General features: G+C 42.1%; 5 protein-coding genes across 15 annotated transcripts in view; 3 read left to right on the top strand and 2 right to left on the bottom strand.

The window, feature by feature from the left end:
* Positions 1 to 13551, top strand: part of LOC123773724 (uncharacterized) — a 106885-nt gene extending 93334 nt beyond the window's left edge. For both annotated transcript variants that reach the window (XM_069312507.1, XM_069312506.1), the window contains 12 exons: positions 173 to 324; positions 579 to 694; positions 2811 to 2989; positions 3169 to 3271; positions 5582 to 5707; positions 5828 to 5927; positions 6468 to 6615; positions 7986 to 8201; positions 8332 to 8543; positions 8714 to 8899; positions 11068 to 11304; positions 11434 to 13551. In XM_069312507.1, coding sequence (XP_069168608.1) covers positions 173 to 324; positions 579 to 694; positions 2811 to 2989; positions 3169 to 3271; positions 5582 to 5707; positions 5828 to 5927; positions 6468 to 6615; positions 7986 to 8201; positions 8332 to 8543; positions 8714 to 8899; positions 11068 to 11304; positions 11434 to 11496 — 1838 coding nt within the window. In that variant the 3' untranslated portion in view covers positions 11497 to 13551. The remainder of the gene's footprint in view (positions 1 to 172; positions 325 to 578; positions 695 to 2810; positions 2990 to 3168; positions 3272 to 5581; positions 5708 to 5827; positions 5928 to 6467; positions 6616 to 7985; positions 8202 to 8331; positions 8544 to 8713; positions 8900 to 11067; positions 11305 to 11433) is intronic.
* Positions 13552 to 23605: 10054 nt separating this feature from the next.
* LOC123750733 (uncharacterized) lies at positions 23606 to 28995 on the bottom strand. 2 transcript variants are annotated; one of them, XM_045732833.2, is made up of 6 exons: positions 28625 to 28995; positions 28061 to 28139; positions 27021 to 27214; positions 26103 to 26262; positions 25677 to 25795; positions 23606 to 25176 (listed from the first exon to the last, which is right to left on the bottom strand). In XM_045732833.2, exons 2-6 carry the CDS (start codon positions 28130 to 28132, stop codon positions 24720 to 24722), a joined length of 1002 nt encoding a protein of 333 aa, XP_045588789.1. In that variant the 5' UTR covers positions 28133 to 28139; positions 28625 to 28995; the 3' UTR covers positions 23606 to 24719. The 2 variants fall into 2 exon arrangements, with proteins under 2 accessions (XP_045588789.1, XP_045588791.1); XM_045732835.2 differs by having other exon boundaries at positions 28061 to 28136.
* Positions 28996 to 32769: 3774 nt separating this feature from the next.
* On the top strand, positions 32770 to 34290 carry LOC123750734 (leukocyte receptor cluster member 9). Its single transcript, XM_045732836.2, has one exon. The coding sequence runs from the start codon at positions 32785 to 32787 to the stop codon at positions 34222 to 34224; it is 1440 nt and encodes a 479-aa protein (XP_045588792.1). The 5' UTR covers positions 32770 to 32784; the 3' UTR covers positions 34225 to 34290.
* A 512-nt stretch (positions 34291 to 34802) lies between these two features.
* Positions 34803 to 67339, top strand: LOC123750735 (tRNA methyltransferase 61). Of its 9 annotated transcripts, XM_069312499.1 has the most exons (14): positions 34804 to 36697; positions 38079 to 38186; positions 51506 to 51724; positions 52149 to 52292; positions 53946 to 54155; positions 55145 to 55267; positions 56225 to 57089; positions 58705 to 60347; positions 60515 to 63614; positions 64979 to 65185; positions 65691 to 65744; positions 66177 to 66235; positions 66569 to 66644; positions 67206 to 67339. In XM_069312499.1, exons 2-7 carry the CDS (start codon positions 38100 to 38102, stop codon positions 56549 to 56551), a joined length of 1110 nt encoding a protein of 369 aa, XP_069168600.1. In that variant the 5' UTR covers positions 34804 to 36697; positions 38079 to 38099; the 3' UTR covers positions 56552 to 57089; positions 58705 to 60347; positions 60515 to 63614; positions 64979 to 65185; positions 65691 to 65744; positions 66177 to 66235; positions 66569 to 66644; positions 67206 to 67339. The 9 variants fall into 9 exon arrangements, with proteins under 9 accessions (XP_045588794.2, XP_069168600.1, XP_069168601.1 ...); XM_045732838.2 differs by having other exon boundaries at positions 34803 to 36554; positions 58705 to 63614; XM_069312500.1 differs by having other exon boundaries at positions 56225 to 57042; positions 58705 to 63614.
* On the bottom strand, positions 59263 to 61545 carry LOC138356426 (collagen alpha-1(I) chain-like). Its single transcript, XM_069312570.1, has 4 exons — positions 61522 to 61545; positions 60600 to 61354; positions 60311 to 60466; positions 59263 to 60061 (listed from the first exon to the last, which is right to left on the bottom strand). Exons 1-4 carry the CDS (start codon positions 61543 to 61545, stop codon positions 59263 to 59265), a joined length of 1734 nt encoding a protein of 577 aa, XP_069168671.1.
* Positions 67340 to 70460: the final 3121 nt, after the last annotated feature.

Here is a 70460-nt window from a genome sequence, read left to right as displayed (position 1 = left end):
GTTGGTAGTCTGCAGTTGAGGGGTAATTTTAAGATCGGAATCCACAAGTATGTCAAACCTAGAAAAAAATGTATGCAAAATATTGTAAATTTAAATTACATACCAATTCCTAAAAAAATACATAGTATAAAATTTTAATTCTCATTACATATTTTTTGCAATAATATTTCAGGTGTTATCTCTGTGCTAAGTGAGATTCGTGTACATAATGATTTGGGTCACCCACTATGTGGGAATTTGCGTGATGGTGACTGGTTGCCAGATTATATTGTGACCAGACTTAAATTAGAGCCTTCAACCCAACAACTTGCTCTGTGGCTTGAGGTAAGCAGAATGCATATGTACTATGTACTTAAGTTGTTTGGAGAGCTGATAGAGTACTTGATGCACGATCATTAGACACTGCCAACATTTGTAAGCTTTCATTAAAGAATATATCAATAGTACAGTATATGCATGTAAGTCTGTTTCATTATTAGTTAATGGGTGAGAATTAATATTTTTCATAGTCACATTATTGTAACACTTTATTGGCTTATTAATGTGTGTAGTTTTATCGTACTTGTTTGATATTGCAGGAGGTGTTCGGGTGGCTGAAGGAGGTTCCACGCTATCTCATCCCCGCTTATTTTGATTCCATTGTTACAAGCATCTACCTGACTCTCATCAACAGAGCGTGGTCACTTATGGGAGAGTAAGCAAAATATTATTTTAAAACAGGAATTGTGCAATGTACAAGTTTTCTTAAAGAATTTGGGATGGTAATGCAGATTACTGAACAAGTGAAAATAGTGGCAACCTTGGGACTAGGCCTAGTGATAAGAGTTCATTATGAATTGGTCAGGTAGAGATGGTATGGTTATGTACAAAGCATGCTTGAGGGGGGAGTAAAATTAATTATCGTGGGAGAGAAATTTAAGACATCTCGAGAGAGCTTGGCTTGTATACAAAGCCGGCCAAGAAGGATCCATTTAGGACCTTGCCCAAATGCCACAGTGAAAATTGCTTTAAATTCAATGGGAGATGCAGGAGAGACAAAGGATGAGTGTTCAGGACCTCAATACAGTACAATACTGTTCTTCACTTCCATTCTGCAGTGAGCTATAGATCCTTGCAATGCTGCCCAACATTTGGAGCACCCATTAGTAGACAGACCAGTAACAGACCACCAGGTCCACTGTCCTGGACTAGACTTAGAGCCAGCCAAGGTGAGACCTAGGAAAAACCACACAGTCCACACCCACACATGACTAAAGTAAACAGCTTAAGTACATGCTCACAAAGCCATGTCAAGCACTGCTGACTAAACAAACCAGAGAGAAACAGACTAAACTTAAAAAGTCATTCATGAAAACTATAAGCATGATTCCATAGTGTAGAATTAAATTGAAATCAGTTTTAATTGATTTTGTAGTCAAATTAACTTCAATCTGGCTCTCTGCCTGGCCTTCCATCGAGGAACACAGTCTGTAGGTGACTCGGGTGAACCATGCTTTGGTTAGAGTACTGCCACCTTGTGGTGGAAGGAGTAAGCAACAGAACAAGCCATCCAGAACAGTAGTTAGAGCACTCCTGGGTGATCTCAGGGTTGCTAAATAGGGCTTGTAAATGTTTTGTGTGTTTTGCAACTTCTGCAACTCTAGCTGTAAGAAAGTTGGAAAATGTTGTCTGTGGTGCCACTGTTAGTTATTATGGTTGGCTCTCAAGTATTTCATAAATATGTCAAAATTCTGCAGTAAATAGTGTTATATAGATAAGATGAAACATGTTTAACTTGAGCTAATACAGTATTATGTTCATGCTGATTAGAGAATGGGACAGTAATTTTCACATCACTGCAGCATGGACATATCAATAAAGACTAGAGCTAAGATGCTCCCAGAAAAATACTTTTAGGTATGCATTGTTTTAAACAGACTGTTGTAAGGCTCTTTACCTACTTTACTTATTTGAATAAAAATATATTATAATTCTGTGCAACATAGTGATACCTCGGTACTCGAACTGAATTTCCCATGGGGAAGTGGTAAGACATGCCAGTGGCTTGGCATTTCGGGAGCGCTTTGGCAGAGTTTGTATCCTGGCTGGGGAGGATTTACTTGCCGCCAATCCTTATCTGTACCCTCTGTTCACCCAGCAGTGAATGGGTACCTGGTTGTTAAACAATTTGACGGGTCGTATTCTGGGGAAAATTAGGTTTAAGAACTTGCCCAAAATGCTATGCATGCTAGTGGCTGTACAAAAATGTAAGAATTCTTGTACTGTGTATATATATATATATATTTATATAGATATACAGTATATTTATATATGCAACCATGATCACAAAAACACTGATCCAAGTATGCAGAAAAAAACATATGTGAAAAATAGAGAATGCTAAACACGCTTTTGGCTCGATTTGCCTTTATCAGAGCATTTTAGAATAATTCTAAAATGCTCTGATGAAGGCGAATCGAGCCAAAAACGTGTTTATCCTTCTCTGTTTTTCACATGTGGTTTTTCCACATGTATATTGCACATCTAGGGACATCCTCCCTTCCCTCCTCCTCCTCCTGAAGCCAATTTCTCAGCTGCCGTGTGTTGATACGTTTGTACGGCTGCCGTGTGTTGACACATTTGTACGGGAGAGTGCCGAGTTAACGGTCAACCTCCAAGTTTTTTTTCTCGAATAAAGTGTTCGAGTTCTGAATTTTTAAAGTTCAGTCATTAAAGTACCGAGGTATCACTGCCCAGTAATTGGCTAGTTTCTTTTACGTACAATATATTGCATCTTGATATATAATGCAGTGTATCCATTTTCTTTTCAGATTTGTATCTCAGGGTTCAGATTTTGTAAAGGCCTTGAGTCTTTGCTCGGTACAGTTCTGTGGCACAGTGAGGTCTTCGTTGTTGCCACCATTATCACCAAATCTAGCATTACCTCAGCCTCCAGTTGTCTCTGATGCTTCTGGTAACCAGATACAGTTGTCTGCTACCATTGCTGCTGGTAAGTTATTAAGCATTTACATTGTTCAATTTTGACATTGTTGTAATCAGTCAATTTTCTTTATAAGCTTTAATTTCCTTAGGGTATGAAATTGTAAAGTTTAAGAGCATTAAATTTGTTGGTTAAATCAAAATACTGTGTGCCAAATTTAGAAGATGAATACGCTATGTTTATTTCAGGACTCCCACACTTCTCCGTTGGTTACATGCGTAATTGGGGTCGAGATACTTTTATTGCACTGCCTGGCAACCTCCTCATCCCAGGGAGATATGAAGAAGCCAGGTAAGAATGAGTATGTTTGGTATGGAAGTGATGAACCAAGTGGGTTCTGTACTAGAGGGTTCATTTATCGAATATTTATTGATCATATATATTGTTAAAGGTGTGTAAGAAAGATTAAGGAGTGCATGGCCTTAATGGAATTATAAAAATACTTGGAACAATGGTAATAAAGTAGTACTTAGAGGGTAACGAATGGGTATGTAGTTGGCCAAGTTCTGTTAAAATGCTGTGAAATGTTTATACTGTATGCTAGGAAGCAGTGCAGGTCTGAGTTATGGTGTAATGAGTGACAAAAATAATGGAAAGTCATTAAAGAAAAAGATAAAAAAAAATTTACATGTGTAAAGAGAACAAAAAATGTTCCTGTATAGGCCTCTTACTTAAGAACTAGTACAGACTATTTAGCAATGCAATGGACACAATGAACTTTGTCCACACAAAGGCATATCAGATCTCACAATAAACCCCGCAGACTGAAAAGGAAATACAGTATGCCTATGCATCCAGTTCTGGGGCCAGATTCCTGAAATATATGGTTTAAAAAAAAAAAAAGTGGGAAATAGTTAACATCTGCACCTTATAATATGGAGGAAAAAGCCTGAAGACAGGTGACATCCTAAAAATTGCAGATATTGTCCAACTATCTAATGGAGGTAATCAAGCATTGGTCAAAAACTAAACCAGCCACACTAACATCTCAAATCATTAAAGTTTTTAAAATTATGCTAAGAAGACAACTTATCAGTTTATGGCAAACTGCAAAATCATTTTATAAATATAACTGCAATAGCCTAAGTTAAAACTATGGGAATAACAGATAAAATAGCTAAATGAAGTTCAACAAATTTAAGATTGAAAGGAGTGGTAGTAAATCTAACAAAATCCAGCCAGAATGCAACAGGAAGCATGGTCCTACAAGGTACAGTCCTCACACTATTACTCTCGTCCACAGAAAATGTGGAGAAATTACAACCCACTGTTCTGTCTCGTCCCTTGTGGATGACACTAAAATAAGTGCAGTACTGTATAATCATTGCAACAGTGGAAGACAAAAAAGGTGCAGTCAGATATCAACAAGGATATCAGAACATTTAGTAACAGAAAACAAGAACATTGGACAATAATAAATCCTAATTACTTCAGTTAAAAAACCTGTAAAAGGAGTAAAATATAAGAGACCTGGTCAGATCTCCTCATAGAAAGAAGCAACTAACCATGAGGTTATCCTAATGGGATTTCGAGGATCACCTTGTGGCCCCAGTCGCTGACCACTTCTCCTGATTGGTGGTTTGGTCACCAGGCTGTTAAATGCTGCCACTCAGTCTGACATAGGAATCACAGCCTGGTTAATCAGAAATCTTTGGAGGCGTCTTCAGCACAACTGAGTGAGTATAAGCACAACTAGGCGAGTACTTGAAATACCGAGACTGCCTGAAAGTCATATGGAAAACAATGGAAGGTCAGATCCAAAAACTGCACAATGACAGTGTGACATTACATCTCTCACACATTACTGAAGTGAGAGATAAGGCCGAGTGTAAAATACTCGATAATAATTTGCAGCTATAGGCAGAAAAATAGTGTAAATATCAGTGCTCCATTACTTTTTCAACATCTTGCCAATAAATGTAAGAAATATTGTTGGAACAAAAGTAGGAACTTGCAAGAGAACTTAAGTTTCTATTGCAGTTATTGGATCAACCTGAATGTGATGGTTTTGTGACCCAGCTGGGTACAAAAACAGCCTCAGACCAGCAATTGCTGCAATGAGATAAAAAATATCAAAATCATTCACAGGTTTCCAAAGGAATAAACATGAAGTGAAGTGCTAGATGGAGTTGATTAGTTTAAATACTTGAGATATCGATTGATATAATAGGTAGTTGAGCGAGTCAAGGAAAGTGATTAATAACTATTAATACAATTGAGAGTTAGACACCCATCCCCCACACACCTGAAAAGAAAGGACGCAACAGTGTTTCAGTCGGTCGTGGGGCCATTATCAATTAGTGTTGAGAGAGTGGTCGAGTTTCTTAATTTATAAGGCAAGAATGTGAAGTGAAGGCGAGAAAGTAAGAAGGAAACTATTCTTTCTTGATGATGGTACAAGACAAACTTAAACATCTTCACTTCCTTTTTTTTCAGGTGTGTTTGATATTCAGATGTTCTCTCAATGATCATCTCATATGGCGAGACAGACAAACATTGCCAAACTAAACTTTGAGTTCCATATTACTACTTTGTTTATGGATTATAAATGTGTATGAAGAAGTTTTGTATTCCCTCTATTTCTTGTCATCCACTTTTTAGGTGGATCATCTTGGCATTTGCTGGCACCTTACGTCATGGTCTCATTCCAAATCTACTTGATGGCGGAATAAAAGCGCGATTTAATTGTCGAGATGCTGTTTGGTTCTGGCTTCAGGCTATCCAGAGGTGAGCAACAATGCATTTTGTTATGGAAAATGAGGCAGTTTGTAATTATTTTATGTTCTTTAGAATGTCAATTTCTGTAGCTATAAACATTTTAGTTTAATGCCATTTGTAATTTCTCAGATATGTGACAATTGCTCCGAATGGCTACCAAATTCTGAAAGACAAGGTGTCACGTCTTTTCCCAACTGACGATTCACCCCCACAGGAACCAGGCAAACATGTAAGTTTAATTATGTAATAAATTTAGTTTTTTGGATATAAATACTATATAGGAAACAATTATAGTTCTCTTAAATTTAAAATGCCATGGTCCAAAATTCTTAGTTTAAAATGTGATGTGGCTCTTTTTGGTGAAATAATTAATCAACTGAAATTTTCAGAGGTAAAAAAATAAGACTCGAGTTGAGTTTATATGCAAAAACTCCTTTCTGAGCTGTACAGTACACTTGGTTGCTCCTTAACGTAAAATCAACTCTGGCTATTGGCTAGGATTTGTAACTAAAAAATGATCAATGAAACTTAAAATTTCCTTGAGTAAGGTCAAAGCACAAACTCAAAGCATCACTAGTGGCTGCCCTTCTCAGTAGGTAATAATTGGGTCACTTGGCCAGCTACTGCAGGCACCACCAGACTGCAGCACCTCATCCTCAGAAGGCATAGATATTTATTGCACTTATTGAAATATTCAGAGAGAATCCAGGAATTGTGACGCTTCAATCATTATTTACTAAACAATCCAATGTTGATTCATTTCTTTTAGGACCAGCTGTTAGAAGATGTAATCCAAGAAGCACTTCAGTGTCATTTCCAAGGAGTAAAATTCCGTGAGAGGAATGCTGGTTTTGAGATCGATCGTCAGATGAGCAACGAGGGTTTCAATAACGAAATTGGAGTAGATTCGGAAACTGGTAAGATATTGTCTTTCAATCTAAAGAAAACTGAATCCATCAGTTCAAATACTTATCAAATGTCAAATACTGAATCTACTATAATCTTTGTATAAAAGTATAGTGACACCTTGGCTTACGAATGCTCCTCTTTACAAACTTTTCGGGTTTCAAGCTCAATTTCTTTGTAAAATCTGAATCGGGTAACATAGTTTGTTGATACGCATATGGCTGACCTAGTGCGTGGTGGCACAGTGACCGCGCCTCAGTTTACTAGTGCCTCCCGCCTAGTGACAATCGCGCCTGAATTCTTTGTAAAGAATTCAGGTGCTATTCAGGACAAAAAAACATTGAGGGAAGGGAGGAAATTATCAGGGAAAAAGACCTAACTGGTTTTGTTAATATACTGGTTGATACCTGATTGATGGGGTTCTGGGAGTTCTTCTACTCCCCAAGCCTGGCTCTAGGCCAGGCTTGACTTGTGAGAGTTTGGTCCACCAGGCTGTTGCTTGGAGCGGCCCGCAGGCCCACGTACCCACCACAGCCCAGCTGGTCCGGCACTCCTTAGAGGAAACAATCTAGTTTCCTCTTGATGTCCACGGTTGTTCTGGCAATATTTCTTATGCTCCCTGGGAGGGTGTTGAACAACCGTGGACCTCTGATGTTTATACAGTGTTCTCTGTGTGTTTTGGATATAGTATCCTGATCCCAAATTTCCTTGTCATCCTCTTCCTCCTGGTCCCCCAACCCTCCATTCCTGCCCCTTAACACACACACTCGCCGGGTGAGCGAGCACCAGACCACCCCAAGGTGCGCCGCACATTCCACGGGAGCGCACTGGTTTTGAATGGTTTTCAAATGTTTCTTTGGTTTTTGAATGTTGGTTTTCACACTTTCAATTTTGTCATGTCAATTCTCGTCCTAGGTCTTTCATTTTGGTATCAATGTATTCGTAATAGAATTCCCTACATGAATGTATGCATATAAAGTCTAAAAGTGCGGTGTGCCCCACCTACAGCCAAGCCAAAAGCAGGTCAAATTTTAAAATTTTTGAGATCAATCGTTAGATGAGCAACGAGGGTTTCATACTGCATCGTTACTGCACATTTGTCTACTAAATTTTTGAGGCCATACTGCGTCATTAACGAGCGAAAGTGTTAGCTATCCTAACTTTTTTTTTTTTTCCTTCACTATTTTTTGTTACTTTTTTCAGTATTCATCTGAAATTTGTCCAGAAAGCTAACATTTTAAGGTGTAAATGAGGTGCCAATTCTGTAATATTAATATGAAAATATTTAAATTAAGGAATTTCTCAAACTAAAATGCCATATGTACAGGTACTTGAATTTTAGGATTATTTAATATTAATAATCTTGTCTACTGTTTAACAGGCTTTGTGTACGGGGGCAATATTCATAACTGCGGTACATGGATGGACAAGATGGGATCCAGTGAGCTGGCTGATACAAAGGGTAAACCTGCAACTCCTCGTGATGGAAGTGCAGTAGAGCTCGTTGGTCTGTGCAAGTCTGCTCTACGTTTCTTGGGTCAGATGCACCATGAACACAAATTCAGTTACAACAGTGTTGAGAGACGGGATGATACAGGTAAAATACTTTGACTCTGGAAGATTTTTTGTTTGTTTTGGTATGAAAGAGGGAGGGGAGGTCAAAATTGCTATATCAATAGACTTAGTAAAAGCAGGCACTAGTCGGCTAACATTCCCCTCCATTTCAGGAAATGTAACTAAGTGGACATATGAATTCTGGGAAAAGAAGATACAGGAAAACTTTGAAAAGCTTTTCTGGATCAGTGAACAGCCTGCACCTGAAAGGGAAGCAAAACCAGAGCTGATCCATCGGCGAGGCATCTACAAGGATTCCTATAATGCTTCTCAATTCTGGGCAGATTATCAGCTTCGGTGCAATTTCCCTATTGCCATAGCTGTCGTAAGTTGAGCTATGAGAAAATTTATTTTCTTTCACGATTGTCAAAATAATATATAACACAAAATGTGTAATAAAATATTTGTTGGTGAATATTATGATAGCATTCTACATTATTGAATTTACTATACAGTACGTATAATTTTTTTTTAATTTAATGTTTGTTTTTTCAGGCTCCTGAAATGGTAACCCCGCAGCATGCTTGGGTTGCATTGAAGAATGCAGAAAAGATCTTGCTAGGACCTTTGGGTATAAAGACTCTGGACCCCAAAGATTGGGCTTATGATGGTAACTACGATAATTCAAACAATTCGGCAAATCCCAAGGTTGCTCATGGCTTGAACTATCATCAGGGACCTGTAAGTTATAATAATTTTGTTCTGTATTTACAAATCCTTCTATGATAGTGGCAGTAATTAGAACCATCATGCTCATTATTGTAATTCACTGGCACATCAGTTGCTTAACTCCCCCCCCCCCCCCCCCCCCTATCTTAGTTAACTACAGTAATATACAAAACTATGTAGTAATTATTTACTATATACAGTACATTGTTAACCTATTTAAAAGAAGATTAGATGGACCAGAAGGCTTGAAGTGTCCATAAAACTTTGTTGCAGTGGAAATTTAGAAAAATATTGAGCAACAAGCATACTTTCTGAACTAAATATGGGTAAAAATTTTGTACAAATTCTTTTTTTATATACTAATTTTTAAAACAGATTTGATAAAATTGTCAAAAACATATCCTATCTGGACATGCTCTGGACTCGTCAGTCCACCTCTGGTCTGTTCTCCCACTCCCTTAATCCATTATCTTTGCTTGCATTATCTATTTCATTGATTACCTACTGTCACCCCAATTTCACTGATCCTGATCTTAGTCTGTGTTCTTCGTTGCGTTTATTTCTCACTTGTTATCTCTTTTGTCTGTCTGTTCTTCAATGGAATATTCGTGTATTTTATGCCAACTTCCATGAACTCCAACTTTTAATCATGCAGTTTTCACCACTTTGTGTCTGTCTCCAGGAGCCAATGCTTGATGCTCGTCCTGGTCACCCCCATGGTAATTCCTTTCTCTCTTCCCCTCCAGCTTTTGCTGGGGCCCATAACTCTACTGCTCTTGATCCGTCATGATATTCCCTTCGTCCCCCTACTTTTTAAGTCGCACATTCGGTGGTCTGCAGCCCATATCTTTGAGTAAATGGTATATATAGTCTGTTCCATTTATCTTCCCCCAAATGTCCTGCTTTCTCTTCCTGATCTTCGACACCTGTTAGATAAACGACCAACACGCCCACGTGTGTACACACCTGGAGCAGAGGAGGAAAATGAATAGGAAGTGCGAGGTGTTAGAATGAGTGGCTCGAGTTTTGACTCGTTACTCATTTATTATATACTTCAAACCCACCCTGTGGGCGGTGATGGATCCCATACCCACCTCAATGAGTAGTGAGGCAACAGGTACAAAAAGGCTTGTTGCACCTGTTGCTTTAAAGCTCCTTAAAGGTTGTGTGTTTAGCTGTGTTAGCTTTGTCATGTTTAAGAGACTGGGGGCTCTTACAATAAGGAAGTTGAGAGAGCACACAAGCAAAGAGGCAGTCATGTTAAATGTTGTGAAAAGTTTCCCTTTAGTTTCCCCAGCGCACATGTAAGAGTTACTGGAGCAATGAGTGACTGGTTTGGTGTTAATGATATGTGTCAGAGTTGTGTGATTGAATGGTCTGCGGCTGTTCAATACCCTCCCAGCAAGCATTAGAAATATTGCTGGAACAAAGATGGATGTCTTCAAGAAGCATTTAGATAAGTTCACAAGAAGTGCCAGATCAACTAGGTTGTAGTGGATATGTGGGCCTGAGGGCTGCTCCAAGCAATAGCCTGCTAGACCAAGCTCTTGCAAGTCGAGCCTAGCCTCAGGCCAGGCTCGGGGAGTAGAACAACTCCCGAAACTCCCTCCAGGTATGGCCATCCTCCTACCACCGTAACCTGCGGTAAGGGAAACAGCTCTGGCAAGGTTACGTATTGGCCATACCCATTTAACTCGTGGGCACTTAATGGAGCATCACCCTACTCCTTATTGTCAAAACTGCATTGTCCCTCTTACAGTCGTGCATATCCTTGTTGAATGTCCCAACTTCCAGGATGTGCATGCGTCTTGCTTTCCGACTGTCCCTTGCGGTCACTTGGCCCTCGATAGAATGCTTGGTGAATCTGATACTTTTGGTATCCTTGGTGATATTTACACATTTTATGGTGATATGGTCTCCCCGGCTTGGTGCCTTCTTTTGATACTTACTTGATCTTGAATGATTTCACAAGATCTCGTGCAGAGGAAAGTATTGTGTGTAGAAAAGGCTCAGCCTTTTGAGGTGTTTATCTTTATATCATTGTTGGTAGCACTTTCCCAACATTCATATCTAACTTTATAATTGATAACTATCCATTGTGGATTGCAATTATTTGTATAGCAGGTGTTTTCGAATGGTTAAAATGAGCTACAATCATTCTAAAAATTTGTATTTCTCAGGAATGGCTATGGCCTGTAGGATGGCTTCTGCGTGCACAATTAGCAATTGCTTCTAAAGTTGGAGGATTTGAAGAGCTGGGACGTACTTTAGGTCATGTGAAATCTCTCATGGCTCCTCATCTAACTTACTTGCTGAGTGATACCTGGCGTTCACTCCCAGAGTTGACCAATGCTGAAGGTGCCTACTGCAAAGACTCCAACCCAGCACAATCTTGGAGTACTGGGTGTTTGCTCGAGGTAAGTAAAGTGTTCTGAACTCCAGTATTTTGTATATCATAATTTGGTTTTAAAATAATGCATATTAAAGTTTCAAAATATTGATAGTGTGATATTGTCTGGTTATTATTTAGTTCTGTAATTTTTCAGGTATTGTGGGAGTTAGACCAAGTAGAACGGAGTCTAAAGCGTTCCAGTATGACCAGCATGTGAAGAGATCCGGGCTACGCCACCATCCATGCACTAGATACACCACTCCAGCAACACCCTTTACCCACACATGCATCTTCACATTTGTGCCAAACATACCAAGCCAGTGACTCATTGTTTCAGGCATCCCCTACTAGTTTACAGTTCCCTCCTGACAGCAACAGGCAGCACCGGAGGTTAAGTCTTCAGACAGAGCAGCAAATAGCAATCCTTGACCCAACATACTCAAGCCTGCAGCAGCGAGCTCCACAAGCCAGCAGGATTGTTATCATACCTAAGAATATGGATCCTCTATGTTCATTTTCCAAGGAAGTGGATGTAGGCAACACAGTTATATGTTATGTTCCACGTAATGTTGTGTTCAGTGAAGACCCTAACTTTTTTGATACTGTAAATGATGTTGTCCATGTTAAATGTTCCCAATCTGATGTAAACTTTTCAATGGCTCTCCTGCGTAAGCCACAGCATATCCCAAAAAATTGTCTTGCTGTTTGGACAGTAGATGATCGAATTAGACAACATGCGATGTGGAGTAGCCCGGAATATGTTAACTTTAAGCATGAAAAGCCTCTAATGAGTGTGAAAGCCCCCTGGTTCAGAGGGAGAAGTGCCACAAAAGGACGCTTGTTACATCCTTCTTCAAGAGGTCCAGTTTTGACAGGGCCAGTTTATCAAAGTAGTAGATCAGGCTCAAAGAAGTACCAGGGTAAAGTACCCAACATAGTAGCCTTACTGACAAGTCATGCAAAGTCTCACCACAAAACTCAGAAAACCCTAATGCAACCTAATGTCCAGGTATCAATGCCAAAGTTTTTCAAAGATAGCCACTCTGGGACAGAAAGAGGATTCTGGCAACAGAAAAGATTCACACCTGTTTCCCAAGAGATATACAAAGCTCTAACCAAAGAGAGTAAACAGTGGCAGGAAGATCTACACACAAAGCAAACAGAACCAGGGGAAGAAAGTGTAGTTAGTCCAACTATGCAGGAAATGGATGTTATAAGCAAAGAAAAGAGATATGGTTTTAGCTACCATCTCAATCCTCCAATCACTACAGGCCAGTTACATCGTCCATCAGTTCTCAATCTGCCACCACCACCACAGATGCCACTACCACCAGTTCCAGAGGTTCATGATCCTGCAGTGCCAGGTCCATCTTCTAGAAGTGATATCCTCTCTCTTGCAGGAAAGCAGAGTGTACCATGGAAAGAATTACCACCTCTTCCTAGTATATCAAAAGCTCATGGATTATACCAGCCAGTGGCTTATAAAGCACAACGAATTTCCGAATCTGTTACTTTTGTGAATCCATATACTCAAGAAGAAGAACGCGAACCATCACTGAAGGAGGTTAAAGCAGATGATACTACCATAACTCCTCATTCGGAAAGGCAAAGGAGAGAGTCCACGTGTCTTTTTTTTCCAGAAGTAGTCAAACCTCAACATGTAAACAAACAAAAACTTTCTGTTGTGTTAGTTTTGTCTTTGTTTGTTGTTGCCCTTGTCATGTTCTATCTTTTTTATTTTCTTTAGATTTTCTTTTCTGTACATTTTTTGTCACTTGTATAGCTTTACATTAATGCATTATACATTACTAGATGACATACCTTTATGCTGTTCTGGTGGAGCTTTTGTAGGCTTAGTGTTGTAGCTTACATGACGTCCTAAATACTTTGTTTGAGGGGAAGATGACAAAAATTTATTGGTGATAAATTATCAGATATCTAGTAAATAGATATAACAATTTTGTTTTCATACCCCTAAGACATATGCAATTCATATTGTACATCTGATTAGGTAGTGGAGAATTAGCCTATACTGTATAGCATAGTTATTATCCATGACGTGCTCATGCAGGTCTAGTTATTGCATGTACTCAATACTTGTTGATATCTTACCCTGTGTGTTGCCTATTATAGATTTCTAAATACTGTTAAATGATATAAAAAATGTTGCTTTATGCATAAGGATGGTGTTGTTTTGATATTTATAGGTCATATGCATAGTTTAATGTTTATATATTTTCTTGATGCTTGTCAATAAATTTTATTGCTGGAAGTGGTTCATTTTTAATTATCTTTATACACATTTGCATATGAAAGAATTGCTCCTCATTGCAATTTTACATTTATTTTTCTATGATTCTCTTATGAAGCTAAAACCAGAAGCGGTGCTCCATTATCAGCATTATCACATCTACTCCGTCATAGCTACTGTCTTTCACTATCTGCCCTCACTGTGGTGCTGATCTAGCTTTTCTCATTGTGGTGCCTATCCCACACACCATGGCTTACTAGTAATGCCACTACTCCGTCATAGTTACTGTCTTTCACTATCTGCCCTCACTGTGGTGCTTATCTAGCTTTTCTCATTGTGGTTCCTATCCCACACACCATGGCTTACTAGTAATGCCACTACTCCGTCATAGTTACTGTCTTTCACTATCTGCCCTCACTGTGGTGCTGATCTAGCTTTTCTCATTGTGGTGCCTATCCCACACACCATGGCTTACTAGTAATGCCACTATGTCTCTCATGTCTGAAGATCCAGAAGAGTAGGTAAATGTGCTGATGCATCTGTGGTTTAATTCAGTTTGGTATTCTTCTTATGTTGCATCTGTCCACATCTGGTTTAATTTGATGTTGGTTGCAACCTGTCCTTGGGATACCATAATACTTGTCACAATGCTCATAGTTCCTATGCTACTAATGCTTAGTTTCCATGTGGTAGATTTACAATTATTAGCTATCACCAGGCACCAACCCATCCTCACATACCATAATTCGACCCATAGTATCCATCCCATCGCCGTAGACACCAGATTAGTCCGGTCAAATTTGAATGCTAATTGTAATTTTCCATTCCCATTTTAGATGGGGCGAGAGTCGAAACTTATTTTAGAATTGATATATCTTTGTCCTCCAACAAGATATATTTCCTTTGGTGCACTCACAATAACGAGCATATCTCTGTCTTTCTGAAGGCATATAATATTTTAGGCTTTATAAGCGTATCTTTGTTAATTACACACTATATTGGCAAGTGCGTAGGCTTCTGCATTCCATGACCGACAAGCTACTGAATGCCACTATAAAAACGTATGTATCTTCACTTGAGCTTTATATATGTCTATGTTAAAGTATTTAAAATGAAGCTTATATTTCTATCTTTCTTGAGACATATAAAACATATGTGTTTATTAATGAATTTACGTGAAATAAGCATTGTTCTGAGAGAGAGTTGCTCTGTCGATCAGTCTGTGCGGGGTCGGAGCTCGGGGATTATTAAATCACATGTATCTTCATTAGAACTTTATATATATCTATGGTAAAGTATTTAAAATGAAGCTTATATTTCTATCTTTTTCAACACATATAAAAATATTTGCGTTTATTAACGAATTTACGTGAAATAAGCATTGTTCTGAGAGAGAGTTACTCCGTTGCTCGATCTGTGCGGGATTGGAGCTCGCCGATTAGAAAAATACACGTATCTTCACTTTAAATACAAATATGCCCATGGTAAGGCATTTAAAATGAAGATTATGTTTCTATCTTTCTTGAGACGTATAAAAATCTTACGTTTATTAACGATTCTACGTGAAATAAGCATTGTTCTGAGATGAATATTGCGGATTTCCGGCTCTACGACCGATGAAAAATGCAACTTTTATACAACTACAAATATCTTTAGTTTTACTTTAAATTTTGTCCTGAAAGAGTTTTCATATATAGATCCAGTTTCTGCCGTTCTTCTGACATAAAAAGACCTTTGGTTTAATAAGTTATTAAGATGTTTTCAACAATATTACTAGGGCGTTCACCGATTCTAACATGGGCGACATTTTTGGAAACGCAACACATGGGTTGACCTGATTGATATATGGGTCAGATTCCATTAAGGTTCGGAACACCAATATAGTGTGTAATTAACAAAGATACGCTTATAAAGCCTAAAATATTATATGCCTTCAGAAAGACAGAGATATGCTCGTTATTGTGAGTGCACCAAAGGAAATATATCTTGTTGGAGGACAAAGATATATCAATTCTAAAATAAGTTTCGACTCTCGCTCGGGCGAGAGATAGCGCGACTCTCGCCCCATCTATTGGAGATTCTGTTCACCTAATGACCCAAAGCTACTCAAAGCCTCCTAGCATTACTTAAATAATGAAGAAATATGGTATATTTATTCACTATAATGTTGGTGCTTAATGCAGAACACGAGAAAACATATATTTACTATAAAATAATATACTTCCATTATGAAATAAGTAAATATGTGGCCTCATAGGAAGTCACCGGTCCAGGTGTCAATGTTGTGGAGCGACTTATCCAAGATATATTGTTGTCTGGAAAGTGTTTGTTGGCATATCAACCTTCTGTACACAGTGATCCAGTCGTCGCACTTCTCTCCTTAAATGATCGCAAATTTAGTTTATTATATTGTAACGGTTCTATTGTTACGTAAAGTATGGTGACAAATAAACACAGACACTAAGATACTATATATATATTTGGTCGAATATACAGAAGTACGCAGGTGATACGTTGGTGTGAGTTGAGCGCACTGAGCGTTGGTACAGTATCTCGCAAGTGTCTGCTCTAGACCACACTTGAAAGTAGACTAGTTAATGTTTGCTATTCTTGCTGCTTATATTGCTCGGGCAACACCTCACCGTGTTGCCCGGGCAACGCCTCACCTCATTCATCTCCAAAGGTTGACAGGAATATTAACACTATATTTGGAGCGAGTATATTATTGGGATAATCTACTCGCTACACTGGTAATGGCTCAAAAGGGCCACCACTTACGGGCTATTCATGCCCGTGCCACCTTTTGGGTGGCTTAATCTTCATCAATCAATCGACTCGGCGAGCCGCGACCTCTGTTTCACTGCCCTCCGCAGCCGCTTCACATACAATACGTCACTAGGGTTTTGTACTAAATTGCCCGAGCCTAACCTACCTGAGGACCAAAAAAACAGAAAACGGGACATCACGTCAATTTCGCGAGCCGCTGCCATTTATTGCACATTAGCTCTTGGACTTAGGAAAGTTATGCTCATAGTTTCCTTCCTAGCGCTTCAAACGCACCTTGTATCTTGTGCTGCCCACTTCCAAATATTTGTGCCTAAGGCTTGCAACTTATATCATAGTTAAGTTGAATATTAAGTTCCTTCCTCATATTAAGTATCTTTGTGGTGCGAGGGCACCCAAGGATTATCCTCAAGGCTTCCTTCTGCAATTTTTCAAGCCCTCCAAGTTGAATACAAATTTTGCTACAATGTACCTATTAATAATATACATTACAAGAATGTAAGAACTTGTATATATAAATAAAAAAAAATTGAACGTTATCTTACAACTTTAGGATCGCCATTAATTAATTATTAATATAATTATCCCCCCGTGGACACAAGAGCGAGTCCGTCGGCGGTCACTTGAAGCCGCCCGTATGTTATTGTTGGACATTTTTTTATGTCTGACGAACAAATATTTCTATAAAACTCAATTCTTATCCGATCGACTTAGGGATAGTATGAACATGTTTACCATAAAAAGTACGTTTTCATTAGTAGCCACATAACCTATTTGAGAGAACGGCATTGTCTTGTATCTTCGTGGTAAAACTATTGTATATCACCGATGTGCAGTAACAGATAACACTTCGCCCACTTCCCACACTCTTGCGGGTAAGCCGCGATCATCATTCTTCAATTATATGCATATATTCGTGTAGGGAATTTTATTGCGATCTCAAAGATACCAAATTTAACGCTGTAGGACAAGTGGGGAGTTGACAACCCTGAAAAGAATGGAAACATCTCGTCGCTGTTTGGAGCTCATGGCTAGTGATCTACGTAGTTTCTTTATTGGTAGTGGCTTAAATCACAGTTTGGTGTCATTTTATACATATGTTCTTCTAGAACATTCTATTGCGAACACATTGGTAAAAAAATAAAATGTGACATCAAAAATTAAGATCAGGACAGTGAAAAGAGTATACACTTTTCAGCGTTTCCGCTGGATGGCCCGAAACGCTGAGAGCACATTGCGCTAACTTTTTCCCTGTACGCCAGGAGCCTGAAAAAAAAAATAAAAAAAATAAAATAAAATGTTTATTTAGGTAAGGTACATACATACAATAAATTTGTACAAAGATTGGTTGACTTATAGGTAGAGCTAGTACATACAATGCCTAAAGCCACTATTACGCAAAGCGTTTCGGGCATGATAAACTTAAATGACAAGCTTAATACTAATTGAGCATAATGAGTAGAATGAAAACAAGAAATGAAAACATAGATGAAAAAGCAGCACAAATACAGTTATGTCGACAAACAGCGCTCTTTAAAAAAACAGACATGGGTTGACAATAGAAGGGTAAGGTAGGTTACAGGGAATTTATTAGGTATAGCTTCGTTTTTAACTTAAACTGGTTGAGAGAGGTACAGTCTTTAACATGGTTGGGAAGGTCATTCCACATTCTGGGCCCCTTGATTTGTAGAGCATTTCTTGTTTGATTAAGTCGTACTCTAGGAATATCAAAACTGTATTTATTTCTGGTGTGGTGCTCATGGGTTCTGTTACATCCTTCTATGAAGCTTTTGAGATCAGGATTGGCATTATAGTTTAGCGTTTTATATATGTATAATACACATGAGAGAATGTGCAGTGACTTAATGTCTAACATATTCAGAGATTTGAGTAGGGGTACCGAGTGATGTCTGGGGCCAGAGTTGGATATTGTCCTAATGGCAGCTTTGTGTTGAGTAATTAGAGGACGTAAGTGATTTTGGGTAGTAGAAAGTGTTGAATGTAGCCCAATTCGCTACCTTTAGCTCAATCTGGCAACACTGACACGTATAGCGTTTAGTTTTAAGACCTACATATTATTTTATACAAGTATAAATGTTTATTATCACATAATAAATGTAATATAGTAGTTTACCCAAAAACTGGCCAGTCAAGTGTTTTGTGCGTTCGAACATGTTTGTGGGGATTCGGACGTGTGTTTACACCGGCGGGACAAGTTCAAGTTGCTGTGAGTGTGACCAGTGTGAGAGTCCAGCCCTCGCTGTCCTTGTGACTGCACCACGTACATTCCTCTGGTTTTTCTTTCGCTCCTGGTACCCAGCTACACGGTACCATGAGTTATAAAGTTCAAGTGCGCTTCCGGGAGGCCCACCAGTTCACTATACGTGCAGTGTTGGATATTATCTGTGGCGTCACTGGCGTAGCACCCGTCGACATTGTGGAAGATGGCGACAGCGGTGTTGAACTGCTCTTCACCAGTCAAGAGGCACAACAGAAGCTCTTCACCCCTGATAATGTGGCCGCACTACGAGCAGCTGGCCTCCTACTGCAACCTCTTCGACGCGACCAGGCTGAGAGGACCATTTTCGTGAGGCGTATCAGTACTTTAATTACCGAGAGTTCTACCACTGAAATTGTTAAAAGTGTCAACGACTTAAACCCTTTCTTGACTGCCGTTTCGGCAAAGATTATTTGGAAAGAGTTTCCCCAGAGTACGCCGGAGTTCAACCAGAAACACACGCTAAAATTAACATTTAACTCTCCTGATGATGCTACATATGCAGAAATACATGGGTTCAAGTGCCGAGGCCTTCTCGTACCACCAAATCAAATTCGGAAAGAGAGAAATTTCCAAATAAGACAGTGTTACAAGTGTTTTAGTTACGAACATTATACTAAAAGCTGCACCCTGCAGGTAGGCAAGTGTAGTATCTGTTCTTTAGACCACAACTTCCGGGAATGTGAGTCAACCCAATTAAAGTGCATCCTGTGTGAAGGAGAACATACTGCAATTTCAACTGAATGTCCATTTAGAAAAGTGGAAATTAAAAAATTGACAGAGGCTAGGCAAGCCTCATCCCAAACTCGACCGACATCCCAGTCGTCAACCACATTTAATATTCAGTCAGCTGTGAACCCTGCTGTGTCGAGTAATAGTGATCCTACGCTCAGTGCTGGCGCACAACAGCCGGCAGCCTCGAGAGGTTCTCCACAATCACGTCAACAACAAGAAGCACAGCCAGTGTCACCACCTGCTGCATCCTGTCCCACAGTGAATGACACATACCAAAATGCTTTCAGCATAGCAGCAACCTATCACACAGTGAATGACATAAGCAACTATGCTAAAAGAATAGCAGGGTCTAATATTCGCCTGTATGTGCAAACATTCAATAGTCTTTTATCGGCAAATGGCTTGCCAACAATAATTGTACCAGAGGAGTTACTTGAACATGAAACATCAACCTCAGCACCTCCTGCTCAAGACAGTTCATGACATACATCTACTGGTTATTAAACACCAGCCACAGAGCCTTCTGGTCATGCAACGTCGAATCGACTGTAGTATATCCCGGTCCTGCAACAACAAATACAGCACCTCCAGGTACTGTAATCACACATTGGTCATTCAAGTTCAAGCCATGGAACTCCCAGTATTGGTTCATGTTAGAGTATCTCTTGATCGGGCTTCATATTCAGATGTTTCAGATGTTTCAGATGTTTATTCAGGTAAGGTATATACATACAAGTGATGTTACATTAATGGATTGATATATAGATAGATCTAGTACATACAATGCCTAAAGCCACTATTACGCAATGCGTTTCGGGCAAGAAAAACATTAATATCTAGAACTTAATACTAATTGAGCATAAAGATTAAAAGGTGTTGAGAACAAATACAAATAAAGATAAAAAAAAAAAAAAAAAAAGGGGGAACATGACTGAAAAAAGCAGCACAAATAAATAGGTTGACAAACAGTGTTGATTAAAGGAGTGAGGTAGATTACAGGGAATTTATTAGGTAGTGTTTAGTTTTTATCTTAAACTGGTTGAGAGAGGTACAGTCTTTAACATGGTTGGGAAGGTCATTCCACATTCTGGGCCCCTTGATTTGCAGAGCATTTCTAGTTTGATTAAGACGTACTCTAGGAATATCAAAGCTGTATTTATTTCTGGTGTGGTGCTCATGGGTTCTGTTACAACCTTCTATGAAGCTTTTAAGATCAGGATTGGCATTATGGTTTAGCGTTTTATATATGTATAATACACATGAGAGAATGTGCAGTGACTTAATATCTAACATATTAAGAGATTTGAGTAGGGGTACCGAGTGATGTCTGGGGCCAGAGTTGGATATTGTCCTAATAGCGGCTTTGTGTTGGGTAATTAGAGGACGTAAGTGATTTTGGGTAGTAGAACCCCAAGCACAAATACCATAGTTGAGATAAGGATAGATAAGGGAGTAATAGAGTCACCAGGGCAGGGCGTGGTACATAATATCTGATCTTAGAAAGAATGCCCACAGTTTTAGAGACTTTTTTTGATATATTTAGAATGTGTCCCTGGAAATTCATCTTGTGGTCAATGAGAATGCCAAGGAATTTGCCATCTAATTTGTTACAAATTTGGGTATTGTTTATTTTGAGATTTATAAGACTAGAGGATTTATTGCCAAACAGAATATAGAAGGTTTTGTCAATGTTAAGGGTGAGTTTGTTGGCAGTTAGCCAAAGATGGACTTTATTTAGCTCTCGATATCAACACCAGAACAACTACTAGTCTACAATCCTTCAGTGACAGTGATATCCCATTGTTTGCATTCAATCAAACCAACACCAAATAGAGAAGAGGTAGAATCATGGAATAAAAAAGCCATTGAAAGTCGTTTCACTACGTTATAATACAGTGTTCAAAAGTGTATGCAAGTGATTAAAATCATACTACTTAATGATATCGTGTTAGTGTACCACATTACAATACAGAGTGCATTAGTATGCGTGTGTGATCAAGGTAAATTTTCATAATACAGTGTTCATTAGTGTACAATTTATAAACATCATTACTACGTTATAATAGTGTGTGTTAGTGTATTACATGATAAAAGCCATTGCTACCTATAAAAATGTTTGTTGATTTATGTTATGAGTTATGTACGAGAAAAAGATGATTACTTCACATCTAGATAGTATAAATCCACTATGCTGTGGCTAGTTTATGATAATGATAGACATACAGTATATATTATATATAATATACATGTATATTATATATACTGAAGTCAGTGTGGTGTATTTGGTAAGGTACTAGATATGTGAAGGTGCATGGAGTGCCACACTGTCTGAGTTTGAACCCTTTATGAGGAGTTTTTTTCTGATGTATATAACTTGGACCATTTAAGTTGTGTCGCATAATATATTATATTTATATATATTATATTAACCTTCAATGCAAGTTATCACTATTTTGATGTAGAATATAAATTGGATTATTAATAATAAATATATACATATATATAAATTAATTATATATATAATTAATTTATATATGTATTTATTATTAATAATCCGATTTATATTCTACATCAAAATATCGCGATAACTTGCATTGAAGGTTATCAGGGATGGCAGAACATTCATTGACAAAGGCCAGAAAGCATGGGTATAAAAGGTTAAATGTTTAGAACCAAGAACTGTATGTACGTACAACATAAAACATCCACTAGACAGGTCACATTGTAATTGCAGAATTAGGCTGGGATATCGATATCTATAGCAGGTGGTTGTAGGTAATGAACCCCTTAATGGTAAACATTCCAATTGTAAACTTCGTGAATAAGAGCTAGGACATACTCTCCCACATTATATCTAATTACCTTGTTATCAATAATTTTAGACTTAATGGAATGAGGTACTTTGAGCTCTGTAATTCATATGCTCACGAATATTGGAAGATATTCTTGTGCTCTACACAGATATGCTAGTGCAGGCTAATAGATTAGTCTCGGATTTCATGATCTCCTAATTCCATGTATGACTAACCATCCTGCGAGATGGGGATATTAGATGAACTTAGTTTTTTAATATACTCTTCGTAATCCTTCATATAGAATAGGGTAGCAACACATTGCTGTGTATACCTATGCTTAATAAAAATTAAATTTAGCGTTATGTTTTAAAATCCAAATACTATATACGCATGACCCACAGTTGACTGTTCCCCGTGAACATAATAATGTTGAGAATAATAAACAAAATTTCTTTATCAGCGAGGCTCTGGTTAATGCCAGGGAGATATTGCCATTCTGCCTAGCAGAATGGTATGAATAGACATGGTGTAAGTCTATCGTGTATGAATACACTCAGGCTCCCTGTTCCCAGACACACTGAATTATTATTTGTGTCGATGATAAACTGGATGTGTTAGTTGACTTTACCCCACGGCTAGCAGACTGCCAGCTGCATCCCTTACCACTATACAACCCTCATCTGTAGGTCTTGGTGGTCCAGTGGTAAAGGTTGCATCTTCCAGTCTACTAGTCATGGGTTCGAGTCACCTTAAAGCTCTACTTTATGTTCTCATTCATTACTATAAAAAAATTAAAATTTGCCAGGAGTGGCGAGTTTATTGGGCAGCGACTGTTTGGCTAATTTCCAGCGAAGGCTAATTACTATGAATTAATTTAAAAGAATGGTACAGTCGAGGAAAAGTATTCTTTTACCCTTCAGTTTCTTGGCGAGTGCAAAATGACAACACCGTGCTTGTTGTCTTGGGTTAGATTATGATTTTTCTTTTACAAAACATTCCACCGGTTTATATAATTCACACCTATCAAAAGGCAAATAGCGTAGAACGGTGAATAAAATTAATAAATATAGATAAGTGAAAAAGGGAGATGCTATACTTTTGTGTTAGAGTTTATTAACCTTTAATGTAAACGATTTAACATGATAATTTTACGTGTCGGCATTAGGCTATCAAGGCAAACCCCGAGACGTGACGCATGACGCTGTCTCAGTCATCGACGCCCCACAACGTTTTTTCAAGTATTGTTTGTGTGACGATGTGCCTTGAATTTTGTAACTTGGCTAAATGAATGTTGCAGTTCAGTCCCTGAGCCCATTATGTGCCTCTGTAACCCTTTGGATAGGTATGAGGTGCATAATAAACTAAACTAGTTAAAAAGTGGTTTGCACTTATATTCGTTTTTTCAGGTTATATAATTTATACGAATAATGATATCAAGACCTAATTACACCCCAATTTTCGTCTCGTTGATTCAAACACACTATGACGAAAAATGTTTATTAGTAAATTCAATTAAAAATTATATAAATTTAAATGTATAATAATTAACACAGGTACCCTGGGTAAAATGACTCGATAACATTAACGTTGTAAGTTGACAATGCACTGTAACTTGTTGAATTAAAATGGCAGTTTATCATCGTGAGATTACCCTTGTACAGTATATTAAACTTGGTAATGTAACAAGGGTACATTTAATAATGTACCCTTGTTACATTTGTATGTAAGCCTTTCCATTGGAGACTTTCAGCGCCGTGGAGAGGGGGGGGGGACCTGCTGCCTGGGTAACAGCTTCTGCGAATCAACCTACCCTGGCTTTGCGCCCTGGTGAGGCCACTCCAGACCAGAGGCCGACGCCAGTGCGCAAGTCCGTAGTCTCCTGAGACTGATGGATGCCTACTACATTTAATAATGTGTAACTTCCAGAGGGTAAGTAAAAATGAGGAATTACATTGGTGAAAGTGCTACCCTGGGTAAATTAACATTGTAATACAGTAACATTGTGGTGGGAGTCCCCAACCTTCTGACCGCAGCTGACCATTGACGCGGAGCCCTCATAGTCAGTACGTAATAGTATGTATATTACGAGAGAGATACTCTAAAAATATGACAAATGTCCGATCATATTATGAGTGTAATTCGTTGCCATCAATTGCTTAGCTAAACAAACTATGGGGTCGAGTTCCTGAACCCATTATGTGCCTCTTACCCTTTCCACCATCGCCCCCAGATGGGTATAGGATGCATAATAAATAAATAAAAATTATAATAAATGTTAAAGGAAAAAGTTATTTTGCTTCGTAAAACGTGTACATCACTAATGGGCCAACAATACATATTCCGTCATCGGTTGTTTCACCAGATTGATAAAGATTAAGCCACCTAAAAGGTGGCACGGGCATGAATAGCCCGTAAGTGGCGGCCCTTTTGAGCCATTACTAGTATCAAGAGCTGATACTGGAGATCTATGGAGGTGCGACTGCACCCTGCATGACGGGAAATGTCTCCCGTGTGTTTCACCAACAAGTAGAAGAGAATGGTTCGGCATTTGGGTGAAAGCTATACCTGATATACCATAAGACAGTTGAGCTTGACGCCTAAGTATAAAACTCGTCGTCACTAGGCTCGTCGATGGTGATGTTCGGGTGATGGTGCAGGAGGATGGCGGAGACTCGGTCGTCACTATCAGTTTCCTCCTTAACACTACCTGTTTTGCCTTCACTCTCACTGTTATTGTGATAATCATCCTTTGATGAGCTCTCATTTTCTTCGTCTGTTTTGTCATCTGCTTCTTCGTTCTCCTCTTCCGTATTTTCAGTCTGCTCGTCGGCTTCTTGACTGTCCTCTGCGTGTTCGCTTTCTTCATTTTCCTCGAAGTCGCCCTCGTCAGCGGCCGAGCTGGAGTTGTCGTCGTGTGGGGAGGGAAGAGAGGCGGTGATGCTGGGGCGACGGGCGGTGCCGGTCATGGGCAACAGTCTGGTCGTCTCTCGGCCGCGACGACATCTGGCCGAGGACCTCTCTGAGGCAGTGGTGGGCGACGGGCTCCTGCGTGACCTGCCGACGGGGTGAGATGTTACACTCAACTTAATCTTAAAGAAAATTGTACTACGTCTGTTTATTTAGTTAAAATTACTTCTGTTGCAATTTCTGTTCCATTCAACATGTAATTACTGTTATTTGTTTCAAAGTTCAATTCATGCTTTTGATCTCAATTAGTTTTTTAAGTTTTGCCTACATCTTGCCCGAAACGCTGTGCGTCTGCGTGGCTTTAGGCAAAGAATAAACTACCTCTATCACCTCTATCTAGAAATCCAACATTCTGTTTGTAACTCATTTTGTATGCATGTACTTTTACCTGAATAAATTATTATTATTATTAATTCAAGACACGAAATGCTCCATGTTTTATAGTGTCATAATTAGGACATGCATGCTCTATTGTGTCATCCAATGTGTCTAATATATCATACAATGGTAAACGCTCAATTGAAAATGATGCTAGGCTGTGCTGTGCCACAGCTAGTTTATAAAAATTTGAATAGGCATTACACTACCTGGGGCTGGTTAGGGGTAGGGTGATGGTGGGCACAAGATGACTCCGACGGGCAGGGGTCCTGGGTGATGGCGGAGGCCCTACCCGGGGCACCCTACACAGACCAGCCGGGGCTCGGTGCTGAGAACATGTTACAAAGTATTATAGGCTTGTCCCACAAGTGAATTTCATCGTGGAACAGTAGCTCCATCAGCCATTACAATAACAATTACAATATACAGGCACAAAGGTTGCATTTTGGAATCATCTTGGTCGCTAATATGATGAGGGACAATGCACAATTGTGGATGAACTTCCTGTTGTAATGAGGAACACTGTACTCCCCTGGTTTAACTGATATAGTAATGAAGGGCACTGTATCCACCTGTGTGAGCTTGAAGTAATGAAGGGCACTGTACATGATCCGGATGAGGGGCATTGTACACACCTGGATGAGCTTGCCGGGCGGGGAAGGTTTGAGGTGGCGCTCCACTTCTGAGGTGACCTGCTCCAGGAAAGACCCGCCCTGGGCCCATCTGTCCTCCTCCACGGGGACTCCAGTTACTGCGCTCCGTCGGGTTGACGTCCGAGGTCGAGGCTCGAATGGTCTGACAACAAAGGTGTGGGTGTTGCAACAGTCTAACACTAAACAGACACCTGGGAACTATAACAGTAGTTCTATTTAAGTAGTTAGGGGCCTGTGGCTGAGTGGACAGCGCTAAGGATTCGTAATCCTAGGGTCCGGGTTTGATCTCGGCGCCGGCGGAAACAGATGGGCAGAGTTTCTTTCACCCTGATGCCCTCTGTTACCTAGCAGTAAATAGGTACCTGGGAGTTAGACAACTGTTATGGGCTGCTTCCTGGCGGTGTGTGTGAAAAAAATTACTTAGTAGTTAGTAACAGTTGAGTGATTGACAGTTGAGAGGCGGGCCGAAAGAGCAGAGCTCAACCCCCACAAGCACAACTAGGTGAATACAATCGACCACTAGACAGACGTGTGGGTGGTTGTTGTTATAGATTCAGCTACTCGGAACAAGTTCCAAGTAGCACGGGCTATGGCGAGCCCGTAACTTACCTGGCACAGGAGCGGGGCAAGTAGCCCGGGCTATGGTTAGCCTCCGGACGTGTGGGTGGTGCGTCTACCATTAACATACCTACTAACCTTCTCTCTCCTACCAACCTATACCAACCCTTCTCGTGAAAGCTTCACGCAGCCTGAGTGCCTCCAGCTTGTTCTTTCTCCGAGCAGTCAGTCCTGGAACCCCCGACAGATTACCAAGCCAAGCCTTTGCCCACTACATGTGGTCCTCGACCCATGTGAGCCTCACACCCCCATCATATGTGCGTGCCTCACACCTTAGCTTACCCTCTGGGAGCCATATTGATGTTGTCCAGTCTCTTTGTCCTCATGATGATGGCCATGCGGTGGACGAGCTTGATGTTGTCCTGACAGATCTTGCCCTGACGGTCTAGCTCGAGCCGCAGCTTCTTCAGCTTGAGGACCAGGTGGGGGTACTCCCTCGGCGGCCCGGCGTCGATCCTTGGCAAGGCGCCCCTCACCTGCAGTAGAGATGTGTTATATATGTAGGTACTGGCGCCCGTCCCCCAGCACCGCTCCTGTGCTAGGTAAGTTCACTACGGGCTCACCATAGCCCGTGCTACTTGGAACTTGTTCCGAGTAGCTAAATCTTTAACAACAACAGCCCGTCCGCTGGCTTACACTTCAAACCCTCACAGCCATACTTATTACACGTCAGTCATGTAAAGTTATTTATAAGGCTTGAAGACAAATTATATAGGTTTCTTTGACCTCTTGAAAGTCATACAGGTGATAAAGTTTATAATGACCTTTATGCAACCGGATCTAAACCCAGTTGGCTTTATGGTCTTCTAAAACTATATAAACGACTTTCCAGTCAGACCTATAATTCTCTCTCTCCCTATCTCTTTCTCTCAGAAGATAATAGTTCTTATAGAAGAACTTATAGAAGATAATAGATAATTCTTCATAATATTGAGAAATATTGAAAGTCGTGATGAAGGGTTCTTGCATGCCATCCAGAGTTGATATTAAAGTGTAAATTATTTCTTTACTAGCAAGGGGTATCCGGCTGTGTCCGAGTCTGTCCCTGTTTCTCGTCTCCCTATCCCCTTTCCCTATCATCCCTACCCTACCTGTTGTTGTTTGTTGTTTTAGATTTAGCTACTCAGAAGGAAATGTCCATGTAGCACGGGCTATGGTGAGCCCGTAAGGTAGCATGTTGTCCTGGTCGTCCCTACCCTGCCGTCCCTACCCCTGCCGTCCCTCCCTTCCGTCCCTACCCTGCCGTCCCTACCCCTGCCGTCCCTACCCTGTCATCCCTCCCCTGCCGTCCCTAACATACCCCGCATGGGCACCAGACCCACCTTGCGTCTGTGGTCCCGGTAGCGCCGGGCTCTGAACGGCTCCTCGATCACCGCCTCTCGCCGGGTCAACATTGTCCTGCTGGAGGAAGTCTTCTCAGGTCATGTGGGACACTGGAGGGTCATCTTTGGTCATGTTAGGACTTGGCGGTAAGGGGAGGAGGCCTCCGCCGGACTCAAAGTTAATGCACACGGTTAATTTATCCAATATTGAAGTGCATCTTAATGTATTAATTCGTCGTAACAATTTCATATGATTTATAATTTATAAATTAGATTATAGCTATTTGTTGATATAAATACCTTGCTACAATGTACCCTTTCATCTTACCTGATATGTTAGATTAGGGACCTGGGGGTCTACACCTAAGTTTAAAACATTAACACAAACAACACAGCTCTCAGCAATATTTAGTCCCCCAGCACGCAGAAGCCTCAACTTAACAATCCTTATTTAATAACTACGGATTTATATTAAACATTTTCTGGTGAATTTGGACAATATTTAACGAATTGCCGTCCTCCTCTTATTGTCAACATATAGACAATAAACTACAACAGACTCACCTTGAAGGTTTAAAAGGGTCAGTACAGGCAGGTTAGATGTTAGGCGCGTCAGCTGGGCGGTAGCGTCCCTCACTCCCAGCGTTGCTATGGCGACAGTCACGTGACTACCAAAAGGTACAGCTCCCACATATATAAAAATACGATACAGGTATTGCTTTTTATGTTGATTAAGAATTTTGTTTATTATATTCTTATGTATTCATAAGTGTGATTTAATTTTAATTACTTATAATATGTAAAATTGATAAAGGATGGACCGAATAAAACAATAAATGTTTATATATTTTGAATAATTGAATTACACTCAATTTAATTGAATAACTGCATCACTCATGAATCAATTGCAACTAGGATAGACTAGTACTGTGACTTAGTTAACTTCCGTGCTAAAATGATCTAAAACACTTTAGCGCTCTCCACAAACAAGACCAAAACTTGCTTGAAGTGGAATCAGCCTTTCAGGCTATCGAGCGGCAACACGGAAAAGTGTATACTCTTTTCACTCTGCTGACCTTAATTTTTAATGTACATATTTCATTTTTGTACCAATGTGTTTGCAATATAATGTTCTAGAAGAATATATGTATAAAATGTCACCAAACCGTGATTTAAACCACCACCAAATAAAGAAACTACGTGGATCACTAGCCATGAGCTCCAAACAGCGACGAGATGTTTTCATTCTTTTCAGGTTTGTCAACTCCACACTTGTCCTATAGCATTAAATTTGGTATCACTGAGATTGCAATAAAATTCCCCACACGAAAATATGCATATAAATGTAGAATCATGATCGCGGCCTACCCGCAAGAGTATGGAAAGTGGGCGGTACCCGTTACCACACATTGGTGAAACCAGTATTGAAAAGTGTATACTCTTTTCACTGTTCTGACCTTAATTTTCTATGTACGTATTTTATTTTTATACCAATGTGTTTGCAATAGAATGTTCTAGAAGAACTTATGTATAAAATGTCACACAAGAATGCGTTAGACCGGCACCAATAAAGAAACTTCGTCGATTACTCTCGTCGTGTCAACAATACAATAGTTTTACCACGAAAATACAAGACAATGCCGTTCTCTCAAATAGGCTATGTGGCTATTAGAGAAAACGTAAATTTAATGGCAAATATGTTCATACTATCCCCAAGTCGATCGGATAAGAATTGAGTTTTATAGAAATATTTGTTCGTCAGACATAAAAATATGTCTCCTGCAGATTTTCAAGTGATCCCCGGCGGACACAATCTTGTGTCCGCCGGGGAGGAAAGTGATAATTATTAAGTCAATTAAGTTATAATGAGTAACTTCTCATAAATTAGTTATACATACTTATAAAGTTTTAATAATAATAATAATTACTATAAACTACTTAAATGAATTTAAATAAAAAGTGCCATACACGTTAAGAGTTTTCCCTTCAAGGTACCTAAAATATTATTAGTTCAATATTGTGGCTGGTAGGGTTCAATATTGTAGGGGTCTCATTTATATAAATAATGTTTTTCAGGAGCCTCTACTCCATGTTGTGAGCCATGGAGCAGCTCCTGTAGACTACTTTAGTAGTAGGGACCAGTAATGTTCTGTTGTCTGTTGTATCTGAGGTCGCATGGCGGTTCACCTTCCTGTTTCTCGTATTATTGTTCTCTCCCTTCGACATCTTGACCCTCTCGGTCCTCCCCCTCTGACCCCCCTCCCATTCTTCCCATTTCAAGAAGCCCTGAAATAACTGTATACTCACCTATTTGGGCTTGCGGGGGGTTGAGCTCTTGCTCTTTGGTCTCTTGGGCTCTCTGTATGTCTCTCTCAAATGGCTGTTCTCTTCTTCAAGTTCAAGTTCAAGTATGTTTATTGAGACAAGAAAGAAATACATCTCAAAGGGATAGAGTAGCTTAGGCAATTTCTACCCCTAAAGCATTTAACTTCGGCCTAACTAGACCAGCCTATGTCTGTTCCGTAACCCAGACCATTCTCCCTGCAAATTTGGGCGAGGCTAGACCCAATCGTCTGGCCTCCGACAGACAGACATTAACTAATTTTCCAATCTATTCTCTAATCAGAACTAGAACAATTATGTTCCTAATCTCCCTAGTATCTCACCTTGTGCAACTCACACACTATTTTGTGCTACTAACTCACCACACATCAAATCAAATGTTTATTCAGGTAAAAGTACATACATACAAGATGAGTTACAAATATAATGTTGGATTTATAGAAAGAGCAAGTACATACAATGCCTTAAGCCACTAATACGCACAGCGTTCCGGGCAAGGTGTGGGAAAAAAACTTAGATTAAAACTTAATACTAATTGAGATCAAAGTATAAATTGAGTTGAGAAAGGGAAAAGAAAAAAACATGGTGGAAATCAGCAGTTATACAAGTTGGTCAACAAACAGTATTGTTTGAAAATAGCAAGACATGGGTAGACATTTTAGGAGGTAAGGTAGGTTATATTATGTAGTACTTAGTTTTCTCTTAAACTAGTATTTTACTAATCACGTAATCACCTAGTATTTTACTAACTACAAATGTAACTTCATTAGTATAATGTATGTTATCGCCACTCTTTTCTGATGTAGTTATTAATATAAAATAAAAAATAAAATGTTTATTTAGGTAAGGTACATACATACAATAAATTTTTACAAGGATTGGTTGACTTATAGGTAGAGCTAGTACATACAATGCCTAAAGCCACTATTACGCAAAGCGTTTCGGGCATGTTATATGAATTCAAATTCTATGTCCCTATATCATTACATATATCTGTTATTGACTATTGACTATTCCTTCTTCTAGTTTTGAATTTACTGCAAATTCTTTGTTTAGGCTTAGGACCTACCCGAAACGCTGTGCGTGTTGGTGGAAGGATTCAATTTACATGAGATTACGATTAGGATATAAATATATCTGGCAATACGGTGTTGATGTCAGTGAAAAAGATAAGGAGTGTAAATTATGTAGTATGCCGGCCGCCCACACCTTAGAACATTATGTATTAGAGTGTCACCTTACTGAAAAATATAGAAATAAGGAAATAAATAGTGTACCACATCAAATTGTTTGGATGTGTGATAATGGTATAATAGACAGTATACTTAGGAGCTACAAGAATTTTGCCCCAAGAATGTAACAATTATATGCTGTACTTGCTGTATGCAATGTTAAATGGGATTTTTGTACTGTTATATGTCTATTTGTACTCGCTGAATTTGTGCGCCCCTTGAGGGACTTGAAGTAGAGGGGGGTAGAAATAGCCTAAGCTACTCTATCCCTTTGAGATGTATTTATTGCTTATCTCAATAAACATACTTGAACTTGAACTTGAACTTGTGTTGGTGGTTTTAATTCATGTTGTCCGGGACAGGCAACCTGTGAATATATGTACTTTATGCTTATATAGGGGTCACCCACAAGGTCAAACTACTGACCATCACTCTAACTCCTGTGTACCTATTTACTGCTAGGTAGACAGAGACATTAGGTGAAAGGAAACGTGTCCAACCATTTCTGTACCTCTTGAGATTCGAATCCGTGAGTCCTGATTGTCATTCGAACCCAACTATACTTTTGTGACTATTTTTGCAAGAATGTACTCAGTCGCCAACATGTGTACTCTCACAACCTCCTTGTACTTCCTTGTATATAAATAAATAAATAAAATATGCTAAAATTTTAGCATATTTGTGTGTATATTGAGCGTGTGTAACATGACGCAATCTGTTAAATGTGTGTAGATTGTTATTTTTGTTACGAAGTTAATTTGGCAGCCTACATGACTGCTTCCACATGGCTCTGTTTTAAGAATTTGTAAATATTCTTTGGCGTATGAAAATAATGCATTAATTTGAATGTTAACAGACAATTCACAATGTGGTGCAATAATGACTCAAATAATAGTTAAGTTTCCCATGACTATCATTTTTTCTTTCGCCGTTCTCTTAGAATGCATTGATTTTGTTCACACTTTTACATTATTAATACTAAAATTATATTTACCATTCATGCCTAAATATTCTTTTGAGTAAAGAGGTTATCTGTTGCGTAAAAAAAGAAATGGAAATAACATGACCAACACCTTGAGCCATTGCATGTAGTTGCATGAGTGAGGATTGCACAATGTTAACTCAAGCGACACTGGATCGTATAAAGGTATGCGCGTTATCACTTGCCACAACCAGTACGAGGACAACTCCTCATCGTACCACACCTCGCGTGTGGTTGTGATCGTCCTGGAGAGTGCTGAATCCACAGGAATTACAGTTCACTCAAGCAGGATGTCATTAGACGACTCTGGAGAGGCGTTTACGCCATATGGGCCTGCAAACATGGAGAGTGACACCACAGACCATTGTACACCAGTTACGAAGACCGTCTGCTCGTATTATTTAGAAGGAAAATGTAGATTTGGCGATAATTGCTTCAACTTGCACCCTCTTAACGTTATAATACCAGACGCTAACCTGAAGGATACCAAGAACCAAAATAGAACACCACACAGAAAACCGCCTCCAGAAGACGAGATAGACCAAAAGAAACCTTCCCTAAAGACAGCCGGGGACGTGAGGAAGAGGATCCAGTGGGACCCAGAGCTAAGAAAGGAATACTTCACAGTTGGATACTTGGACAGGTTCAGTGGCGTTGTGGAAAAGCCTTTCACATCGTTTTCCTGGGAACACTTGTCGATGGTGGACCTGGATCAGCTGGCCGTGCCACAACATCGTATCCAGTATTATAAGTACAAAGGTACCAAAGTTTGGGACAAAAATGAACGGCTCGATCATGTGTTTGGGAGTGCAGGTAACGCCATCACTATTCAACATATTACTCAAGAAATTGATGCAGAAATTGAGAGAAAAACTCTGACTTTCGATCCTGACGATGACTCTGATGATGACCTTGTTATAATGACTGGAGAGTCGACTTCAGGGACAGGATTAATATCTAGAGTTTGTACTGGGGAGAAACCAGAGATTCTCCGCGCCACACACTTTTTCTGTATTCGCATTACCAACGATGAAGTAAGGCGAGCGTCCCTGGAGGTGCAGGAGCACGTTGTGCAGGAGGAACCTGTCCTCCGCAGCTGCACCATGCCCAGCGAACTTCTGCACGTCACTCTGGCTATGGTCAAACTGGAGACTCCGGAGGCCATGACTCATGCCATCAACATCTTACGGAGTTTACAGGACAAAGTCAAGGATCTCTTCGGACCAACACCGGAAAGTGAGGAGAATCCTGAACGTGTGATCAGAGCTCAAGGATTGTCGACATTCGGTGCCAGGGTGCTGTACATCAAGCTAAAAGTGCCTTCCTCCTTCACTACCATCGTGGACATGCTGTACGAGGCTCTACGCCACGTCGACGGCATCACGGTCACCAATAACTTTGACTTCGTCCCTCACATGACCTTACTCAAGGTCAATAGACCAACAGCTAGAGAACGTCGATCTAAATACATCAACTCCGTCCTCTATAGTGATTACCTGGACTATGACTTTGGCACAATCGAGATAAATAATATTCATTTATGTGTTATTGATGACGTACGAAGTCCTGATGGCTTTTATGTCACTTGTCAGAGAATTGAATTTTAATTTAATGCGAAAGCGCTCGCGCGCGCGAACACACACACACACACACACACACACACACACACATATTTAATCCCACTCAGTTATCAGTGATAAGCACACTATGTTATCTTCACCAGCACCACTGATGATAAAACTGCAGTAAACCTGTTAATTGCACACCAAACCATCACATCTATAATCTGTTTCATCGCAATGATTTCTTGAAATTAAACTTATATTATATATTAGTTTTATATTATACAAAAACTGCACTATCAATTAAAAATATTTTTTATTAAAATTTATTCTTGTCCTTAAAGAGTGACGGTCTCGCTTCATGCAGGTCGGCGTTCAATCCCCGACTGTCCAAGTAGTTGGGCACCATTCATTCCTTCTTTCACCCCCCGTCCCAATCCAAATCCTTATCCTGATCCCTTCCAAGTGATATATAGTAGTAATGGCTGTTCGCTTTCTCCAGATAATTACCTTCCCTTCCTCTACTTGTATTTGATTAACCATGCCATCAAGTTCAAGTATGTTTATTGAGACGAGAAAGAAATACATCTCAAAGGGATAGAATAGCTTAGGCTATTTCTTCCCCCCCCCCCCCCCCACCCCACCACCATGCCCTCTTCTGATGTTAGTACAAGATGTAGAATGCTATTCCTTCAGGTTTGTTATTTGCTTAGCTAAACGAACTAGAGGGTTCAGTTCCTGAGCCGATTATGTGTTTCTGTAATCCTTTACACCACCGTCCACGGGATGGGTATGGGGTGCATAATAAAGAAATAAATTTAATTCGGGTGGGCTCTATCACATGCTGTATGAGAAAGGAGTCCTGCACTAGGTCAAAAATTTGTTCTCCTTATGTTAAATTCGCCCAATCTATTATCACGTGATTAAAGTCTCCCATTATAAGGGCTTGAGTTTCCGCTTCTGCATTGATCACATTATGCAGATGAGTAACGTCCTCTGCTGTTGCTGTGTCTGCCCTGGAGCATAACCTCAGTGTCAGTTTGCTATCATTTTCAGCTACTTTATTGCATCATACATATTCTGAGCATCCCATTCTTCTTAATTCATCATTGCTTTATAAGTCTTCTTTTACATACAGCATTACGCCATCTACAGTTAGCAAACTGGAGATATTTGGCTAAAATTTCTGGCAGATTATTTTGAATTAAATATTTACACATTTATCTAGTTGTCTATACGAACTCTCCACTCAAAATACAAGCCATCACCCATTTTAAGGACAACTGCACTTCCAACAGCACCTGTGGGAGGGTGTAAGGAACCATCAGTGTATATTACACACAGAAATCACAATAGCGTGATGCATCAAATGAACAAATCCACAAGGGCCGTGACGAGGCTTCCAAACTCTCATGTGTATATCCAATATATATACCTAAATATTTATATATATTAACTCTCTATATTTTTACCGTTTATTTTCAATATAATGGGCCTCCGACTTCCACATTCAAACTTAGTTTTGTCTTTATTAACCACCAGTCCCATATGATGACACAGGTTACCGAAATTATCCAACACCGTTTGAACCTTAGAAATATCTTTGCCCTGAAACAAAATATCATTGGCATATATGATCGGAGTTAGCCCATTGGAGTATCTTTCAGATGCTATCTTATTCATTAGTACATTAAACAGGGTAGGACTCAACACTCCTTCCTGAGGTGTGCCGAGTTCAAAGGATCTCACACCTGACATACAACCTTGATACCACACCTGAGCCTTCCTTTTGTGAAGATAATCCCCTATCCAGCCCAATAATCTCCCTTTAACACCAAGACCAGATAATTCATATAAGGGGCCGCCGTGAGACAGTGGGTCCCAGAGGGCCACCGTGGGTCCCAGAGGGCCGCCGTGGGACAGTGGATCCAAGAGGGCCGCTGTTGGACAGTGGATCCCAGAGGGCCGCCGTTAGACAGTGGGTCCCAGAGGGCCACCGTGGGTCCCAGAGGGCCGCCGTGGGACAGTGGGTCCCAGAGGGCCACCGTGGGTCCCAGAGGGCCGCCGTGGGACAGTGGATCCCAGAGGGCCGCTGTTAGACAGAGGGCCACCGTGGGTCCCAGAGGGCCGCCGTGGGACAGTGGATCCCAGAGGGCCGCCGTTAGACAGTGGATCCCAGAGGGCCGCTGTTAGACAGTGGGTCCCAGAGGGCCGCCGTGAGGCCGTGGTCCGCCGTGAGGGTAGTGTTGCCCGGGCCGTCCCCGCGTGTTCCGGAACAACAACAAGAGGCTGGTGGCTACTATTGTACTCCCTCGCTTGTACTCATCTATTCACTCATTTGTACTCCAGACCCGGTATTCACCCTTGTACACGGTGTAGGTGTGATGGTCAATTGTGAATAATAGTTGTTACCTAGTCATTTGTTGGGATACACCGGAGAAAGTTCCTGTACATAGACAAGAGACTGAACTTCAGCACCCACATACGACACATTGCTGCTAAAAAAGTTTCAAAAACGGTTGGTATACTTTCAAGAATCAGATATTATGTTCCCCCACTCTGGTCTCCTCTCATACTACACGCTAATCTATCCCTGTCTTACATATTTTACTTACTTTACATTGATATGGTATCTGTGCATGGCGCTCAACCACTGCAAACTACCTCAAGCCCGTCATCACTCGGCATAAATCTGCTATCAGAACTATAACAAACTGTATTCAGATAACACACAGCCCCTCTGTTTAAGTCCCTTAACATGCTAAACGTACACTATACATTCTCTTGTGCTATCTACATGTACAAAACTTGTTCTTAAATGCTAATCTTGATCTGAAACTTCCTTCATAGTAGAACCCATGAGCACCACACCAGAAATAAATATCTTTGATATCCCCAGAGTTGGACTAAATCTGTGCAAACACTTCATGCAAATAAAAAGGCCCAATCTTTGGAACTCACTCCCTGACGAATTAAAAAATTGTCCAACCAATATTCAAAAGTAAAACCAAAAAGTACCTAATTTCATCCTCAGTTTCTACCAAAGTACTTAAGATATATATCTTACCAGTGTAATCACCTCTGTCAACTTATATTGTACAATAGTTATTTGTTGATATAAAAGCTTGCTACAATGTACCCTTTTATCTTACCTGATATGTTAGATTAAGGACCTGCCCCGAAACGCTATGCGTGTTAGTAGTGGCTTTGCAAGAATGTAAAAATACAAGTCTTATGTAATCTCACCAAGCCATTGTACCTTCTTGTGAATAAAATATTATTGAACAAATCCACAGGACCCTTATCACGGCCCTTGTGGATTTGTTCATTTGATGCGTCACGCTGTTGTGATTTGTGTGTTAATTATTATTATTATTATTATTATTATTAAAGTCACCTCAGAGCTCTAGTTGATTTTATCATTTCAGGGGATTTAAATTCTGAATAACATTTGTTGGAATTTGAATAAACTTTCCATCTGATATAAATGGGTAAAACACAGGGGAAGGGGTAATATAGGAGGGAGTGATGCTTGCTCCTTTTTATGTATAGCCTCATGAAATTTATGATACTAATCTTGTTGTTGTGTAGGTGGTGTGGGAAGAGTTTTGCTCGTCACTTTAACTATGGCCAGATAATATTTTCATATCTTCAAAATTCCTGGGCATAGCCTAATACTATTAATGAAGTGCCACACTGTAGGCTTAGTATTATATAGATATTGCCAATAATTTGTGGCAAAGAATATTCCAATTAATATTCTCATTTTAGCTGAAAACTTCAATACAGGTTTACTGTATTAAAAATTTTATTAACTGGGAAATTTTATTCAGTGTTTTCATAGCACAGTAATACAGTACTGAACTTTTCAAAGAATTAATATATTCCATATTTTTTAGGCTTGAATTTGTGGTGTAATCATGAGCTTTAGCAAGTGTAAAGAAGTGATAGAAGAAGGAGACACTGTTATACTCTACATTGGTGTGCAACAGATTTATGCTCTTGAGGTAAGATATACGCATTTCATGTCTCTACTTACAATGGAATAAATGACATGTTCCTTGCATATTTTTATTTGATAATATTAATTACTGTTCTTCATTGATAAGTTTAATGTGGTGTTTCAGTTGGCCTGTAACAAATTTCAGAACTAATGTTACAAATTGACTTTTCCTGTGGAAGCTGTAAATCTTTGTAATTTGTTTATTTATCTTTTTCTTGATGTCCATGTTAGTCAGAGAATTTTTCCTGATACATATCATGATAACCATTACAGAATCTTAGGCTTTTCTTTGGTGGTCATCTAACAAAACTTTTGATATTTACACACAGAAATCACAATAGCGTGATGCATCAAATAAGTCATGGCTACAATTTAAGAGTACTGTATTGCACAATACTGTAATAACAGTACTGTACTGTATAGTACTGTAATAACAGTACTGGGGGTCAGATTCACGAAGCAGTTATGCAAGTACTTATGAATCTGTACATCTTTTCTCAATCTTTGGCGGCTTTTTTTACAATTATTAAATAGTTAATGAGCTTCGAAGCACCAGGAGGCTGTTTATTACAATAACAACAGTTGCTTGGGAAGCTTTCATGCTTGTAAACTGTTTAATAAATGTAACCAAAGCCGTCAAAGATTGAGGAAAGATGTACACGTTAGTAAGTACTTGTATAACTGCTTCGTGAATCTGGCCCCTGTATTCTCACATGTACTGAACTCATTTATTGTGATGACTTCAGTTATACTATATTTATCCAAAACAATATCCAAGTTCAATTTTCTATGGGGAGCCCTGTCGACTCCATGAAGCTAGCTTACTGATCAAGTACCACACTACATTGAGTCATCAGTCAAAGAGTTCTTGTATGCCTAATGAGGACCACGAGCCAGGACCTGGCCTCCTCACAGAGATGCAAGGAGCAATGGCTCATGAACACTTTACATTTAAATTTATTTTCTTGCCATTGACCAGGGATGGCACCCAGAAAGGTAGGCAAATCAAAACAGACTACTGCAGGTTAAAAAATTAAATACACCCTCAAAATATCAAAAGAACTCCTCCAATAAGAAAATGAACCAAAACTTCATCCAACCAGCTCTCCGTTAGTTAGCTCCATCTTTCCCATCGTTGGTGGTTAAGAACCAGCCCATTTCTTGACTGATGTTTGTGCCGGGAGGTCATTGGTTTGCTCTGGCCACGATTTTCTGTTTTGGTGGTGTTTTGCCTTTTTAGACTTCTACACAAGAGTGCATTGATCAGGAGCTTAGTGTACTGGAACTGCATGAGCTCAGGGTCAACTTCCCTGGGCACTCTGTAAGTACTGCCCATGTGTGGTCAGGGTTTCCTTCCCTGGGGCATCTGGAAACACTCCCATCAGAGGGCTGACGGGAGTGTTCAGATTCAGATTCAGATTCAGATGTTTATTCAGGTAAGGTATATACATACAAGTGATGTTACATTAATGGATTGATATATAGATAGAGCTAGTACATACAATGCCTAAAGCCACTATTACGCAATGCGTTTCGGGCAAGAAAACATTAATATCTAGGACTTAATACTAATTGAGCATAAAGAATAAAAGATGTTGAGAACAAATACAAATAAAGATAAAAAAAAGGGGGAAACATGACTGAAAAAGCAGCACAAATACAATAGGTTGACAAACAGTGTTGATTAAAAAAAAAAAAAAAAAAAAAAAAAAAAAAAAAATAACAGACATGGGTTGACAATAGAGGAGTGAGGTAGATTACAGGGAATTTATTAGGTAGTGTTTAGTTTTTATCTTAAACTGGTTGAGAGAGGTACAGTCTTTAACATGGTTGGGAAGGTCATTCCACATTCTGGGCCCCTTGATTTGCAGAGCATTTCTAGTTTGATTAAGACGTACTCTAGGAATATCAAAACTGTATTTATTTCTGGTGTGGTGCTCATGGGTTCTGTTACAACCTACTATGAAGCTTTTAAGATCAGGATTGGCATTATAGTTTAGCGTTTTATATATGTATAATACACATGAGAGAATGTGCAGTGACTTAATATCTAACATATTAAGAGATTTGAGTAGGGGTACCGAGTGATGTCTGGGGCCAGAGTTGGATATTGTTCTAATAGCGGCTTTGTGTTGGGTAATTAGAGGACGTAAGTGATTTTGGGTAGTAGAACCCCAAGCACAAATACCATAGTTGAGATAAGGATAGATAAGGGAGTAATAGAGAGTCACCAGGGCAGGGCGTGGTACATAATATCTGATCTTAGAAAGAATGCCCACAGTTTTTGAAACTTTTTTAGATATATTTAGAATGTGTCCCTGGAAATTCAGCTTGTGGTCAATGAGAATGCCAAGGAATTTGCCATCTAATTTGTTACAAATTTGGGTATTGTTTATTTTGAGATTTATAAGACTAGAGGATTTATTGCCAAACAGAATATAGAAGGTTTTGTCAATGTTAAGGGTGAGTTTGTTGGCAGTTAGCCAAAGATGGACTTTATTTAGCTCAGTATTTACTGTGGCATTTAGAGCAAGAGGGTCAGGACTGGAGTAAATGAAGGTTGTGTCGTCAGCAAATAGAATTGGTTTGAGGTGTTGGGAGGCATTTGGAAGGTCATTAATGTAGATGAGAAAGAGGAGAGGGCCAAGTATGCTGCCCTGAGGAACACCAATGTTGATGGGTAGGGTGGGAGAAATTGTATTATTCACATAAACATATTGGAGCCTGTCAGTAAGGTAGGACTCGAGGTATTGTAGGGAGTGTCCTCTGACTCCATAATGATGTAATTTAAGAAGAAGGTTATGGTGGTTGACAGTATCAAAAGCTTTACGCAGGTCCACAAATAACCCAACAGGGAACTCCTTTTTATCAAGAGCTGTATGAATCGAGTTAAGCATACTAATAAGTGCATCGTTAGTGCTTTTTTTGGGTCTGAAGCCATATTGGCAAGGGCTAAGTATATTGAGTTTGGCTAGATATGAGTAAAGCTGCTTGTATATAAGTTTTTCAAAAATTTTTGACAAGTTTGGCAGGATTGATATAGGTCTGTAGTTGTTAACATCTGTGGGGTCACCACATTTGTGGACAGGCGTTACTCTCGCTTTTTTTAGAATATCTGGAAAGGTTTGGAGTTCAAGTGACTTGTTGAAGAGCAAAGCAATAGCAGGGGCTAAAGATCTGGAGGCTTTTTTGTAAATTAAAGTTGGTATCTCCTCAAGGGCACCAGACTTGGTTTTAAGGGAAAGGATTATCTCATTGACGTCAGTGGAGTTAATAGGCTTTAGGTACAGAGACTGTGGATAGTTACCTGTAAGATAGTCCTTAATGTCAGTACTGGAAGATGGAATATCATTTGCAAGGGATGAACCAATGGAAGAGAAGAACCTATTAAACTCAATAGCAGAATCAGAGGCTGAAAGCTGACCATCGTTATTAGACAGGAGAGTCGGTTTGTTATTTAAAGATTTCTTTGATCCCAATATTTGTGAAATTGTGCTCCAAGTTTGTTTAATGTTGCTCTTTATTTGAGTAAATTTATCTTCGTAGTAATTAGTTTTGGCTCGTCTAATTATCTTAGATAGCAATAATGAGTAATTCTTTGAGAATTCTTTGGAGACAATTCCTAACCTATACTTCTTCTCAAGGTCGTGTTTTTTGTTAATGGATTTCAGTATTCCCTTTGTAAGCCAAGGATTGTTAAGCCTTTTGCTTGTGACTTGTTTTGTAAGCCTAGGACAGTGGGTGTTATAAAGGCTAAGAGTTGTTTGTAGAAAAGATTGCACTGCTAGGTTGATGTCCCCTATGTTACCTAACTCGGACTCCCAGTTGACATTATCAGCAGCAGTTATAAAATTGTTTATAGCAGTTTCATTGTGCAGCCTAAAGCTTAACTCCCTTGTTTCTAGAGGTGGTTTGCTAATGTTAGTTAAGAGAAATGTGGGGTAGTGGTCTGTAGTGCTATCGGTGATTATACCTGAAGTAAGCGGAGAGGTTATGTTGGTCCAGATGTGATCTAGAGTCGTGGCAGTGCTATCAGTGATTCTAGTAGGTCTAGTGATTAAGGGTATGAGGAGGCAGGAATTCATACAGTTGAGGAAGCTAACAGCAGTAGGGTGTTCTGGCTCGCAGAGGTCAATATTAAAGTCCCCTGCGATAATTAGGTGGTTTTTGTTCAGTCTGTTATCAAGTATTAGATTTCTAAGGTTTGAGTTGAATCCAGACACAGCAGTGTTGGGAATTCTATAGACTGCACCCACAGACAGGACAGACTCGGCACCCTTGACTCTGAAGCTGGCGAAGATATACTCCCCATAGCAGTCTCTAGTTCTAATTTCTTTTAAGCATGTTAGTTCTTGGTGGTAGTAAAGAGCAGTGCCACCACCTCTCTGAAGTTGACGACAGTTGTGAATTGCTGAGTAGTTAGGCATGTTAAAGAGTTGAGTAGTATCCTCTTTCAACCATGTTTCAGTAAGTATAATAAAAGAGAATTTGTTGCCAATAGTTTCAATCAAGGCACTAACATCATCGAAGTGTTTACCTAGGGATCTAACGTTCAAATTGATTACAGAGATATTGTGATTATGAGTTAATACATTGTTTACATCATGTGCTGCAAAATATCTGCAATTTAGATCATTAAAGTGATTATTGTCATAGATAGTGGATAAGAGGTTAAGTTCAGGGTCTATACTTGACTGCATAAAAAAAGCTGATTGTAGAATCAGAAATAAGTAGAAAAAAGCTATAAAATAGGGAAAAATATATACACAATACTGTACAAAACAAACACAAAAGGGGCTTACAGGGGTACAAAGGAGTAAGGGAGTATGGCTAGGCTAGGCAACCTAGGCAATTAATGAGATTAAAGAAAAAACATGTAAACATGGACTATACAAAACACAAGATATGGAAATACAAAACAAAAAATATAAGCAAGACTAAGCAATACAAAAAAAAAAAAAAAAATTGAGCAAAAATGAGGTAGATTGCTTACGAGTACTCACAGGTACACTGTAAGTAACAATTTGCAATTTGAGATGCAGGCAAGGCCAGGGGTACAATGGAGTAAGGGAGCATGGCAAGGCTAGGCAACCTAGGTAATAAATGAAATCAAAGAAATGTTGAATAATAAACATAGGCAAATTTAAGCTAATGATTAATAACTATAGATAGTTCAGTAATGACTGTATAATTAAAAAGACCTGAAGAACTACTTAATAACTCAATTAAATAATTTCGGTAAATGACTAGGTAAGAGTAAGTTAAAAATTAAGTCAGAAAATGAACCAAGGAGACTTAGGATACCTAGCCCCACTAGTTGACAGGGGGTTAATTAAGTTAATTCATTGGGAGTGATAAGGTGAGACAAACCACATTGGGAGAGGAAAGTGTTGAGGTTTTCTTCTCTAGTAATAGTAAACATTTTGCCCTCTGCGGTTTTTCTCACCTTTATCAGACCATCTCTAACGAAGCACTGATGAATAGCATCTGGGTTTTGTTGCCGGATTTGACGCAGGCGGTAGAGGATTTGCTGTCTGTTCCTGGTCAAGCACTCGTTGATGTATAATCCCTTCCGTAGGGATGCAGCTGTCCGGACTAGATTGGATTTCGTGAACTGGGAAGACAGCTTCAGGCGAATTTTCCGTTGATTTAGACCTGATGGATTCTTTTTGCCTACTCTGTAGGCAGCAATAACGTCAGTTTTGTTTAGATTGAGCTGCAGTTTGTTTTTTAAGAGATCCTTAGCTATTTCGAAACAATTTTCACCTTCATGTTCCACAGGTATATCTTGGGACGACACGATAACAGAGTCTAGCAGCTTTTGCTGGTCTTGTTCCTCCTGGGAGACGGAACGTTGAGCTGAAAATGTACTGATACATGCAGTCATTTTGCTGAGAGCTTCCTCCTGCTTTTTTAAGGCTTCATCAGTTTTCCGAAGGTTGTTTTCCTCATGGAGATCATTCAAATCATGCTGTAGTTGGTCTTGGCTAGCCTTGTAGTTTCTAATATCCTCGCAGAGGAGGGTTATTTCTTGTTGTTGTTGTTGGAGATTAGCGCGGTTCGCTAGATTCTCGTTGAGAAGACTCAAGATGATAGAATTTTGTGACTCGAGGACTAGGCACAACTTTTTGAACCACAGATTCTCGGTCCAGTTAGTGAATTCCGGTGAGGGACCGGAAGCTCGCTTGAGTTGATTATACTGGGATGCTAGCATGGACATAGGAGAGGGTTGAGAGGACTCTGCTCCTTTGCTCAATGGGGTGGAGGGGAGGGCAGCCCCGCCACCCCGGACCCCAGAGCTTCCAGACGGAGAAACACGGATATTGTTAGAGTTGGCCGGGATGGATGTCTTGTTAAGGAGTTTGTTGCCCTTATTTCCCTGCACAGTCACATTTTTAGGAGACATGATTGGTTAGAATGGACTGAGGGGTATATGTTGAGAAGAAACTTGCGTCAGGCAGCGCGGTGGCGGCAGCATGCACTGGTACTCACACCGTAGAGGATTGTTTTGAAACTTATTTGAGATGGAATGAGTTGATTTTGGTCGGTTACTTTGGTTTTGCTATAACATGCTTGGACTCCATGTACTTAGCTGCCTGTGGGTGGTGGTCTACATCATCTGGCGTAAGTTTAAGGGCTGATATACAACTTATAGTGAGGAGCGTAGCGTGCGTAGCGTCCTCCCTCGATCAGAGATGCTTCTTCTTGTTTCTTCCTTGCTTGTTGTGGTCCTCACCCTTGGGGTAAGTTGGGGTTCTTGGGCTTTCCGTCTTGCCCCTGGGTTCCCTAACTCTCTGGATTAGGGAGTGTTGTTGGCTGGTGTGGTGCACTGTGGCTGGTGCTGCCAGCCCTTCAGCTAGTGACTGTACACCGGCATTTCTCTCAGGCTGCTTGCTTACCGCTGTTGGGTCTTGGGGTTTTTCTTCCTCTGTCTCTCCGTTTCTTCCTCTGGCCAGGTTTCCCTTTTTCTCCTGCTCATTTTATGGTGGCCCTTTCAGTCTGGGATATTTTTTGGTGGCTTTTTGTTATTTGATCCTGGTTGGTATTTTGTTCATTTTGTGCAGCCGACTTCTTTTCTGGAGATGATGATGTCGGCTGGTTTCCGGAGGGTCCTTTGTTTGTTGATTCTTTATTGGTTAGGCCAGAGGTGCCTAGTGCACTTTATCTGGTGGTGGCTTATTGGGGAGTTCTTTTGATATTTTGAGGGTGTTGGTCTCATTTTTCAACCATGCAGAAGTCTGTTTTGATTATCCTAATTTTCTTGGTGTTTTCCTGGTCGATGGCAAGATGATAAATTTAAATGTAAAGTGTTCATGAGTCATTGCTCCCTGCACCTCTGTGAGGAGGCCAGGTTCTGGCTTGTGGTCCACGGTAGACATACAAGAACTCTGCGACTGTTGACTCCATGTAGTGTGGCATTTAATCAGTAAGATAGCTTCAGGGAACCTCCATGATTCCACCAGAAAGTGGTATTTCACAGTCAGAAAATGGCATTTCACAACCAGAAAGTGGCATTTCATTAGTCAACCTTTTTTTTTTGTGGAAGGAAGTGGTGCTTTTTGCAGGCGACTGTTGCTCAATTATTATTTTTTTTTTTTAGAGTATAATGAAATGGAGTTTTTCTTTGGTACTGTATTGGTGATGTAACACTTTCTCTGATAATTTTTCTCAAGTATTGAATTTTCTGGGGGGAGCCCCGTCGGCTCTCTGGAGCTTTACCGGCTGATATGCTAATGTCAGACTTTGGCATCAGTCATGTGTATGGAGTTCTAGGGCCTACCGGGGACCACGAGCCAGAACCTGGCCCCCTCAGAGAGGCAAGGGGAGCAATGGCCTATAGAAACCCCCATGTGGTTGGAAGCATTCTATGTCTGCCATCGACCGGTTCAAGCATCCAGAAAGGTAAGCATTCCAAAACAAACCCCTATTCTGGTGAAAATTGCTACCTAAGCCGAACTAGTGGATAGAACTCTTCAACAGAAAACAAGGAAACTAGTATGACGTCATACGTCACCGCGCCGCTGTCTGCGCAGCTCCCCCCTCCCCGGAAGGGGGAAGGGGGAGCCCCAGACCTCCCACGCCGGCTATCCACCCATCAGTTCTTCGGCTGATGCTATAGGCAGTGGTTATGTGCTCCGGCTCCAGTGGTTGTTTCAGCACTGTACCTAGAGTGTGGTGTCTGTTTTCTAGGTGGTGCGTGAGCCGGGAGTGATTCTTCAGTACTCGGCCTGCATGCGCCTAGGGTTCCCTTCCCTAGGTGCCCTGTAAGTACTGCCCTTGGGGCTTGGGGCCACCTTCCACAAGTTCCTTGGGTCCTGCCCCTGCTTGGCCGTTTACTGCTTGGTTTTCGGCTGCTCTTTGTGTGCTCGGGTGTTCTGTCTCCCTTGTTTGCCTTAGAGTAAGGGGCAGTGTTTGCACTGGTGGGGCGCAGGGTACTGTGCAGCTTGTCTTTACCAATCATAGCGGCCGGCTCTGTCCCGCTTGGGTACGCTGTCCTCTTGCGGGGTTTTCTTTTTCTTTTTGTTTATCTACCTGGTGGGGGGGTCTGCCTTCGTTCTTGCCCCTTGTATCCCTTGTGTTCTGAGTATTTTCTGGTGGTACCCCTGCTAGGTCCCCGTGAGTGTACACATCCCGGGGGTTCAGCTCTTAGAAAGTTGTTTGGTAGCTTTGGGTGCCGGTTAGCAGTACCCTGCCTGGGATTACCTGAGCGCGAGTCCTCTTAAAGTAAACGCTCGGGACCCTGGGAAACCCCTGGGGGCGCGCGGGTCCGATGGATGTGACCCCAGAGTCCCCCCTTCACTTCCAGCGAGGGGGGGGCGTTGCTTGTGGTTACAGTAACCACAAGCCCCGTAAGTAACCATAAGCCCCGTAACCACAAGGCGGGGCTTGTGGTTACGCGGAGTGGGGTCTTTCCTCACCACTCGCCGTACGTGCTGTTGGACGTCGGCCCCTCCCTGGGCTCGGTTCCTTGGCCTTTGAGTCGGTTGGTTCCGTCTTGTGGGTGGATGTTTCCTCCCACCCCTTTTTGGGACGGTGTTTTGGTCATGTTTCCCCGTTCGATGGGGTTCTGCGTGACTTCTGATCTCGGGTGCGCCTGCGCCTTCGGGACTAGTGTTGGCTTCTGTGTTCTCGAGGGTACGGGAAGGTTTTTCGCTACTTCCCGCATTATTGGAACGTCTGTCAGCTCCTCGTACTTGTCACCCTGTTGGGCTACTTGTTGCCCTGTTGGGCTACTTGTCGCCCTGTTGGGCTACTTGTCGCCCTGTTGGGCTGCTTGTTGCCCTGTTGGGCTGCTTGTCGCCCTGTTGGGCTGCTTGTCGCCCTGTTGGGCTGCTTGTCACCCTGTTGGGCTACTTGTCGCCCTGTTGGGCTACTTGTCGCCCTGTTGGGCTACTTGTCGCCCGGTTGGGCTACTTGTCGCCCTGTTGGGCTACTTGTCGCCCGGTTGGGCTACTTGTCGCCCGGTTGGGCTACTTGTCGACCGGTTGGGCTACTTGTCGCCCGGTTGGGTTCCTTTTTGGGCTCTTTGCTTCTTTGGCCGGTTTTATTGTTCCTGCTTCCTCTTTTGGCTACTTTTCTCGTGCAGTAGTCCTGGCTGGCGCCTTCCCGCAGGGAGGGTGTGCGGTTCTGCCAGCGTGTTATGCACATGCGCCGTGGAGTTTGTTTTGGTCTGGGTGGTGTTTCAGTGCTGGTGTTTTGCGCCCTTTTTTGCTACAGTGCTTCGCCTCTCGTTCTTCTCCCTGGCTGCGGTATGTGCCCCTTCGCGCCGGGGGTGTCCTGGTTCCCAGTTGTGGGGAGGACACCGCGGTTTTCCCTGTGTCATGGGTGTGGACCGCCTCCTTCGCCTCTCCCTGCTCTCCTGCGGGTCCGGCAGGGTCCGGCTCTAGTGTCTTCACCTGGCGGTGCTCCCAAGTTCTTCTGGGCACGGTTGAGTCGTGTCAAGTTCGTGCCACCATTCGCCAGGTGAGTTTCTGCGGTCTGGCGTCTTTTGGCCGGGCGCTGGATGCGGCGGTGTTTATATACCTGTCTTTATTTAGGTATATTTTTGTACGACTGAGACCGTTCGCACACCAGTGACTGTCCCTTTATCACCCCTTCCTGTTCCCCTCATGTGCATGTCCAACCCATGCTGGAGTCATTCAGGGGACCCTCCTTTTTTAATGTTGTGAGGTGTGGGGGTTGTGGGGTTGGTTCTGTACTCACCTGGTAAGGCTCCTGGCTGTGCTTGCAGGATTTGAGCTCTGGCTCTTGGGTCCCGCCTATCTGGTAGAACTTGCGGGATAGTACCAGTGGAGTGCAGTGGTGCTATTGGCACCTTTGGGGAACACTGTATTACCATCAGAGGTCTGTGCTTGTTACACGACCTACTTGCGAGCATAAGCCTTCTTGCTGGTTCGTCCGTGGACTTCCAGGGCGCACTGGCCTGTTTTCGTATGGCAGTTCCGGCCCGTCCTGGTTGTGGGGGTATGTGGGCCGGTGGACTGCTCCTAGCAGCTGCTTGGTGGGCCATCCTCTGGCCGGTCTAGCCTGACCTTGGGCCGGGCTTCAGGTGTAAAAGAGCTCCCAGTACCTCATCCAGCAGGTATCGAGTGGGGTTTCTCCGCCGTCGGTCGCCTGGTGCAGGTTTCTGGGCCTGCAGGGTTTTGTCGTGTCTCCGTTGGCCCTGTCTGGGGTCTGCCTGCTCCGTTCTCTGCCTTTGCAGAGGGGAGTTGCTATTTACATGTTGCATGTTGCAGTGGTGCCTGTTGCTGCTGCTGCACGTGTGCATTGGTACCGTGTTTCACGGTGGCGTGTCCTTGTTCCTGTGTCCGGTTGTGGAGTGGCACTTTGCTGCCGTTTTGTGCCTATGGATTGCGTGGGGTTTTTGTCCCTGCCTGATTGTCCACCCCTGGTTGTTCTCCTGGGGTTTTTTGTGCTTCTGCTCTTTCTTCCTGCCTCCTCTGCAGCAGGGATGTTCTGCGTGTGTTCTAAGGCGTTGGTCAGCCTGTGTTCTGTGATGTGCTTCTTTGTCTCGGTCTGTTGCAGTTGTTCATGCCCCTTGGTTCAGGTCCTGTTCTGGCGGCGACCCTTCCGCCTTCTTTGGTTTCCTAGCTTGCCCTGCTTTTTTTTTTTTTTTTTTTTTTTTTTTTTTTTTGTCTTGCGATGTCTCGCGTCGGACCCGTCGTTTCTGAACTCCTGGCGGGCTTGCATGCTTTGGGGAGTTTTTCTGTTCGGCAGACGTTCCATCTCCTTGTGCCGCCTGGGTTTCGGTGGTCGCGCCCAAGATCTTCTCGCGGCTCCGCCTTTTTCCTGGACTCGGAGGGCCTTGTCGGGGCTGCTTATGTTCTGCCTCGTGGTCTCGCCTCCGGTTGGTGGTCGGGTGGCTTCGTGGTAGGTGTCCCACCTGCGTGCTTCTCTTGGCGGCAGTATGGGGTATTTTGGCGGTCCTTCCTTTTCCTGTCCCTTCTTAGGTGGTTACTCTTGTTAGCTTGGTTTACTCTCGGCTTGGTTTTCTAGTGGGGGTTGGGGGCCATCGTCTTGCCACATACTGTCGCCTCTTTTCGTGCGGCGCAGGCGGATCCGCTTCAGCTTGCTTTCGGTCTTGGTGTTGCTTCTGCACCGTTAGTAAGCTGTCTTGTGCGTCGTTTCACCTCCGGCCTGTTGGTGCGCCGCTTGCACCATCCTGGTCTCTGGTCAGCGTGCTCTGTCTTCTCCTCGGTTGGTAGTGCCCCTTCGGTTCCGGTGTGTTTTTTCGTCGGCTCTTTCCTTTGGGCCTTTGCCTCTGGGGGTCGAGTCGCTGAGTTTTCTTGCTCCTTCGGTTTTAGCGTTTTGGTTGTTTGGTGGCAGCAATCTCCATCTTTTCTGGCGCGGGGTGGGGCTGCTGCATTCTGGAGGGGTCCAGGGTTTGTTGGTGCTTCGTTGGTCGGGCCAGGGGTGTGTCGTTTTTGTGTTCAGTGGCGGCCCTCCGCTGTTGTTTGCGTGCCACGGCATTTGGGTCCGGAGCGCATTTTGCGTTGATCCGGTTCTGTTCTTCCCGGTTCGCAGGTGATAGTGTCCCGGGTGGTCAGCCGTGTTCTTGCGGCTAAGCTGCCTGTGTTCTTCCCTCATGCCTGTGGCGTTCGTGGCTTCGCTGCTCTCGCTGCCGTCTGGGCGACGTGGCCGTGCGGTCTTTCGGGCATGGATTTTTGGTGTTCGTGCAGGGGCCTTGCTGCTCGTGGTTCTCGTGTTGTTCCCGGGATTTTCGGGGCTGTGGCGCCTTGGGTTGGCGTTTGCTGCCGGTTGTCTTGCCTCCTTGGGGGGTGCGTGGTGTCCGCCTCCCGGTTCTGTCCCTTTGACCTTCCTCTGGGGTAGTTAGCTCCGGGGAGCCGACGGGGCTCCCCCCAGAAAACCAGCGTTGAATGTAATGAAACGCCATTTTCTGGGTGAGACCCGGAGGCTCCCCGGCAACCCTCCCTCCCTCCGGTCGGCGTTTTTCGCGTGTTTTGACATCCAGCCTCAGAACTGATGGGTGGATAGCCGGCGTGGGAGGTCTGGGGCTCCCCCTTCCCCCTCCCGGGGAGGGGGGAGCTGCGCAGACAGCGGCGCTGTGACGTATGACGTCATACTAGTTTCCTTGTTTTCTGTTGAAGAGTTCTATCCACTAGTTCGGCTTAGGTAGCAATTTTCACCAGAATAGGGGTTTGTTTTGGAATGCTTACCTTTCTGGATGCTTGACCCGGTCGATGGCAGACATAGAATGCTTCCAACCACACGGGGGTTTCTATAGGCCATTGCTCCCCTTGCCTCTCTGAGGGGGCCAGGTTCTGGCTCGTGGTCCCCGGTAGGCCCTAGAACTCCATACACATGACTGATGCCAAAGTCTGACATTAGCATATCAGCCGGTAAAGCTCCGGGGAGCCTCCGGGTCTCACCCAGAAAATGGCGTTTCATTACATTCAACGCTGTTTTTTTTTTTTTTTTTGCATAATTTTATTTTCCTTACAGTTCCTAAGAGTTTTACATGTCTTAAATCTCATAATATTTATTTTAATTTTAATAATAATTATTTTATTATTGATCTTCCATGATTGTGGTGTTTGTTATTTGAAAAGGTCCTTGTCCTGTGTGTCATTAGATGAAAGCCTGGCATGTGAGCAGTGTTCAGGGGGGGGGGGAGCCCTGCCTTAGGAAGCAATCATAGAGGTGCTCATAGAAGATAATTTTTAAAGGCCTCACTGCCATATTTACATTTTTTCAGTATTGATAATTTAAATGCTACTCAAATCTATGTAAATACCATAGCAATAAATCCAGTACCATAGCATATGTCTTTGTTATGATGTGTTAAGTATGTGTATATTTCAGGTCAAACCTAAAGTAGTTAACAAGATTGGGCAATCAGTCGACAATGTCTTTCAAACCCGATATGGATCCCTGAAGGTAATGAATCTAATTGGTGTGAAGTATGGATCCAAGGTGAGCTTGTCCAAAGGCTGGGCTCATGTGCTGTACCCAACTCCTGAACTTTGGACTGTGACATTGCCACATCGTACACAGATCCTCTACACCCCTGATATATCCATGGTAAGGGCTAATTTCCAAGCTTCTTCATGTGCTTCAAGTTAGTTTATCGATATCTCTAAAACTGGTCTGAGCTTTTTGCACTAGTGTGCTAGGGACATATTGGGCTTGCCAGGTTTGTGACTTCTTTATACTCAATACTTTACTATAATAGTAAAGTATAGTATAATATATACTATACTTTGGGCTCATACCTAGAAATTGGGGTTTTATTACATTCAATGTTGGTTTTTTGTTAGTACAGTAAACATTTGTAAGCAATGTTTATAATGATAAACTTGAGACAATATTGGAATGAGTATACTAGGTTTGAAAATATTATTTGAATGAATATACTGTAATACAAAAACATTATTTGATTAATATTCTTTGGCAAGGTTTTGTATTTAATTTAATATTTTTAAGTATTGTTGCAATGATTTTTCAGGTGGTGACACAGTTGGAGATTGGTCCTGGGTCTGTTGTGTGTGAAGCTGGCACAGGAAGTGGATCACTGTCTCATGCACTACTTCGCGCCATTGGACCTACAGGCAAACTGTATACATGTGACTTTCATAAGGAAAGAGCTCAGGTAAATGTGTAAATGACACTGGTTTTAGGAGTTTAGTCTAAGACCTGAGAAAGTTTTCATCACTCTACATCATCACTACTCTTTAAGTAAACCTAACTGAATTCAACCTGACCCATCCTATCTTATCCTAACCTAACTTAACTGAAATAAGAGATAAAATATGGCATTTTGTGTGTGTTATGCACAAGGTGTGTAACATAACTATGAAATTATAATTTTATTCTAGTTCAAGTTATACATTCCACTGGGTTTTCTGGGGAATCCCCTTTTGGCTCCTTGAAGTTATATCTCTGGTATAGGTGCCATCAGTTGAGAAGTTCTCTGGCCTACTTTGTTACCCCAGAGAACTCCACAACCCATTATGGCTCTGCCCTGGGGATTTGATGACTGGTTTTTGGAGCAGTTGAGGAAGCTGTGGGTGTCCTTCAACCCTTCCTGAATGATGTTATCTTCTGTGGAGGGCATTTTGCTCCAGGACAGTTTTTCTTAATGCTCTTCAATGCTTTAGTTTGATTACTCGGCAACTTTCCCAGGTTCAATTCCATGTGCTCTTTGATGCTTAAGACACGTTCTATTTCCGGAGATTTTGTTGTATCCAGATTGAGTAGAATCTAGTTAGTAGTTCTCTCTCAAACGTATTGGCAGCAGAAGCAGTATATGAGCGTGTTTAAGTAGTTTATGAGCGTGATGAATGGATTTGGGGCTGTGTGATGGTTGGCACCTGCGATCCGGATGGCAAGTGTGAGAGGGTCACTGGTCATGGTAGGCTGGATGGCTTCTCTAGGACACGAGAAGAGGCGGCATTCCAGAAGGGTTTCTGGTGATGACCGGAAGCAACAGTTGGGGACAATCTGTGACAAGGACAGGGCTTATGGGTGTGTGGAAGACATGTGACTGGATATGGTTTGGGAAAGTTGAATAAATACGGATGGAAGCAAGTGGCAGGGTCAGTGCTGTACAGGACTCCAAGGCAGTGTCAGGACCCAAGGTGGCCTCTGCCGGCATAGCTGAGATTATTTTGACTTATCCAAGCTGGTTGCTCCACACACACACAGCCACTTAGTGCCGTGCAGATGTCCTTGGTGAAATTGCAAGGGTGTTTATGAGCAGCAGGAGCTTATTTTGTTTGGTCATGTGAATGCCTTTGTGCATCTCCATCCCAGCCTTTCATTCTTAGCCAATAATGTGACTGGCTTTTAGGAGTGATCCTATAGATCCTATATTCATTCAGGTGTGGTTCTTCTGTGGTGCACCCACACCTGATTTCAATGTCTAATGTTATCCCTGTGTCAGTATGTTCTTTCTTCTCTGGTTCTCTGCTTCTGTTTCCCAATGCTACATTAAGCCCACATCTCCCAGTTGCATTGTGGTGTTAAAGTTCAACTGTACCTTTGTCTCCCGGTATCTTCCAAAGATGCTGCTCTGGAAAGTGCTTTTGATATGCTCTCAGTATCCAATTTTAAATGTATGCTACAAAAAATCTTCCTGAATTTATGTAAATAAATTCTATAAATATTTATTGCACGACAATGAAAGAAAAAGAGAAAAGATATGGAAAATATTTAATGTTATTTAATGTAGGTAATGGAGTTAATAATTATAAATATTCACTTGTTTTAATGCGTAATACATATATTATACTTGTACTTGCAGGTAGCTTTGGATGAATTCACTCGGCATGGTTTTGGGGAACGTGTTGACGTTTCCCACCGTGATGTTTATGTTGAAGGTCTGGGAGTAGAAGGCATAGCTGATGCAGTATTTCTTGACCTCCCTAAACCCTGGGAAGCTCTTTCTCATGCTGTTTCTGCACTCAAGAGCAGTGGTGGTAGAATATGTTCCTTCTCACCATGCATAGAGCAGGTCAGTAGTAATGTGGAAACTTTTGTACTAATTCTTCTGTGTGTCAAGTCTTACCACAGATGTACGTACAAAAAGATGAAAACCACTAAAGTCTGTGTTTCACACCATTATGTGAAAGTATTTGGCATTGTTTCTGAAAGGTAATTCAGTTTTTAATAAGAGAGAGGAGATATACCAAAAATATTTGTTAAGTGATTTACAGTATAGAACACTGTAACCCTGATCATCTGAATCATGTAGGATTAAACTCAATTTTTCCTAAGATTTTAGGTTACTCAGTTTCTTCCCAAGCCATGTACCATGACAAGGCGAACAGGAAATAGAGTAGACACCAGCAGCATTAGAACCAAGAGGAGTAGTGTGAACTAGATTACTACGAAGATTGCTAGTTTGTCGAAAGGCGAACTTTACTTCAAGGTGACGAAGGGTATTGGTGAAATTTTTTAGTTCAGATATGAACGGAAGGCAGAGCACACTGGTACTAGTGTTAGAAACAGGTTTGAGATGATAAAAAATTGTTTAGCTTGAGAATAGGCACAGTTGATAAAATGTAAGGCATATCCAAGGCAAGAAAAAGATTTGTAATTAAAAGAAATTCCAGAATTGAGAAACAAGGATCACTGATGCATAGAGTGCAGAAGGAGAGAGAGAGAGAGAGAGGAGAAAATTGCTCTTTAAACTGTAGGAAAAGGATGGTAGAAAAAGAAAGTGAATGTACATACCACTACATATGTAAAATTGGTCATTACGCAAAATGGTTTTAAGAATGCTTCTTCTGCCTCCTGTTTAGAAAATGAAATGGCTTATTCTAGGCAAACAAATAATTTTATTTGTAAACTTGCATGGTAATTTATTTTGTAGCATTTGTAATACAGTACTGTGTATGATTTATTAATTAAACTATAGTCATTACAATCTTAACAACTCACAGCACTTTATGAGTTACACGAAGTGTATCAGTTCTTTGATAAGTTTCCTTTTTCTTGTAGGTGTGTCGAACATGTGAGCTTATGGCTTCAATGGGTTTACAAGAAATTAAAACTCTTGAATGTTTGGCAAGAGAATTCCAAGTCAAAAGCATATCATTACCTGTGATATCAAAAAGCAAGCAAGTATGTTATAACTTTATATGTCATTATATTTGATCAGTAAACAATTTCTGTATGTAAATGTATTTTAGTTGAGGTAGATGTATAAGCTTACTCGCATCTCATAAGCATACTGTTCTTTTGAAGTACATTGCAGAAGAAAAAAATGCTTAAGCTGTAGGCAACATTAAATTGCAGTAAAGTAGTTATCTTTCACTTTTTCCTCTCAGAGCATCTTACAATTACTGTACAAGTCGATCCGTCATGTAGGTCGATCACTAAAATTTTGAGGTGTAATTCAGATTTAGGACTATATTCACTGAGCAAGATTACTCCTAAAAATAAGGCAGCATCACTTCCCTTACCTTACTGTATGGAAAGTTATAATTGTTGCATTATAATTTAACTATAAATTATTTCAAAACTTTTGTTGAATCTAGTTTTAAAGCTGTGAATGGAAGTGGCTTCCACATCTTCAGTACAATTCACTTATTGACCCCCTTGTACCAGGAGAGAGTATTGCCTTATATTTCTGACTCATTTGCATTTCCACCTGGTCCTCTTGTCCTACTTTTTCTCTTATTTGAAGATGCTGTCCTTGTTCACCTTGTGCATTTTCCTCGATATCTTGCAGTAGAGTGTAAGACATGGCTTGAAAGAGCCCTGTTTTTAATACACTAAATTTCACTTTTTTCAGTACAGCTGCCTCCTTATGAAAGTTGGTTAATGGTTGAGTGATGACCTTGGTATTCACTGGTGTTTTATTTTAGTGATCAGTTTTTGAGTGGCCAAGCAGGACACAGTGCAGATATAATTGCTCAGAGTATAAATGTTTTTATGTCTTTTGTTAAGATCAGGTATTGGAGATCGGGAAACTGTACATTTGGCACATGCCTTTATGCTATCAATGCATTACTATAAAAGGTAATATGTCTGCTAAATCTTACTCATTTTTTGTAATACATTAATGTTTGTTTTCAGGAAGCTGAGAATTCCAAGAAAAAGGGGTCACAAGAAGGGCCACAAGAACCAAACAAGAAAAGAAAAACTGAAGAGCAGTCTTCCAATGAAACAAAATTAGTTGAAGAGAATTGCAAAAGAAATGATTCAGAAATGGAAATAAAACCAGAAAATCCCTCAGACAATGCAAGACAGCCCAAAAATAATGACTTTCGAATTAAAACTGGAGTTACACCACTGAAAATGCCAGGACATACAGGATTCCTAACCTTTGCTACAGTTCCCCCTGGTCTCAAACCAGTTTCATTGCTACCAAAGATTTTAGGCCAAGATGATTGTATTGAATAAGATTTTGAAATACATATTTTAATTTATTTAATCTTTTTTTGTCTTTCTAAAATTGATAGTTTTAATATCATTTAATATCAATTAATATCATTTGTGTATCTACACAAATTTGGAGACTAGTCGCATCTACTGATCTATTGGTCATATTTGAGACGTACTTCTATCTTATAGTAACTTTTGTTATGTTGAGGCTGATTCACTGCATAATACTGAAGGGAAAGTTGCTTTTTAAGAAAGTGATATCTGTATGGTAAAATGTTTCAGGAGCGAGTAAGCATAATTGGACAGCTGGATTATTGCCAGCATTGCTAGCATTAAGCAGCAGCACTGGTGAAGCGGACCCCATGCAGCACTGTCCTGATAATGTCCCAGACAGTACCACGATGAAGGCAGCCAGATTGGCATCACTGTCAGGAGGACAGCCAGATTGGCTTTGCTGAGAGGAGGGTAACCAGACCACTGCTGTGATTGGTAGCAGGATCAGCACTGAAGTAAGGAGGGCAGATAAATGCCTCAAAATGGATCTCCTGAAAATGAGGTTATTCTACTGTATTTGAGACTATGTTCAGTAGTTCAATTAAGTGAGCAAGAGTTGAGCAAGTGTTTCTACTACACAGTTGCAACCTGTCCTCAGGATACCATACTACTTATGTCACAAAATGCTCATAGTTCCTATGCTGCTAATGTTCACAGTTTCCATGTGGTAGATTTACAGTTATTAGCTATCACCAGGCACCAACCCATCCTCACATACCATAGTACGACCCATAGTACCCGTCCCATCGCCGTAGATACCAGAATAGTCTGTTTTATCAAATTTAAATGATAACTAATTTTCCATTCCCACTTCTGGTGAGATTTACGTAACATTTTCCACCCTATTCGAATATCATGGATCAGCTACATCCTATTGAAGGCTCGTAGTTTAGTTTTGAGAAATCTTGGTAATCCTCAGTAAATTATAATAATTATTCTATGAAATATTTCAATTGGTGCCTAATTATAATATATACAACAGAATATACTCTTTGTAAGTCTGGAAATTGGATTGGGTAAGGTAATTCTACCCAATCTATTGATAATAATGGGGTTGTGCAACCCCCATAACAAGTTCACTAACCAGTATTATGCTTACTGGTTCCTGAAACACTTTAGCATACAGATAACACTTTCTTAAAAGGCAACTTTGCCTTCTGTATTATGCAATGAATTAGCCTCGCATGTACACTTCACTACGGCCCACAGGATGGGTATAATAATTTTAATTCATTGTGTCGGGGAAGACAGGAAGCCAGAGTGTATTCATACACGGTAGACTTATACTGAGCCCCCCCCACCCCCCTCCCAATTCCTAAGGCAAAATTACTGACCCCGCCCAGGATGCAACCCCATAACAAGCTGACTAACTCCTGAGTACCTGCTCACTGCTAGGTGAACAGAGGCATTAGCTGGAAGAAAATGTACCTAATCATTCCTATCCTGCCCGGGATTCGAACCTGGAATTCTCGATTGTGCGTCGAGAATGAATCCGACTGTACTATCGGGTATGGGAACCAACACTCTCCACAGGATGGTTACGGGGTCCACAACCCCCCACGGGATCCAAATAGGGACCATTATTTATTATTATTTTATTTATTTATATACAAGAAGGTACATTTAGGGGTTAAAAGAGAACATAGAAATGAAGTTTGATTTTACATTCTTGTAAAGCCACTAGTACAGGATTAGCACATTACACCCCACAGGATGGGTATTTGGTTCAATACTACCCGCACATATACTCTGTACCCCTCCACCCCCCCCCCCCCACATGTACTCTGTACTCCTCCCCCCCCCACATGTACTCTGTACCACCATGTGCACCCTGTATCACCACATGTACTCTGTACCCCTCCCCCCCACATGTACTCTACCACCATGTGCACCCTGTATCATCACATGTACTCTGTACCCCCCACATGTACTCTGTACCACCATGTGCACCCTGTATCATCACATGTACTCTGCACCTCACCCTCAAACATCCGATGGGTCTTGGGAAATATATGTGAAAAAATTATTAATTAATAATTACCAAAGCAATCAATTTATTATACAGTTCGTGCATCCTGGGAATGGTCAGTAATTCGACTTATACATATGGAATACAGAGGACGGCAGGGAGACTTTGTGGGACGGAGGACGGCACGGAGACCTTGTGGGACTGAGGACGGCACGGAGACCTTGTGGGACTGAGCGTGGAGGACGGCACGGAGACCTTGTGGGACTGAGCGTGGAGGACGGCACGGAGACCTTGTGTGACTGAGCGTGGAGGACGGCACAGAGACCTTGTGGGACTGAGCGTGGAGGACGGCACAGAGACCTTGTGGGACTGAGCGTGGAGGACGGCACGGAGAGGCCCCTTGAGGCCCCCTGAATGTTCCTGAAGGTCTCTGGAGGCCCCTGGATGTTCCTGGAGGTCTTTGGAGGCCCCTAGGATGTCCCTAGAGGCCCCCAGAGGTCACAGGAGGCCCTTAGAGGTCCCCTGGAGTTCCCAGGAGGCCCTTAAAGGCCTCCTGGAGGTCCTGAAAGGCGCTTCGAGGTCCCTGGAGGCCTCTGGAATTACCTGGAGGCTCCTGGAAGCCACCTGAATGTCACTGGAGGTCCCATGAGGCTCCTGGAGGTCCCTGGAGGTATCTGGAGGCCCTTAGGATGTCCCTGGAGGCCCCCTAGTGGCCCTTTGAGGTCCCTGGAGGCCCCAGGAGGTCCCTGGAGGTCCCAGTAGGACCCTGGAGGCCCCTTAGAGGTCCCTGGAGGCGCCTGGAGACCCCTAAAGGTTCCTGGAGGCCCCCCGAAATTCCCTGATGGTCTCTGGAGGCCCCTGGAGGTCCCTTGAGGCCCCTGGAGGTTTCTTGAGGCCCCCCAAATGTCCATGGAGGCCTCCCAAATGTCCATGGAGGCCCCCTAGAGGCCCCTTGAGGTCCCTGGAGGCCCCTAGGGGTCCCTGGAGGCCCTTGGACATCCCCTGGAGGTCCTTGGAGGCCCCTGGAGGCCACCTGAATGTCCCTGGAGGTCCCTGGAGGCCCCTGGATACCCCTAAAGTTTCCTGGAGAGCCCCTGTAGGTCCTCAAAGGTCCTTGAGCCTCTCTGAAGGTCCCTAAAGGCCCCTGGAGGTCCCTGTAGGTGCCCTGGATGTCCCTGGAGAACCCTAGGGGCCCCGTGGAGGTCCCTGGATGCCCCTTGAAGTCCCTGGAGGCTCCCTGGATATCCGTGGAGGTCCCCTGGAGTTCCCTGGAGGCCCCTAAAGGCCTCCTGGAGGTCCCTAAAGGCCCCTGGAGGCCACCTGAATGTTCCTGGAGGTCTCTGAAGGTCTCTCGAGGCCCCCTAGAGGCCCTTTGAGGTACCTGGAAGTCCCCTGGAGGTCCCCTGGAGATCCCTAAAAATTCCTGGAGGCCCCTGGAGGCCCCCTGAAATTCCCTGGAGGTCTCTGGAGGCTCCTGGAGGTCCCATGGATGTCCCTGGAGGCCTCTGGAGGCCCCAGGATGTCCCTGGAGGTCTCTGGAGGCTCATGGAGGTCTCTGGAGGCCCCTGGAGGTCTCTGGAAGCCCCAGGATGTCCCATTGGAAGCCCCCTAAAGGCACTTTGAAGTCCCTGGAGGCTCCCTGGATATCTGAGGAGGTCCGTGGAGGTCTCCTGGAGTTCCCTGGAGGCCCCTAAAGGCCTCCTGGAGGTCCCTAAACGCCTCCTGGACGTCCCTTGAGGCCTCTGGAGGCCCACCTGGAGGCCCCAGAAGGCCCTCTGAATGTCCCTGGAGGTCTCTGGAGGCCCCTTAGAGGCCTTTTGAGGTCCCTGGAGGGCCCTTGGAGGCTTCTAAGGGCCTCCTGGAGATCTCTAAAGGCCTCCTGGAGGTCCCTAAAGGCCTCCTGGAGGCCCCTGGAAGCCACCCGAATGTCCCTGGAGGTCCCTTGAGGGCCCCTGGAGGTCCCTGGAGGCCCCTGGAGATCCTTAAAGTTTCTTGGAGAACCCTGGAGAACCCTGAAGGTCCTCGGAGGTCCTGAAACTTTACCGAAGGCCCCTAAAAGTCCCTGGAGGCCCCTGGAGATCCCTGGAGGTCCCTAAAGGCGCCCTGGATGTCCCTGGAGAACCATGGAGATCGCTGGAGGTCTCTGGAGGTGCCCTGGATATCCCTGGAGAACCATGGAGGCCCCTTGGGTGTCCCTGGAGGCCCCTGGAGACCCGTAAAGGTTCCTCGAGGACCCCTGAAATTACTTGGAGGTCTCTGGAGGCCCCTGGACGTCCCTGGAGGTCGCTGAATGTTTCTGGAGGGCCCCAGGATGTCCCTGGAGGCCCCCTAGAGGCCCTTTGAGGTCCCTGGATACTTCTGGAGGTTCCTGGAGGATCTTGGAGGTCCCCTGGAGGCCCCTGGAGATCCCTAAAGGTTCCTGGAGGCCCCCTGAAATTCCCTGGAGGTACCATGGAAGTCCCTGGAGGCCCTTGGAGGTCTCTGGAGGCCCCAGGATGTCCCTGGAGGCCCCCTAGAGGCACTTTGAGGTCCCTGGAGGCCCCCTGGAGGCCCTTGGAGGTCCTTGGAGGCCCCTGGATGCCCCGTGAAGTCCCTGGAGGCTCTCTGGATATATGTGGAGGTCCGTGGAGGTCTCCTGGAGTTCCCTGGAGGCCCCTAAAGACCTTCTGGAGGTCCCTAAAGGCCCCTGGAGGTGCCTGGAAGCCCCTGGAGGTCCCCTTGAGGCCTCTGGATGCCCATGGAGTCCCTAGAGGGCCCCACGATGTCTCTGGAGGCCCCCTAGAGGCACTTTGAGGTCCCTGGAAGCCCTCTTGAGGTCCCTAGAGGCTTTTGGAGGTCCCTGGAGGCCCCTGGATGCCCCTTGAAGTCCCTGGAGGCTCCCTGGATATCTGTGGAGGTGCGTGGAGGTCCCCCTTGGAGGCCCCTAAAGGCCTCCTGGTCGTCCCTAAAGGCCCCTGGAGGCCACCCGAATGCTCCTGGAGGTCCCCATGAAGCCTATGGAGTCCCTGGAGGCCCTCTGAATGTCCCTGGAGGTCTCTAGAGGCCCCTTGAGGTCTCTGGAGATCCCCAGGAGGTCCCTGGAGGCCCCTAAAGGACTCCTGGAGGTCCTTAAAGGCCCTTTGGAGGTCTCTAGAAGCCTATTGAGGTCCCTGGAGGACCCCTGGAGGTCCCTGGATACTTCTTAAGGCCTCCTGGAGGTAACTAAAGGCCCGTGGATGCCCTGAATGTCTCTGGAGGTCCTTGGAGGTCTCTGGAGGCCCCTGGAGGTCCCAAAAAGTTCCTGGAGGCCCTTGGAGGCCCCTTAATTTCCTTGGATGTTTCTAGTAGCCCCTGGAGGTCATGGATGTCCCTGGAGGTCCCTGGAGGCCCTTGGATGCCCCTTGAAGTCCCTGGAGGCTCCCTGGATATCCGTGGAGGTCCCCTGGAGTTCCCTGGAGGCCCCTAAAGGCTTCCTGGAGGTCCCTAAAGGCCCCTGGAGGTGCCTGGAAGCCCCTGGAGGTCCCCTTGAGGCCTCTGGAGGGCCATGGAGTCCCTAGAGGGCCCCACGATGTCCCTGGAGGCCGCCTAGAGGCACTTTGAGGTCCCTGGAGGCTCTCTTGAGGTCCCTGGATGCCCTTTGAGGCCCCTGGATGCCCCTTGAAGTCCCGGGAGGCTCCCTGGATATCTGTGGAGGTGCGTGGAGGTCCCCCTGGAGGCCCAAAAGGCCTCCTGGTCGTCCCTAAAGGCCCATGGAGGCCACCCGAATGTTCCTGGAGGTCCCCATGAGGCGTCTGGAGGCCCCAGGAGGTCCTCTAAATGTCCCTGGAGGTCTCTAGAGGCCCTTTAGAGGCCCTTTGAGGTCCCTGGAGACCCCCAGGAGGTCCCTGGAGACCCCCAGGAGGTCCCTGGAGACCCCTAAAGGACTCCTGGAGGTAATTAAAGGCCCCCTGGAGGTCTCTAGAGGCTCCTTAGAGACCTATTGAAATCCCTGGAGGCTTTTAAAGGTCTCCTGGAGGTAACTAAAGGCCCCTGGAGGCCCCTGGAGGCCACCTGAATGCTCCTGGAGGTCCCCATGAGGCCTATGGAGGCCCTCTGAATGTCCCTGGAGGTCTCTAGAGGCCCTTTAGAGGCCCCTTGAGGTCCCTGGAGACCCCCAGGAGGTCCCTGGAGGCCCTTGGAGATCCCTGGAGACCCCTAAAGGACTCTTGGAGGTCCTTATAAGCCCCCTGGAGGTCTCTAGAGTCCCCTTAGAGACTTATTGAGGTCCCTGGAGGCTTCTAAAGGCCTCCTGGAGGTAACGAAAGGCCCCTGGAAGCCCCTGGAGGCCACCTGAATGTCTCTGGAGACCCCTGGACGTCTCTGGAGGCCCCTGGTGATCCCAAAAAGTTCCTGGAGGCCCTTGGAGGCCCCCTGAAATTCCCTGGATGTCTCTAGCGGCCCCTGGAGGTCCCATAGATGTCCCTGGAGGCCCCCCTAGAGGCACTTTGAAGTGCCTGGAGGCCCCCCTAGAGGCACTTTGAAGTGCCTGGAAGCCCCTGGAGGTCCCTGGAGGCCCTTGGAGGTCCCCGGAGGCCCCTGGATGCCCCTTGAAGTCCCTGAAGACTCCCTGGATATCTGAGGAGGTCCGTGAAGGTCCCCGGGGGGCGCCTAAAGACCTCCTGGAGGTCCCTGGAAGCCCCTGGAGGCCACCGGAATGTTCATGGAGCTCTCTAGATGCCCCGTAGAGGTCCCTTGAGGTCCCTGGAGGCCCCCTGGAGGTCCCTGTAGGCCATTGGAGGTCCCTGGAGGTCCCTGTAGGCCATTGGAGGTCCCTGGAGGCCGCTAAAGGCCTTTTGGTCGTCCCTAAAGGCCCCTGAAGGCCACCTGAATGTTCCTGGAGGTCCCCATGAGGCCTCTGGAGGCCCATGGAGTCCCTGGAGGCCCCAGGAGGTCCTCTGAATGTCCCTGGAGGTCTCTAGAGGCTTTTTAGAGACCCCTTGAGGTCCCTGGAGACCCCCAGGAGGTCCCTGGAGACCCCTTAAGGACTGTTGAGAGTCGGGACCAAAGAACCAAAGCTCAACCCCTGCAAGCACAAATTAGGTGAGTACAACTAGGTGAATACAGCTGAGAGGCGGGACCAAACAGCTGAAGCTCAATTCCCTACGCATAGCTAGGCGAGTCCATAGGAATTACCGTTTGTCCTGGCGCCATCTATGTTTTGACAGCAGTACTACTAATGTTCCCACGTTATATGATGATCTCTATACGGGTGTTACGGTCAGTTGCTCTTCTATGTTTATGGACAACGCAGGTGATTTGAGGCAATTTGCGGAACGAGTGAAATAGTATCGACGCGGTGAGTGATGGAGGAGGATATATACTGCTGTGTACTCGACCAGCGGGTGAGAGGTAAGTTATATCGAACAACTATGGGGAATAGATGGGTTATTTTAAGCGTAGAATGTCAGGTAACCGGTAACTACAGAGATGGGGTAGTGTTTTTTTAAGTGTTTATTTACTAAAGTGGAACATTACATTATGCCTTTAGCTGAACAAGTCTACTGGTGGGGGAAGTAGACGGGTTTTATGAAAGTATTTTACCTAAATATTTGTATTTGGTTAACTAGTTCAGCCGTTACCAGGGAGGGTGTTCCTTTAATCTAATCTAAAAATTCTAGCCGGACAAAGTGATTAAATAAAGAAATTGAATAGAACGAAGTGGTTTGCCAAGGTGCTTAACATTTAGTTTAGTTCACTTACTACTTGCTTAAAGAATGCAAGTTTATCATATTGAATTTACCGTAGTTTTACTGCATTTAATATACCGTTTTTACCCTATTTAATTATGTCTGGTAAAGGCCGGTCGTGGAAAGTTCCTAATATAGCAAGTTTTAAAGGAAAAGTTTGAGTTAACTTTAACGCTTAAGTTAGTGACCAATTAGCTTAGTCTATTGTGAGGAAAGTTACTAGAATCTAACATGGCAAGTGCCATTTCTCTACTTTTTGAGAAACATGACTAGATACATGAATCGCATAGTTTTATTACTAAATGTTCATGGATTAGGTTGCATAGTTGAGGAAATGGTGATAAGGTTTGTGATTTTGTGTACCTTGACTTCATCAGAGATTTTGATAGTGGCGCAAAATTGATAGGGGCTCGGATCATTGGGAATGCTGACTGAAGTTGATTAGGTCATGGCTATACCAAAGGAAATTAGTATAAATGGGGTTAAGTTGGAGGAAGTGTTGTAAGTAGTGCCTAAAAGCTCTCCTTGGACCTCGGTTATTCGCAAGATTATGGTTTAGACTGCAATAGTTGCCGAATTGGCAAATAAAAAATACCGATGCCCTATATAGTTTTGAAATGGTTAAGACTACCAGATGCAGTTTAATGCTGACAAATGTAAGGTTTGGAGGCTAGGTATAGATGTTGTAGATTGTTAAGAGTATTAAATTTTTTGCAGGTGGTAAATTCTCCCCGAGGTGGCACTGCTCTCCAGCCTGGGATGTTGATTGGTTAGTCTTCAACTGCCTCCCAACATGGTAGTGAGGTCCTGAGCTGACATGCAGTGAGGAACGTGGAAAGCTTCCTGAATTGGCACATGGTATGCCTCCCCTACCAGCAGCTGGCACAAATGTTCCAGCTAAGTGGATGAAGCCCACACTAAAATGTAAGTGGTACAGTAAATGGACACCCCCCCCCCCCTCCCTTTTGACATTGAACAGTTGGAAAGGGGGGGGGGGGAGAAAATTACTAAATTTAGTAAAATCACATTGTCTTGGTAGTATAGTTGGGTTAATTATGAATTTTCAGACTAAAAAGCTTGGTACATAATTCAACAGAATAAATTTGTCCTAGTAGTAAGCAGTGGTTGCAAAAGAATAAATTGTATATATGTTTTGTATTGCTTTTATTCAAATGTTATACATGGTTCTTAAATTAAAGTTTGTTTGCAATGTTCCAGAAAAATGTTCATGACTAAAGTTGTTGGAAAATAAAATTTGTATAGGATGTTGACTTGAAATGACTATAGCTTTGTTTGTAATTAAGATGGGACAACAAGATACTTAGTGTGCCATTTAAAACAGCAACTGTTAAACTGGTGGTTCAGGTATGAACAAAATAACATCGCTATGCATATAACTTTTTAGTAATATTTACTGTTCACATGACAGGTTGTGGAAGGTCCTGGCAACAAAGAGCTGCAGGAAAATACTTGCAGATCTACAGTAAGTAGTGTTGTGTACATTGGAATTAGAGGGTAGAAGTTAATTGCTAAAAACCTATTAAATATTAGGGTATGGAAGTCTAGGCTTAGGCTAGTGGGTACAATATGTGCAAGTTTAGTCCTTTCAGGAATGTATTTAATAGAATGGTATGTTGAAATTGTGAAAATTGCAATGTGGGGCATTAGATCTTAAACAGCATAGTTGAGGGTGTTTTATTAATAATTTTAATGAAATATAAATCTTGTTTAGTTAACATTAAATGTTTGTTAAATACGCTTTAATCTATAAATGTATAACACTGTTAAGGGTAATCATGAGTCAAAGTTAATGGCAGGAAAAGTTTTGTTCTAAGTGATGGTATTTTTCCCTTGAAAGTAAAAAAAATATTCAATGTTTACTTTAGCTTGGTTTTAAATTTATATAGTTTTCCAGAATGTGGTTTGGAAAGTCCAGAAGTCCCTCTGTCAGTTGGAAGAGTTAAACAGAATCAGGTGAGTTGTAGTAAAGGTTAATCTGAATAGATTTGCATAAAAGTAAAAAAAATAGTATTAACTTAAACAATATAGCATTGGCTAAAGATAAATGTAAATTGCCATTGAAGTGCAGTTTTGGATAGTTTCTCAAATGACATTTACTGAAACTTGGCAAATTGATTGCATATATATTTATATTGCTAAATTAGATCTTTACTACTGCTACTAGAATATGTAAATTCCTTAAAGAAATTTTTTCCATCTGAATTTGTAAAGTACTGAATGCTAATTTGAAAAGTAAAGCAAGATTGGCTTTAAATCTGAAATTAATTTGTTGAAATATTTTTTCAGGTGAAAGTGATTATGATGCATGGACTGGCTTGGAGTGAGGCTCCTTTACTCTGCAAAAGGAAATCTACAAAAGTGGGTGAGTTTGAATTTGATGTTTTAGCTATATCAATGACCTAATCTTAATTCTCTTATCTAGTCCATTTATAGGTGTGTAACCATGTCCTACTGTTACAACCCACAGGGATTGATGCAGTTTGTACTGATCCTACCCCATTTCATAAAAGGGGACCAGGCAGTCCTGCAGATTTTCCTGGCATGGCTTTTTCAGAGCTTTGCTCTACTACCCATCTAATAGATGGACTAGATTTGCTTAGGTTTAGGGACCCTTAACAATGGTTACATTGTTAATTCTCACAGGGCTTGTTTGCTGAATGGGTGGATGCATCTAAAACTTTAGTGCCTGGCATGCATTGTACAGTGCTTTGAGTAAAGCATATGTACAATGTGTTGGGGGCACTAAAGTGGTGGATGTAATGCACCCATTCAGGGAACAAGCTCTGCACTGAAATCAGAGGAAGGGATAGGCCTTGCTGAGCCTATCTTAAAAGATAGGATTTTAGGATTTTTTGGACTTATTATTAGGCATTGGTGATAATAAAAGTAGTGTCCCTGTTTAATGTTTATTGTTCTTTTACAGGTGATTGTCTCTGGAGTTGTCTTGGATCTTCTGTTCATCTAGGAGCATCTGGCCCACAACCTGAAACAGTAATAAATATTAGATGTTATAAATACTATATGTAAAACTTATTAAATAAAACAATTTTAATGAAAGTACTTTATATACTTTATCCTGAAATTATGCTGGAAATTATTGTTTACTACTATTGATGCAATGTTTAAACATCTGAAATTTTTTTACTTTGAAAATAAATACTTTGTAAAATTTACACATTTGTAACTTGTTACATAGGTGCATGCAAAATGCATTGAAAAGATGTAAAAGTGGACTACCTATTCAATTTACATAAACTAACAAATATTGCAAATTAGTCTGAAATATTGAAGTGGAAGAAACTTCAGTCAATATTTTAGTTTTTATATTTGAAAGAATTTAGAGCTATGCAACACCTAAGCTTTGTACAAATTATGATTAAATTAACTAAAGATGATTGTTAAATTTACAAAACATTATAAAAGTGACACTGAAGCATCTATACAACATGGTTTTCACAAAGTCTTTGGTAACTTAAATTTAATCAAAGCTCTTAAATGATTTGTCTGCCAACTTCAGATATTCTGAAATATTTTACCTATATTAAAACCATCATTGTTTGAAAGGGGCAAAACAGATTACTGTCAATTAGTTTGACCTAACATCTGCAAGGTCCTGAAGGAATGGAATTTTTTTTTTTTTTTGTAAAACTGTTTGTTTTTAGCAAACCCTGCCTAATGAACCTGCTCATTTTTTTTAGAAATGGTAATTGCAACATTACCAAAGACCATTGTTTTAATAGCCAAAGTACCAAATGAAAGACCAAGAAGCAACAAACAGGTACATGGTAGAAAGGACAAAAGAATGGTTACGAGGACCCTTTAACAAATGAAAGAAATGACTGGGAAAAATGCTGTCATACCACAAGGGGTCTTAACCCTTGTCATTTACATCACTGACATTAATCTAAATATTACCAACCACAAAAATTGCTGATAACATGTTATTAAAAAAATAAAGAATATAATATTGAGGCCTTAATGCAGATCTCTAACTCTACAAATAGTAACAAGACTGGCAATTTCTTAAAACAAACAAATCCAAGACCTTGCACGTGAGCCAGAACAATCCATATCACAACTACCACATTAAAATGAAACAACAATGAAGGTAAGGTAATTACCAAAAGAAGGCACCAAAGTGCGAAATAATCAGAGGGCGCTAAATATCACCAAGAATGCCAATACGAGAACAAAAACGCACAAGGCGAACGATATCAAAAGTATCCGATTCACCTAGAATTCTATTGAGGGACAAGTGACTGCGAGGGACGGTCGGAAAGCAAGACACACGCTCGTCCTGGAAGTCAGGACATTCAACAAGGATATGCACAACTGTTAGAGGGACAACGCAATTCGGACAATAAGCAGCAGGGAGGCGCTCCATTAAGTGACCGTGGGTTAAGCGGGTATGACCAACCCACAGCCGTGCCAAAGCAGTGTCCCTACGGTGGTAGGAGGAAGGCCACGGGGACACACTAAGTTTGAGAGTATGCAGCTTGTTACCAACCACAGAGGACCAACAACCCTGCCAACAGGGAAGAATGAATAACAGGATAAAAGTTGGAATAAGGAATACCTTTATGGGAGATGGGACAAGAACGGATAGCTTCCTTAGCGGCAGCATCCGCACGCTCATTGAAACACCAATATGGCTGGGAACCCAGCAAAACTCTACTGATTTAAATTTACTAGAAATAAGAAACAGCCAATGTTGAATCTCAATGACCACCGGATGGACAGGATTAAAGGACCCTAGAGCCATGAGGGCACTACGAGAATCAACTACAACCACAAAGGTTGTGGTTGTAGTTGATTCTCTATCCGCTCCCCAAGAAGTATGGGACAAAACCTTAAGGAGGTTAAGGGCCTTAGAGCATTCAACTCGGAGGCAAGAGATAAGGCTGACCAAGACAAACGAGTGTCAAACACTAACCCCAAAAGCTTCGCGGAATCCCTGTACACAATGAGATGACCATAAAGCAACAACAATGAAGTAAAGGTCCTTTCAGTAAGAATCTATCATTCACTGAAAGTTGCTGCAGTTAAAAATAAAAGAAAATACAAGTCCCTAGAAATAAACAAGCAACCATTTTGACTAAGGAAAAGAAGGTAGTTATTCTACTGTATAAATCTAAGTATTCACTTAGATCAGGGGTCTCCAAACTATGGCCCGCGGGCCACATCCGGCCTGCCACATAATTTCATCCGGCCCTCCAAACAAATCCCTGTGTGGTGGCCTTGAAAAAATAATTATGGTACGAATGGCATCGCAGAATTATTCAAAGCTGGGGCTGCTGACTGGTGGCGCTCAACCCGAGTCAGTTTTCCTCTCTCTCGATAGTGTGACGCACAGATACTAATACTGGTAGGTATGTGTTGTGCATTACAACCAATCAGTTGTGTATAACTGTATATTGTGGGGATGGAGGGCGAGTGGGGCTTCGCTGCTTCCGTTTCAGGGAGCACAAACACTGTACAATATTCTTTTCTCTGTACTTTGACAATGCCTTTATCTTAGTTATACAAAATAGCAATAATACTATTGTAGCCAAAAATATTGCATGTTTAAAATAGTTAAAATGATAACCATTAAGTTTATCAACGAAAGCTGTTGCCATAATATTTACCACTTTATAATAATATGCTATGCTTTTTAACACCACATACAAGCTGTTTTTTTCCTGTAGAATTTATTTCATTTATTTTACCCTTATGTTTTCAGATATGGAAAAGATAAAGAAAAGAAAAGTGGACATTGAGTGCCGTCGGTTCAATGACGAATGGAAGATAAAGTACTTTTTTGTGATAGCAAATGATAAAGCTTTATGCATAATATGTAGAGACAGTGTTGCTGTTCTGAAGGAATACAATATTCGTCGGCACTATGAATCTAAACGTGGCTCAAGTTATTCTCACATCACAGGAGCAGAACGCACTAAAAAGTTTGAATCATTTCAGCACAGTCTGCATTCTCAACAAGCTGTTTTCAGTAAGAAAAAATCTGAAAATGAAACTTCAACTAGAGCCAGTTACAAAGTTGCCTATGTGTTGGCTAAAAAAGGAAAACCTTTCACTGATGGTAGTATCATAAAAGAGTGTATAGTGGAAGCAGCAGGAGAGGTATGTCCAGAAAAAGTAAACCTCTTCAAAATGATAAGTCTTGGGTCAAATACTGTTG

Source organism: Procambarus clarkii, chromosome 72, assembly GCF_040958095.1.
Source record: "Procambarus clarkii isolate CNS0578487 chromosome 72, FALCON_Pclarkii_2.0, whole genome shotgun sequence".
Classification (NCBI taxonomy): domain Eukaryota; kingdom Metazoa; phylum Arthropoda; class Malacostraca; order Decapoda; family Cambaridae; genus Procambarus; species Procambarus clarkii.
The sequence above is the reverse complement of the archived record's forward strand: the minus strand, read 5'-3'. Positions and strand labels throughout refer to the sequence as shown.

Bases quoted from the DNA above. Each gene is read 5' to 3' on its own strand.
- LOC123750733 (XM_045732833.2), bottom strand. From the start codon at position 28,132: ATGTTGACCCGGCGAGAGGCGGTGATCGAGGAGCCGTTCAGAGCCCGG. The intron at 27,215-28,060 runs GTGGGTCTGGTG...TCTCTACTGCAG, and splicing joins ACCGGGACCACAGACGCAAG to GTGAGGGGCGCCTTGCCAAG. The intron at 25,796-26,102 runs GTGTGTACAATG...ACATGTTCTCAG, and splicing joins CGCCCGGCAAGCTCATCCAG to CACCGAGCCCCGGCTGGTCT.
- LOC123750734 (XM_045732836.2), top strand. From the start codon at position 32,785: ATGCGCGTTATCACTTGCCACAACCAGTACGAGGACAACTCCTCATCG.
- LOC138356426 (XM_069312570.1), bottom strand. From the start codon at position 61,545: ATGGGGACCTCCAGGAGCATTCGG. The intron at 61,355-61,521 runs GTGGCCTCCAGG...GAGGGCTTCCAG, and splicing joins GGACCTCCAGGAGCATTCGG to GGACCTCAAAGTGCCTCTAG. The intron at 60,062-60,310 runs GTGGGCCTCCAG...TGGGGCCTCCAG, and splicing joins GGGCCTTCTGGGGCCTCCAG to AGGCCTCCAGGGACATCCAT.
- LOC123750735 (XM_045732838.2), top strand. From the start codon at position 38,100: ATGAGCTTTAGCAAGTGTAAAGAAGTGATAGAAGAAGGAGACACTGTT. The intron at 51,725-52,148 runs GTAAGGGCTAAT...ATGATTTTTCAG, and splicing joins ACACCCCTGATATATCCATG to GTGGTGACACAGTTGGAGAT. The intron at 54,156-55,144 runs GTCAGTAGTAAT...TTTTTCTTGTAG, and splicing joins TCTCACCATGCATAGAGCAG to GTGTGTCGAACATGTGAGCT.